We start from the raw sequence: 66,313 nt of genomic DNA, 5'->3' as shown, positions 1-66,313 counted from the left end.
TATCGAATGGGGAAAACATCTCGGTGGCTTCTTATAGGCTCTACACCCACGTATAACTCTGCACCTACAAATCCATATTGGCGGTCTAACATATCGAATATTGCATTGACACCATTATCATCTGCTACCAAAACTTGCTGGTAAGTCACAGGATGTGGATGACATTGAAATGGAAATCTATACCAAATAGTCAATTTTGAATCTTCTCTGTTTATATGAAGCGTGGATGCTACTTTATCACATAAATCTTCAAATGTAACACCCCGGCTTAATGGAAGCATAGAAGGAGGTGGCCCTTCATAATAAACCCCATTTTCTCCATGTTTAATTATTCCACCGGAATGGATGAGAAAAATGAACAACTTTTCTGCCATCTACAGTAAAGCATAATAATAGTATTAATAAATTAACACAACACAACCATTACAATGCAATACAAGAAGGTAATCCATTAAAAATATTCACTGATAATAATAGTATTAAACATACGTGTATATTATAGGCTAACAAACTAAGTATTTCTTTAAGGAAATATACGTCAATTTTGAAATTTAGGCAAGAATTCATGGATAAATAATTTAAAACATATCATACAAATCAGTTCATGTTGCAAAACACATAATACAGAAACAAGATTTGCATGAACAAATAATTTAACAAAAAAAAGATTTTCATGCTTAGCTATGCCCCTAAAACATATCAACATGAATATTATAAAAAGAAAAGTAACTACTTAAGAAATATAACTCACCTTCTAAGAGATAACGAACGGATAGATATTTGCAAGTGTTGTTACTTATAGTTGTTTGTAGAATATATGGCACGCATGATTTGAAAATGGTTGGTAAAATTATGAGGGGAACAAGAGTGGAGAAGAAGGTTGATGGAATTTATAGGGGAAAAAGAGTAGAAAATAAGAACGGTGGAAATTTCAATGACATTAGTACTGTTTAAATAGGATGCAAGTTTCATATCAGTTAAATTCAGTGACATTATAGGGTACTTTTACCATAAAAGAACATGACAAACAAAACTCCTTCGGTCAAAAAAGTACTGAAAGAATCCTTGCAATGCCAAAAATACTGAAAAGAATCTTTGCAATGTCATTGTACTTGAATCTATCCTTATAGGGTACTTTTTTTCATATGCGTACTTTTTTTTTTTTATATCTCTCTCCTCTATTTCGACAATGCCATTGCCACAAACCAGATGAGATAAGGAGTTGAAGTGATTGGTTGATTGACTTTTTGTTTTATTTTTTTTACTTTCTTTGCTTTTTTTGTTCACAGCGTGCACGTAAGAATCTATGTACTTTCTTTACTTTTATTTTTTTTTTTGTTAACAGCGTGCACATCAATCAATTTTTTTCTTCTATATTGTAAAAATCTATGTACTTTGTTTGCTTTTTTGGGTTTACAGTGTACACATCAATCATTTTTTTTTTTTGGTATTGTAAGAATCTATATACTTTATTGTTGTTTACAGTATGCACGTCAATCATTTTTTTATTCTATATTGTAAGAATCTATATACTTTCTTTGCTTTTTTTTTTTTTTGGTTTATAGTGTGCATATCAATCATTTTTTCTTTTCTATTGTAAGAATTTGTATACTTTCTTTTTTTTTTTTTGTTTACAACGTGCACATCAGTCAATTTTTTTCTTCTATAAGAATCTATGTACTTTTTTTTTGTTTTTGTTTACAGCGTGCACTTTAGAATAAGAATCAATGTACGAGAGGCTGTGGAGAATAAGAATCTATGTACTTTTTTTTGTCTTTGACACTTTTACGAGAGTTTGGAAGAGAGGCTGTGGAGAATGAAAATAAAAATGTACACCACAGTAGCCATCATGCAAAGGAAAAAAGATTTACCAAAGGAAAAATGTACACATTTCTTGTTTTCACAAAGGTCTTACGGTTAGTAGTATAATGTGCTATGTATACTATTTAGGCATAATATTTTTTGCTACAATGATGCATAAATAATGATAATACTTATTTTGGATCATTTTTAATAAACAGTCATTTTACATTGACTAGTGATTGCGACGATGAGGTACATTCAATTTTTGTTGCGTTCCACAACATGGAGGATGCCTATTTTCTCGTTGTGGGTACCTTCGTGCTTGCACAGGACTTCTCCCCATGCGCCTCGGCTGTGTTCTAATATCAACCTCCGTTTGATAATTACCATAGTCATCATCTTCATTATCTGAAGACACCTCCATCTCTTGGGTATCTTCTGCATCTTCCCCACTATCCTCATTTGAGGCATCTTCCTCAGAGTCTGTTACAGAGGCCTCTTCTTCGGAGTTTGGAGCACATACCCATGTATTTTGTGGTGTACAAAAATCACCAACATGAGGGGGTGGTTGGGAAGGTTGTGGTGTGCAGAAATCATAGTTGTACTGGCTATCTTGGTCATAATTGTATTGCCCAGCATAAGATGGAGGTGGCGATGGGTGATAGGAGGGAGGTGTTGAATTAGGTTGGGGATAATGGTCATAGCTAAACAAACCCTCAAATCCTTGTCCTATGGAAGTGGATGACCCAATTTGTTGATATAAATTCATGCAATACTCGTTGACATTAATTGGATTATACTCACTGAAGGTGGTTGGCTCATTACCAGCAAATGTTGATGGCTCAACTTGGGTAGAGCTGTACATATTGTGTTGTGCGGAGGTGGATGGTCCGGCATCATCATTTCGACATTGTCCACGTTGTGCAGAGGTAGATGAGTGGGTTTCAGTATAGGTTTGCGGCTGTCTTCCTTGGCGCCTTTGTCGTCGCCCGAAGTTTGTCACCCTTTCAGTAGGGACGGAGGAAATATTTGCTTCCATTGATAACTTCAGTCGAGTAAGGCCCTCTACTATTGGTGGAAGGACTTGCTGTGCTGTGAGATCATTCCTCTGTTGATTTGCAACAGCTAAATTTAACATTTTATTGACCTCAGTTTGCTGCCGCAGAAAAAGAAAAATAACATTTATTAGTGCAGTAATATTGAAAAAGTGAAAATAATAATTTGTTATCAATATTAGTGCAGTATTTGGATGTGTAAATAACTTGTTATCAATATTAGTGCAGTATTATTGAAAAAGCTAAAATAATAACCTGGTATATATGGGCAGCCGCCTCTGGTGTTGTGAATAGGTGACCATTTTGCTGGTACCATGTTGCGTAGTCCACACTTGAATCAAAATGGTCATCTCCAACTAGAAGTTCAGCTCGCATATTCCAACGCTCGTAGTATTGGTCATGCTGCCTTCTCCAATTGACAGTGGACTTTCCTGTCAACTTTACACAATGCACAGATTTATCCAAATTGTCTGTAGGCCACCTTGGACATCTTTGCAACAACCCAAACTGTTGCATGACTCTTTCTGGGTGGTAATACTCTACAATTTGGAAGCACAGCAATGGCGCTGTTGTAGTCCATATATTTCTTTCTGCAAGACACCATGGATGCATATAGTTATTGTATGGTGTCCAAACAACCTGCAATTCCAATTACAATAACTATGTTATAATCAATCAAGACAATAATATAACTAGTAAATTAACCATTGATGCATTGTGATATATTACCTGTTTATTATTATGTGTATCGTGATTAGAACGGTATGAACGCAAAACATGCGTTGGTGTATGAGTGAATGTTCTTTTGGTATCCCACCTATACACAATTAATGATTGTCATACAATATTTAGGGTTTGGACGTATCAAGGATTACAAAATTGTATAGAAATAAAAAGTAAATATTATACCTGCAACCGTATGGGTCGTCGCCATTTAAATTTGTTGGATTTATTGGAATTGGGGTCAGATATGGAAGATGCTCCCACGCCCATAATTGTAATATGAAAACAGGACCTGCAATCTCCGTGCTTTTTTTAATAGCAGCAGTACACAGCTCTTTATAAAGGTAAGCTAGTGTAGCACTACCCCAGCTATATTCCCCAGCTACACCAAAGTCGTCTAACCGCTTGAGAAAGCAGCAATGCAATCTACTTTGGCTCTTATTTCCAAATAGTAAAGCCAAAACCTGAAACATGTATGCCCTAGCATGCTGTTGGGTTGTTATAGCATTGGCACCCTCTGGTAGGTTTGAGAATGTATCCCTTACCCATGTTATTTTAAGGCCACCAAATTTCAATGCTGTTTCAGGTGGTGTCACCCCAAGTAAATTATGACATTCTGTACTCCAAGTCAAATTTATTGGCCCGCACACTGCATTGCCATCAATAGGCAATCCTGTAAGGATTGCTATATCCTGTAGAGTTATAGTCATTTCACAATTAGGTAGGTGAAATGTATGGGTACTACATTGCCATCGCTCTACCAAAGAAGTGATAAGACTCCAATCAATATCTATATGTGGTAGGCGGGTAACACGGTATAATCTACATTGATGCAAATATGGGGCAATACGCTCGCCTAACTGCGGGAGGGGTGCAAACGATTGAGGTCGCACTCGTAAGGTGGAAACCTGAATTTTTATTTAAAAAAAAATATACAATGTTATATTGCTAATGTATAAATTATTTTCATGTAAATTGAATAATTGTATATATTATTAGGACATTAATAAATTTGGATCTTGCAACGTACATTGCCTTCCATTGCATCATTAGAGATGTGGTATTGTTGCTCCATTTCAAATATATCTACAACAAAATTGAAAGAAACTCAAATAAAGGATTTATGAAGCAAAATTTTTAATAATAATAATAATAATAATAATAATATTAATAGTTTTAGCAAAAATAATCATACACACAATAATTAGTATTAACTATAATTGAGATGCTTACCACAATTGTGATGCCAACTAAAAGAGTGAGAATTATAGAGTGATACTTGCAAAAAAAAAAAAACAAACACACAATCAGATAACCATAAAAAATAATTCATTAATCTAAAATTTGAATAACAAGAGCAACAACAACAACAACAACAATTATCATAATCATAGGTATACAAATAATATTAATTACAATTACAACAATACATAATATTTTACAATGTTAATGCTTCTAATATTTACAAAGCACATGTTTATACAATAATAATAAATTTGTTAATTTCTAGAGCTATAAGTTAATAAGCAAAGCAAAAAAACTTACATTAACAAAAAACTTACAATCCTTAGTTGTGGCACACTGAAACAAAGTAAAAGAATAACTTTGCAGCCTGAGGAATTGTGATGAGATGCAATTCTACTTCACACTTATCTTCTCTTTTATTACCAATTGAACAATAAAAAGACAAAAAAGAAAGATTTAGGCGTGGTAAAATTTATTTTCTGCAGAGAATATAAGTCAGATGAGACGAGGAGCAGACAAAAAAGAATGGAGATGAGGTGAGATGAGATGAGGAGTAGACAAAAAAGAATCACGTTAAAGATTTACGTGTGGCAAAATATATTTTCTGCAGAGAATAAAAATCAAATGAGATGAGGAGTTGAGGTGATTGGTTGATTGAATCTTTGTCTTTTTTGGTTTACTTTCTTTACTTTTTTTTGTTTACAACGAAGGAAAGTCCACTGTAAGAATCTATGTACTTTCTTTGTTTTTTTTTTTAAAGCGTGCACATCAATCATTTTTTTTTCCGTAGTGTAAGAATATATGTACTTTCTTTGCTTTTTTGGTTTACTGTGTACACATCAATAATTTTTTTCTTCTATATTGTAAGAATCTAGGTACTTTCTTTACTTTTTTTGGTTTATAGTGTGCACATCAATCATTTTTTCTTTTCTATGGTAAGAATCCGTACTTTCTTTGTTTTTTTTGTTTACAGCGTGCACATCAGTCATTTTTTCGTTCTATAAGAATCTATGTACTTTTTTTTTTTTGTTTTTGTTTACAGCGTGCACTTTAGAAAAAGTGTACTTGAATCTATCCTTATCTATTTCTAAAAGAACGTGACAAACCAAACTGGTTCAGTCAAAAATATATTGAAAGAATAATATGCGTACTTTTTTTATATCTCTCTCCTCTATTTCGGCAATACCATTGCCACAATTCTTTTTTTCTCACATTTTCGGCAATTAGATTGTCACAAAATTTTTTTTCCTATTTCGACAATACCATTGCCACAATTAATTTGTCACAAATTTTTTCCCCCTATTTCGACAATACCATGCAATGGCACTGCCGAAATTGGGAAATTATTTTTTCCCACATTTTCGGCAATCCAATTGCCGTTTTCTCTCCTTTTTATTTTTAATCCTTTTGTACTTTTCTTTTTTTTCTTTTTTCTCATATTTACGGCAACGCTATTGCCGTAATCCTTTTTTCCTTTCTTTCCCACAATTTCAGCAATGGCACTGCCGAAATTGAGGAAAAATTAAATAATTTCCCCCTATTTCGGCAATAGCGTTGCCGTAAATGTAAATAAAAAAAAAAAAAAAAAAATAGCACTGGGATTACCGAAATTGTTTGGGAAAAAATTTTTTTTTTTCCCACATTTTCGGCAATCCCACTGTTCTCTTTTTTATTTATTTATTTATTTATTTACATTTACGGCAACGCTATTGCCGAAATAGGGGAAAATTATTTAATTTTTTCTCAATTTCGGCAATCCCATTGCTGTTTTCTCTTTTTATTTATTTATTTACATTTACGGCAACGCTATTGCCGAAATAGGGGAAATTATTTTTTCAAATTTTTCCCAAATTTCTTTTTATTTATTTATTTACATTTACGGCAACGCTATTGCCGAAATAGATATTTCCTCCTATTACGGCAATGGGATTGCCGTAATCCTTTTCTCTTTTTCTTTTTTTTTTTTAATTTTTTAATTTTTTATTTTTTATTTACATTTACGGAAACAGGGGAAATTTTTTTTTTCCTATTTCGGCAATCCCGTTGCCGTAATCCTTTTCTCCTTTTTTTCCTTTTTTTTTCACATTTTCGGCAATGCTATTGCCGTAATCCAAATAGGGAAAATTTTTTTCCCCAATTCTTTCTTTTTTTTTCCCACATTTTCGTCAATGGCATTACCGAAATTGTGGGGGAAAAAAAAAAATTTCCCCAACAATTTCGGCAATGGCATTACCGAAATTGTGGGGAAAAAAAAAAAAATTTCCCCACAATTTCGGTAATGCCATTGCCGAAATTGTGGGAAAAAAAAAAAAATTTTCCTCCACAATTTCGGCAATGGTTATTCTCTCTCCTCTCTCCTACTTTTTTGTTATTCTCTCTCCTCTCTCCTGCTTCCTGGTTGAATTTCGGTAACATTATTCTCTCTCCTGCTTTTTTGGCTGAATTTCGGCAATGCCATTGCCGAAATTCAGTCTCTCTCCTCACTTTCCCAATTAACTTCGAACAGTAGCTATAATGCAAATTAACTTTAAATTTTGCAATTTTTACCCAAAAGACTCGCTGGTTTAGAGTATTATTAAAAAAAATGACAAAATAATTATGCAAGTTCCCATTTGAAAGTTCTGGATAACTTATAATTATGTTAATCACATGGTTCCTTGAGTTATTTGGATGTGAAAACGTGCATGCTTGGAAGTCACCAACTTCAAAATGTGGCAAATGCCACTTATGCAACACTCTGCCTTCGTAAATCAAGGTTTCTTTGATTATGTTCTCCACCAAAGGAAAGCTTTTTGAGTATTCCATTGATTTCAGGTTTATACTTCCACTACAACTTTTTTTTTTGGGGGGTCATTTTATTACTAGTAATAAGAGTAGTGTGCAATCCCAAGTGTGAGTTTTACAGCTGATTACTTGCTTTGCGTAACGGAAGAAAAACAAAGCCATGAGTGAGAGCGTTGTTCGGTCAAGGGAGGAAGACAAGGAGCTCCAGCGGAGCACCAAAAAAGTCAAAGAAAGTCACCGAAGTGGAGTCGGATGATGAGTTCTTTGACCTCCCATCAGTGGGTGAACACAATCTTAGTGGGCAAATGCGTTGATAGTAAAGGTATTTGGTAAAACGATAGGGTATAACTACCTTCATTCACGTGTTATGGGGTTGTGGAATCCTACGGGGAGGGTGGATTACGTTGGATTAGGACAAGATTTTTTTTTCTTATTAAGTTCTCAATGAAAGAAGATCATACCAAAGTCCTTAGAGAAGGACCTTGGTTTGTTGGAGGACACTATTTGTCTATTAGAAGCTGGGAACTAAATTTCAGGCCTTCATCGGCCAGCCTATCATCAGTAGCAGTATGGATTCGCCTCCCTAAATTACGTATAGAGTATTATGAGCATTCGGTGTTGAGGGAAATAGGAGAGGCCATAGAACCTATTCTGAGGATTGATACACACATGGCGGCAAAATCCAAAGGACGTTTTGCAAGGTTGTGTGTGCAAGTCAACTTGGATAAGCCTTTAGCAAGACTTCTCAAGTTTGGAGGGATAGACTAGCAAATCCAGTATGAGGGGTTCAGCTCCTTGTGTTTTGATTGTGGACAGGTGGGGCATAAGGTTGGGACCTGCCCTTACATGATCAGAACTTCATCGGCGAAAGATAGGAACGGCAAAGAGGGCGAAAGTCATGGCACTGAGGAGTGCACTGTGCAAGACACTGAAGGCTTTGGACCTTGGGTCCTTGTTACACGAAAGAGGCAACAGTTTAAAAAGGTGTTGAAAGACCAAGCCCAACCTTCCCATTTGGGATCCCCAGCCCACAATCCCACAAAGCTGAATGATAATAGCTCTCCCAGCCATTCATTGGGCCTTGACAAAGTAGAGATTGGTAACTGTGAGGGAAAGTGAAAGCCCAATGACCTTTTAGACAATTGTGCCCCCTGTATAGACAACTCGGTGGTGCCCCATCATACTAAAAAGTCCAGTCACGTGAATTCAACACCTAAGGATAAAAAGGCATCCCATGATCAAAATGTGAAAAAGAAAAGCTGAGAATCCTTGAGCTTAGTGGGTGACAGCTCTAAGCCTACACCCACATGGAAAGTGGTAGGTACCAAACCATTCAGCCCTTCCTTTGAGGCCACAGCTAAGCAAAGTTTCCTTAGAACGACAGAAATTTTAGACACAACCTTTAAGGGGTTTAAGGAAGGAGGTTCTTCTTCTTCCATGGGAGATTCTTACAAAGCTATAGTTGTGAAGGGAAATATGGATTTGGACAACGGAGTAAAGGAGCGTGCTCAATCATCCAACCTTGAAGTTATTTTTGCCACCATCTCCAATTACCCTTTGAGGCGAATAGATCCTAAGCTTCGGCCAAGGAAGATGGGGCCGATTGAAGATGATTCAAACTCGGAGTAGATGGGGGGCATGGATGCCTCAATGGAGAGTGATACTCTCAGTCCAGTGGAGCAAATGGGGGGCATGGATGCCTCAATGGAAGTAATACAACTTGATAAAAGAGGTGATATACTTATTTCCTCTTGAGTTGTTAAATTCCTTTTTATTAATTCTATAATGAATATTTTAATTTGGAATTGTCGGGGTGCTCTTAACCCCAATTTTCGTAGTATTGTGAATGGTATGGTCAGCTCTTACTCTCTTGCTATCATGATTATTTTTGAAACAAAAACCAGTGGCGAGAAAGCCAAAGGAATTGCTGACAGATTACCCCATGATGGGATTATTTTTGCCAACACTATTGGTCTGACTGGGGGGTTATGGCTTCTATGGGACTCTACTCAAGTGGATATAGCTGAACTATCCTCAACAAAGTAAGAAATTCATATGGTGTTCACTCCAAGCTATTCCAATAATCCCTGGCTTTTATCTGCCATCTATGCTAGTCCAAGGTATGTTGAAAGATGCCTCTTACGGGAAAATTTCAAAGCTGTTTCAGGTCTCCATTCTCTTCCTTGGGTAATTGCTAGTGACTTTAATGAAGTACTTATAAGAGAAGACAAATTCGGAGGAAGACCGGTTAACATCAATAAAGCCCTTCAGTTTCAAGAGTGCTTGGATGCTTGTAGGATGATTGACATTGGCTATTCTGGACCTCGCTACACGTGATCCAATAACAGGCCGTTGACTGGACTCATTCAGGAGAGAATTGATAGGGTCTTTGTTAATGCTGACTAGAATAGTCGTTACCTTAAAGCTTATGTTAGACACTTGGAAAGGTCTCATTCAGATCATTGCCTTGTGTTTCTAAGTTTGGCTAGGAATCAGGGCACTACTCTTCCTCGTCCCTTTAGATTTCAGCCAATGTGGCTGTCTCACTCATCCTTTCCTGCTGTGGTTAGAGATGCTAGGATGAGCCCTACTGCTCTATCACAGGCAATCTCTAATTTTTAGACTAAAGCGAAAGAGTGGAATAAAAATTTCTTCGGGAATTTATTTTACCAAAAGAAAAGAGTTATTGCTAAACTTAAGGGTGTGCAGCTAGCCCTATCAAGGAATGCAAATGATTTCCTGGTTGGTTTAAAGAAGGACCTGAGAGCGGAACTTAATGAGGTATCTAAACTTGAAGAGGAGTTCTGGGCTATGAAAGCGCGTATTACTTGGCTTGTTGAGGGGGACAGAAACACTAGTTTTTTTCACACTTTAGCCATTGTTCGGAGGAGAAGGAACCACATATCATTTATAAAAGACTAAGCTAGGAACTGGATTCATGGGGAAAGGGATAGAGCCGACTTCTTGAGGCTTGGCTTCGTTGAATTATTTTCATCCAGCCACAACTCCTCCACCCTCTCCCCTTGGGATCCTTCTTTTTGGTAAGCCTGCATAAGGGAGGAAGATGCTGTTAAGATTACTTGTTCTGTTTATGACGAGGAAATTAAGGCAAGTCTTTGGGCCTTAAAAGCTTTCAAAGCTCCGAGACCTGACGGGCTTCATACTGAATTTTTTCAAAGGTTTTGGCTATTGGTTGGAGATTAGGGTAGAGAAAAAATTAAGAAAATATTTTCCTCTACCAAGGTCCCAGAATACCTCAACCAAACCTTGATCACTTTGGTTCCTAAGTGCAAAAACCTAGAATCCTTCAACAATTTTCGTCCTATTAGCCTCTGCAACACTGTGTATAAGATTGTTTCAAAGATCATTGTGGCCGAGATCAAGCCTTTGCTCACTGATTTGGTGTCTCCGCTGCAAGTTGCTTTTGTTCCGGGAAGGAAAGGCACTGATAATGCTATTATTTTCCAAGAGATTATTCATACTATGTCTAGGAAAAAAGGAAGACATGGACTCATGGAAATAAAGATAGACTTTGAAAAAGCTTATGACCGCATCGAATAGAGCTTTATAAGGGACACCTTGAACCTTTTCAAGTTCCCAACCCAGCTGATTTCTCTTATTATGAGCTGTGTGTCTACTTCCTCGATATCCATTCTTTTCAATGGAGGAGCTCTTGATCCTTTTCATCTGTCTAGGAGCATTCGCCAAGGGGACCCTCTCTCTCCCTACCTATTTAGTCTTTGTATGGAAGTGTTGGGGGGCCTTATATCGGAAAAATGCAGTGCTAAATTGTGGAATCTAGTCAAGGCGTCCCAAGGAGGCTTAGCTTTTTCCCATCTCTTTTTTGCAAACGATTTGGTCTTATTTGTGAAAGTAGGCCGCAAGAACTACATGGCTGTTAGGGATGCACTTGACACCTTTTGTAGTCTCTCAGGGCAAAAGGTGAGTCATGAGAAATCTAGAGTATATTTTTCTCCTAATGTGGCTGTGGACAATAGGGCTGATCTGTGTGAGTTATTGCGATTTTGGTCTGCCCCATCTCTTGGTAAATACTTGGGTTTCCCTATCAAACATTCGGGTATAAATCAAGATTTTGGGTACATTATAAAGCAGATGCAAAAATCTCCTTGCTGGATGGAAAGCAAACCTCCTCTCCTTTGAGAGTCGAATGGTCCTTACCTAAGCCGTGACAATTGCCATTCCTAGCTATGCCATGCAATGTGTGGCCCTTCCTTCAAAGATTCTTAGCAACATGGATAGAATCAACCGGAATTTCCTATGAGGATCAACGGAATCCAAGAAAAAGATCCATTTGATTAGTTGGAAAAAGATCACATGGCCGAAGAAGGAAGGTGGCTTAGGAATTCAAGCAACAAAGGAAAAAAATATTGCCTTATTAGCCAAGCTTAACTGGCGTCTGTAATATGAAAACACTTCCATTTGGGCAAGAGTCCTTCAAAAATATTGCTCCCCTAGGAGAGTTCTTAATCTCAACACCAAAAGGAAGCCGTGCTCTTCCACATGGTTAGCAATCCAAAAGGGTGAGAAGGTTTTTAAAGAAGGGATTAAATGGGCTGTCGGAAGGGATAGCAATTTGTAGTTATGGCATGACAAATGGATGGATAAGGGCACTCTTGGAAAATAGATTGTTAGGCCTCTTAATCATGAAGAGGATGGACTTTTATTGAAAGATGTGGTTAATTATTCAGGTTGGAATTTGGCAAAATTTATCCTTCTCCCTCCCTAACTCCCTGATGCGGGAAATTAAAGCTACTCCTATTTCTTTTGCGGCTTCAAGTGCTGATCGCATTATTTGGTGTTCCTCCCTTAGTGGGAATTTTGACCTTAAAGAAGCTTACAAATTGGCTTGCCTGGAAGATGAGGGTTGGTCCTCTGTATCTTTTAATGGTGAATGGATTTGGAAGGTGAGTACCATCCCTAAAATTCAGTGTTTTATATGGCAATGCTTCCTCCAAAGCATAATGGACCATGGAGTGCTCTCTACCAAAGGATTGAGTATACCTGATGTGTCTCGCCTGTGTAATGAAAGTATTGAAACCATTACTCATGCTCTTAGGGATTGTCGAGAAGCCCAGGTTTTTTGGAACTCCCTAGCCCCCCCCCCCCCTTGTCTACTTCTCTCTTCTACGGGTCTAGCCTGAAGGATTGGCTTCAGCTCAACTGTTGTTGCTCTCGGGTATCCTCTTTATCTAATATTAGTTGGGGAACTATTTTTTTCCTTTAGTATTTGGTCCTTGTGGATTTGGCATAACAATTTTATTTTTTGAAATGAGAGGCAACCATGTAATTTAAAAACTGATGCTATTGTGAGAGCCACATAATTTGCTTTCATCGAGTGCAATGGCATAAGCTTAACTCTGATGGCTCTTATCTTGGCAACCCAGGTCTGTTAGGTGGAGGAGGCTTAATTTGGGATGACAAAGGTCTTTGGGTTAAAAGGTATGCAAGGGCTGTTGTCTGCACCACTAGTGTTGCAGCTGAACTATAGGCTTTAAGGGATGGTATCAGGCTTTGTATCTCTCTAAAAGTCCCTGCTGTGATTGTGGAACTTGATGCACAATTGCTTGTGGATCTGTTGAAGAAGGATGATGGTCAGTCCAATAGCTACGGTGCTCTCCTCAATGACTGCAAGGCTGGGCTTCGACAAATTCCCATGGTTCGTGTCCAACATTGCTTCCAAAAAACTAATAAATGCGCGGATGCCCTTGCTAGAAGGGGTGCTCTTCTCCCACAAGATTTTGTAGTGTACTTAGACCACCCTACCAAGGTTTCCTTATTACTCAGTTTAAACAGTGTAGGGGTGGCCTTTGATAAATTTGTATATGTTCCTTAGTTTTTAATGAAAGCATCCTTTTCACAAAAAAAAATAGAGCAGTGTGCATGAAATTGTTGGATTGTGCTATTTAAAGTCTTATATCTCTGTATGTGCTATGTAAAGTCTCATCACTGTGTCACCCACATTTTGTCATCAAACCAAGGTTTTGGTAACCAAACACATTTTGAGAAGGAAACTTTTGAAGTTAGTTTGAGAACCAAAATGGTTTTCTTTGCACATGTTTTAGGCAATAAGGACGGATTGAAATTCAAGGCTATAAGTAAAAAGGTAGAATTTGGTAACAATTTTGCACGAGTGGGGGTGGTATAGGCTTTGTTAGTCTAGGAGGGAAAAAGGTTTTCCAAGGCAGGAATAATATATGGGTCTAGTTAATGTGTGCCCTAACGGCACACATTAACCGTACATACAAGGGAATACTTTATTAGTTTTGTTTTTTTTTTTTCACAAGACAGCAATGACTTTTATGAGAACAAGAGAAAAGCATTTGACAAATTATATTTTTCTAAAAAGTCTGAACTACCCTTCACTCATTTCTCCTCCTCTTCCTCCTCAAAAGTTGAAACACAAGTTACACAGCTGAAACAAGTTAACTGAAAACAACACTCTACCACCAAACAACCTCTTACAAAAATTCTCATTAAAAAAAAATCCTCTTACAAAAATTACACCTCATACAAATTTCAGATGTTATTAGAACAAAACCAGAACATATAATCAATAAAAAAAAATTATGACTTAAATATTTTTTAAAAAGAAATCGATATGGTTTTTAAATTCTTGTGAATCTCGACGCTGGAACTGTTCAAAGCTGAACAACTATTTGTTACCGACGACAAGAGGGGCCTTGAAATGGGTGCGCCAACCAGGCGTGGTTCATGATCGGGTGTTCCTTGAAGCCATCCCCATTTCGTGCTTGAGTTCTCTTTGATTTTAGTGGTCTCTGTTTGTTGAGGGAATGAAAGAAAAAAAGAAAAAATACTGAGAAAGAGATGGGATCTGAGAGAAAATGAAGGAAAGAAAGAAAAAAAAAATGTAGTGAAACTAAAAGAGAAGAAACATTTACCATTGACGACCAAGACTTTCCTCCTTTATAGCGGTGTAGCAATTGAAAGGAGGACAAAATTTCCGAAACAAGTTCTACCTGTTACACAACAATTTCTAAAAAAAATGTTGTCCTCGTGTGGATACGTGGTAAAAAAAGAGCCACACAACAAATTTTTTTTTTTTCCTCGTAAAGGCCTACATAGTACACAGTGAATAACTTTTTGACTCCTTGGCTGCTTGCTACAAACAATTATCTAAGTTTAATGATTAAATAATGCTACCAATGCAACTTTTTATAAGTATTTGTGAAATTATTTAAGTATTTATATCACAATTAATTATTTTAACTATAAGGGGTTCGATTAATGTATGCCCTTAGGGCATATATTAACAAATCCGTTTTTGGAAAAATTTTATTGGAAATTGAAAAAGAACAAATCCATTTTTGGAAAATTTTTATCAGAAATTGAAAAAGTTGTCAAAATTTTTTCAATTCCCGATAAAACTTTTTCCAAAAATGGTATATTATTGTGTACGCTTAGGACACATGTTAGTAAAATCCTAACTATAATGAAATTTATTGTGAAATTTATTATAAGTATCAATTGTGTCTATTATTCACGTTATTTTTAGTCTGTCACGTGACATTATTTTATTGGACAAACTAAACACGTGTAACATTATTTGGTGACACTTAGTGGAAAAGTATAAATGAAGAGGCTACTAATGTAAACAATATACATCTTCAAGAGGTAAAATCAAAATTTTAAAACTCTAGGAAAAATAAAGATCACATCAATAAAATCTTTAAATTTCAAGTTTTTATTGAGTGTGAATTTTGACAAATACACATTCGCACTACATTTTCTTCTTATAACCTCTATACTTGTAACATTTCAAGATGATATGAGGTCAATATGTATCATAACAATAAAATCTTGTTTCTTGCAACAATGACCAATTGGTTTTGAGTCCGCAATTTCTATTTGTATATGTGATGGCACGAACTTGAGTCATTGCATTTTTTTTTCTTGGTCCTGTACCACTAGCCTTATCATAGTAAGTATGTGAGAGGGTGCATAGTAAGTATGTGAGAGGCCCCACCCTTTGTCCACCAACTTTTTGTTGGGACAAACTCGCGTGAATTGGTAGGGTTGTGTTGGTGCCCCGTTACATTTCCCCATAGATTTAGGGTCTTACATGGAGTTGACATCTATTTTATTTAAATAGTAAAAATAATAAAATCCAAAATGAAAGAAATAAAAATATTTTATTGATTAGTAGTGGGTTAGAGGTGTTAGAGATTTAGTGTCCTAAGACAATAAAAATTAAATAGTAATTTTTAAATTTTTTTAAGTTAAAAAATAGTACCTCGCTATTTTGTGTTTCAAATGTCGTAAGAAGACCCGTTTGCTTTGAATTGAAAAAGTGTCATGATACATGATATGATATGGGACATTAGATTTCAATTTTAGTGAAACACTATTATTTCTATGGAAAAATTTTCTATTTTTTCAAGAATGCACGATATTCATTGGCATAATATTGTCAAAATGATAATATAACACCGACAAAAATAAAAAGTTGACAAACATCATATTGGTGATTTTTTAAGCAAAAGACCTAACATTTCAAATAAGATATTGGGTTCAATCCCATATCTATTGACTACGAAGAGTTGCTGGAAACCAACCACTAAATTTAGCAGCAATGTGCCATATACAGAAAGCATGTTTTGTGGATGGCAATTCTTTTGATATTGCCTCTGTAATCCATGGATCTTGGTCTGTTAAAATTGCCTTAGGTGACTTCTTCATTAAATTTGCAAAAGTCTATTAATCAAATACAAAGTTATTAGCACATGAAAAAATATAGTAGGATATATACTATTAAACTACTAATTAACCAAATAAAATCAAAAAATAATTGCACAAGCTTACAAGATAATTAAATAATTTATGTACCCTCATTAACCATTGAAATGCACTAGTTGTTTCATTTCGAAGAAGTGCACAACCAAAGAGAATTGTCTTTCCATGATTATTGATAACAACAAAAATACCAAAAGGCATGTCATATGCATTTAATTTGTAAGTAGTATAAAAAACTATCACATCTCCATATTTTTGGTACCAATCAAAACAAGGAGTAGGCGCCCAAAAAATATGCTCCAACCTACTCTCTTCATCAGTTGTATATGCATATTGAAATTTAGAATTCTTTTCCTTAGCAACTTTGCACAATTGTAAGAGACCCATAGCATCATTCATTGCATGCATCCTTCTCATTTTCACATAAAGATTATGGATATCTCTTTTAAAAAATGGAAGATCTCCATGCTTCACACCTTTCTCAAGCTCCATAACACGTATTATTTGCCTAACCGAAAGTCCACCATTTTTCAACAAAAGAATGCAATCTTTATCTTCTTTAGTGATAGCTCCATTGGCCGGAAGAAATCTTACTTCCGAAGGGGATAACAATTCATGATTGTGATCTATAACAAACTTAGAGACATGCCATTCTCGTGGAAAAATGTCAAATGACTTTCGCAATGTGATTCTTAGATGAGCTTTGCATCCACATCTTGTAGATATCCTATTTCATTGCTCCTTAGATGAATCCATTCTTTTTAATTGTTGTCTACCTTCTTGGTGACAAAAGAAATCACGTCTCACATTTTCTCCATTTTTTGTGACAAAACGACCTTTTCGAATTGAAAAACCATATCGATTTGCATAATTTTTATAGAAAATGAAAGCCTTTTCTTCACTAAGAAAACATTGACCAACAAAAGGTTCAAACTCATTTTCTATTGAATTAATATCTTCATTTTCTTCAATAACTCCTATTTCTTGCATTGGATATTCATTCCAGACCACTAATTCCTCCCCGCAAATGTCATTATTTTCTCCATCATTTGGAAGCTCATTTAAGTCAACACAATTCCTTGAAACACTTTGATAAATCTCACTTGTAATTACAATATCATTCATTTGTTCTATGTTGTAACAAGGATATAAAAAAAAAAAAAAATCAACATCATATTCAATTATAAATGAAATATAAACTATAAATAAAATTAAATAGAATAAAATAGTATACCTTCTTGAGGTAATTCATTTATGTCAAAACAACTCAGAAACTAATTGATGAATCTCACTTGCAACAAAATTCTCATCCATTGATTCTACAATAATTTAACAAAAATGATAAATAAATATTAACATCATATTTCAATATATATGAAAAATAAATTAAGAACAAAAGAAATATATGTACCTTATTTATAATTTCTTGAACACTATATTCTTGTAGACATTCTTTGATCATTCATTGAACTCTTCTCTACAAAATTATCATCCATTGATTCTACAATAATTTAACAAAAATGATAAATAAATATTAACATCATATTTCAATATATTTGAAAAATAAATTAAGAACAAAAGAAATATATGTACCTTATTTATAATTTCTTGAACACTATATTTTTGTAGACATTCTTTGATCATTCATTGAACTCTTTTTTCTTTCTTGTCTTTTTGTTGAGCATTGAACTCTTCTTTTAGTTTTTTCTACGGTATTGGTAAAGTGGAGGAGAAGAAAAAGTAAATATTGGTAAAGTAAATATTGGTGGGAGATGAAATAGAAAATGGAGGGAAATTAAAAAAAGAGCATTTTTGTCTTGTTAAAAAAATTGCAGGACAACATTGGTCATTTTGTTTTGTTAGATCCAGCTTGTTAAAAAAATTTGGCGGACAGATCCGACTTGTTAAAAAAAATTGGAGGCCATATTTGTCATTTTGTTTTGTTAGACCAAAAAAGTACCCTTTGTACAGCTTATTTCAAATTCCTGTATAAAAGGCCACCACTATCATTGGCATAAATGCCATAATATATTCATCACTTTCTTTTCTTTCTTAACCAAAGTTTTCGAATTAAAAAAAAAAAAAAAGAAGTTTCAGAACCTCACGTGGGAAAGCCAGTATACTATTTTGTGCTAGTACAATTTTTGTTTTTCTTCTTTTACCTTTCTTTTTACTGCTCAATAAGTATTGTTTACGGGCCGAGTGAAATGTTTGTTTCTAAAATGAGCCGTTATTTTATAGGAATGACAACGAATCGGATTCAGGTTGAGTTTTTATATACCCAGACCCAACCCAAGTTTAGTCTGTGGTAGAAAATATTGACAGGTTTTGCGTCAATCCACTCGCGGTTGTAGCGCGTGAACATCATGTTCCTTTTTTTAAATAAAAAAAATTCCTTTTATGATTTGAAATTAAGAAAAGTGTTATTGAAGAGATTGATGGGGCTCTTTACATCAGAGAATGTAGAGATAAAACTTGAAGCGCTCTGATGAGGAAGCTGATACTCTGGCCCGTAGCACAAAGAAATTCAAAGACAGCCATCAGGCAACAAATGATATGGAAGATAATTTACACTACAAGGCAGGTAGCTATAGAGATAAGTTGGTGGGATCAATTCCTGGAGCTTTTGAAAAGGCTTTTGGTTGTGCGTGTGACATGCAAGAAGATTTACAGTCCGATGATGAAGAAGAGCAAGTTGAAGAGGGCTGCCTCAGAGTGTGCTTCTCCAGGGATGAAAAATCCATTATGAGAGCACCCTGGCATCAAGCACTTATAATAAAACCTTTTGGACGAAAGGTGGGTTACACTTTCCTTGCTGCCAAGATTCGAAGCATGTGGAATCCAAGAGGAGGAATGGACTGCATTGATTTGGGATTTGATTTTTATCTCATTAAATTTGAGAACAGGGATGATGTGGACAACGTTCGCAAGGGAGGCCCTTGGTTTATAGGGCAACACTGCCTTGCCATTAGACAATGGGAACCTGAATTCCATGCTTCTACAGCTACTCTCTCTTCAGTTGCAGTGTGGATTAGGCTACCGGAACTTCCTATAGAGTTCTATGAGTATAATGCGTTGATGAAGATTGGCAAAGCTATTGGTCCTGTTTTACGAATTGATGCCAACACTGCCAATGGAGTTAGAGGGCGTTTTGCTCGCCTATGTGTCCAGGTCAACCTGGACAAACCCCTGCCTAAGTCCATTTTTTTGGGGCGGCTGAAGCAGAGTATAATGTACGAAGGTATTGGCACCCTCTGCTTTGAGTGTGAACGAATTGGGCATGGAAGGGAAGTGTGTCCATACTTAGTTCGGGGGCAGAGCAGGGGTGTCCAGGAGGAGCATGGCAGTGGAAGTCAGGAGGTTCAGAGTGGCGTAGCTGCAACGCCGGTGGTTGAAGAAGCTGCTGCCAGACAGCAGGATGAGTATGGGGAGTGGATGATCGTTACCAGACGGAAATCTCATAACAAAACTCGAGACAAGCAGAGTGGAGCTAGTGGCAGCCAAACTAATGACAAGACCATGCATAGGGCAGAGGATAATGATAGGGCGGCTGGGAAAAGAAAAGCTCCAGTTTTGCAGGGCGACAGACCGCATAGGGAAGAGTTCACGAGCTCCCCGTCGCATCACAACAAGACGTTTGACAGAAAAAGCTCTGCTAGGAATGGTAGCCGTGTAAGCTCCAAGCAGAAGACCAAAGTGACCGTTGGCTCACAAGCTAGCGAAATGGGCCTGAGTAAGGAAAAGGAGTTGTTTGTATTTGGGGCGAATGCAGACCCATTGAGTGATGATAGACCGGCCCAAAGGCCTTGCAACTCGTCTATTGTAGCTAAGGTGACTAAAAATGGGATAGCGGATAAGGAAAGGGAGTCAATCACCCTGAAAATTAAAAATCATGGAGAGAGCAGAGAGTTGGGCGTTGTTCTACAAGGGAAAAATTATTCCGATCGGAGAAGAGACGATCAGGTGGATAAGGCAGGATCCAACGGAAGTGTGGGGATGGTTCGATTTGGAGCTGATGCTAGCCTGGAAAAACATGTTTCCATTGACGGAGGAGAGCAGATCGTTAGGCTATCTTCCTGCGATGAACAGAGCATGGGAGCTGACACCGAATCCATGGTGGAGGTTTGTCACGGACCAACCAGCATTCCAAACCCCTCCACCAGTGAGCTCAAGCTCGCCAGCAACAGGATCAAGTGTGCAACACTCGGAAAAATCGCTGACAGAGGCGGAGAGCAAATGGATGAGAAATTTGATTGTTGTGAGGAAGAGTCTACAGGACAAACCTGTGGAATGCTTGTTGAAGGGGAGCGTCCACATGATGAAGATGTTTCAGCTGACAGAAGCAAAGAGCTCAGGCACCATCCTCACCAAATCCTTAGTAGGGGAGAGGGGGATACTCCAACATTCGGTCACCTTATTCCGAGATTGGTTGCTGAGCAAGGAGGAGGTGATGGGTGCATGGAGGTTGAGGGACATTAAGGATGCTGCTGCCTTGGTGCCGTGTGACTCCTCTGAAGTGTCTTTGAAGATGATGAACATCTTAATCTGGAATTGTAGGGGTGCTATGAAGCCCCAATTCAAAAAGACAGTGTTGGATTTAGTCGAGTGGCATGCTCCTTTGCTGATGATTATCACAGAGACCAGAATGAGTAGTGCTCGGGCTATAGAGTTGATTGAGTCCCTGCCTTTTGATGGCTCTGTGGTTGCTGATACCATTGGTTTTGCTGGGGGCATTTGGATGCTGTGGAGGACTGACTTGGTGCATGTGGAAGTTCTAGCCTCAACGGAGCAGGAGATACATGCAATTATACGGGTAAGGTCTCAATCCCTTTCCTGGATCATTAGTGCTATCTATGCTAGTCCTAGGTTTGCTGAAAGATGCATGTTATGGGAAAACCTTAAATTAATTGCTACATTGCATGACCTTCCTTGGGCACTTATGGGTGATTTCAATGAGGTTATATCTGAGGAAGAGAAGGCAGGGGGTAATCCTATTTGTCAAAGAAGAGTGAGGGCAATTCTTGATTGTATGAATGAGTGTCAAATGTTGGACTTAGGTTTCTCAGGGCCTAAATTTACCTGGACTAATAAGAGAGAGCTGGGGGGTCTCATCCAATGTAGGCTGGATAGAGTCTGGGCTAATCCTATTTGGAAAGCTTCTTTCCCTGAAGCTAATGTTACTCATCTGGCCAGGGTAAATTCAGATCACTGCCCCTTATTACTTAATCTGTGCCCTAATCTGTCTAATGCTTCCAACCGACCATTTAGGTTCCAACCTATGTGGTTGAGCCATAATGATTTTCCAGCCATTGTTAGGGAATCTTGGAATGGTATGGAATTTAACCTTCCTGGAGCTGTCACTAGGTTCACCCACAAGGTCCAAGTTTGGAACAAAGAAGTCTTTAGAAATATTTTTGTGAGGAAAAGGCAGATCATGTCTAGACTGCTGGGAGCCCAGCGTGCTCTTGCCTTTAACCCTAATAACTTTCTCATTAACCTCCAAGATCAATTATCAGAGGAATATAATGAGATTTTACAACTTGAAGAGGAGCTGTGGGCTATGAAGTCTAGGGTCAATTGGACTATTTTTGGGGAAAGAAATACTGCATACTTCCATTTGACTACCTTGGCTAGAAGAAGTAAGAACAGGATCACTAGCATATTGAATGATGAAGGGGTTTGGGTCCATAATGTGGAGCAAGTTCAAGAAGTTTTTTCCAAAACCTTTATTAAGCTTTACCAAACAGATCAAATTGCTTGTCCTTGGTTTCAAAGATGGGATACAGAGTGGTGCATGAGGCTAGAGGCTGAAGAAGCTACTGCTTTAGGGCTGATGCCTTCTAATAAAGAAATTTGGGATGCTCTTAAGTCCATGAAGCCTTACAAGGCCCCTGGAAATGATGGAATGCATGCTGGTTTTTACCAGAGGTTCTGGCTGGTGGTTGGGGAATATGTGAGGAATGAAGTAAAAAAAATTTTTGCTAACCATAAAGTCCCTGATGATCTTAACCAAACTCTGATAGCTTTGATCCCTAAGCAACTGGGACCTGAAACAGTGAGCCATTTTAGACCTATTAGCCTTTGTAACACTGTGTATAAAATCGTTTCAAAAATTCTCGTTCATAGAATTAAACCCCTTCTGCCTAAGCTTATTTCTCCCATGCAAGCTGCTTTTCTGGAAGGAAGGAGAGGTTCAGACAATGTATCATTGCTCAAGAGCTTATCTATTCTCTTGGAAATAGAAGAGGTAAAGATGGGTATATGGTGGTTAAGATAGACTTGGAGAAGGCTTATGACCGATTAGAATGGAGCTTTATCAGGATGATTCTTATACAATTTGGTTTTCCTGAGAACATTATCAAGCTCATCTTAAGTTGTGTGGCTACGTCATCCACTTCAATTCTTTTCAATGGAAGTAAACTTCCATCTTTCTGCCCTTCAAGAGGAATAAGGCAAGGGGATCCTATTTCTCCCTATCTTTTCCTCTTATGCATGGAGTTTTTTGGAGCTCAAATTACCAAGAAGTGTGAGGAGAAGAAGTGGGATACGGTTAAAGCTTCTAGAAATGGGCCTAGCTTCTCTCATGTCCTTTTCGCTGATGACATTCTGCTCTTTGCCAAGGCTAATACGAAGAATTGTAATGCTATTATGGAAGTTCTTAATAACTTTTGTAACATGGCTGGGCAGAAGGTTAACTTTGGAAAATCTAGAATTTTCTTCTCTTCAAATGTTCCTGCTAGGAGGCGGAGGACTTTATGTAGGAAAATGGGAATCATTGCTACCAATAACCTAGGTAAATATTTGGGCTTCCCCATCATCCACAAAGGCAGAGTTGGCACTGCTTTCAATTTTATTTTGGATAAAATCCAAAGTAAACTAGCTGGTTGGAAAACTAGAGTTCTATCTAAAGCTGGGAGACTTGTGCTTGCAAAGACTGCTGCTGCTCCCATTGCCGAGTACTACATGCAGTGCCATAGCCTTCCAGTCAAAGTGTGTGATGCCATGGACAAAATGATAAGGGATTTCATATGGGGGTCAACAGAGGAAAGGAGGAGGATGCATATGGTGAAGTGGAGCACTGTAACTTTGCCTAAAGATCTGGGAGGGCTGGGGCTTTATTCTATGAAACATAGAAATGAAGCCATTTTAGCCAAGCTTTGTTGGAGGGTTGGTCAAGAGGGGGAGAAACCTTGGGCTAAGATGCTAGCAGCCAAATACCTCTGTCCTAACAGAGTTACTGATGTTGGCAGGCATTTGCCTTGCTCTCGGATTTGGGCTGCTTGTAAGAAGGGAGGGCCTACTTATGTTAAAGGCTTAAGATGGACCATTAGAACAGGGGAGACTGTGAGCATGTGGAGGGATTTCCGGCTACCTTGTGGGAGGCTAAGGGAGCTAATTGAAGGACCACTAACCCGGGAGGAGGAAGTGTTGACTGTGAGGCAATGCTTTGATGATAACCTTGTGTGGAGGCCTTCAAGCATTTCCTTTGAGCTTCCTACAAGTGTGCTAAACACCATTAAGGCTACTCCTTTCTCTTTTGTTAACCAAGAGTGTGATAGTCTCATGTGGGCATACTCTAATAATGGATTATTCTCTATCCAAGCTGCATATCTGCTTGCTAGGGGCTTAAATCCCCTGAACCCGAGTACTTTGTCATTTAAATGGGTCTGGAAATCTGAAACGTTGCCAAAGATTCAATTCCTTATTTGGCAATGTCTTCATGATAGTCTTCCTACAGCACAAGTGTTGGGTTCAAGAGGTTTAAGCCTTGACCCATTGTGTAAAATGTGTTGCAAGCATAATGAATCTATTGAACACTTATTCAGGAGCTGTGAAGTTGCTCATCAGTTCTGGACACAGCTGCAAGTGCCCCATTGCATTATGAATTCTTTCAATTTGCCCTTTAAAACTTGGCTGGAAATCAATTGTAAAGATGGCATGAATGCTGCTGTGAAAGGAATTCCTTGAAGAGTGCTATTTCCTATGGGTTTGTGGCACCTATGGACTCATAGAAATAATTTCATTTTTAGGAATGGTGTGGTGGATTCTCACTTTTGGAGAAAATGTATCCAAGCCGGTACTGAATATTTTGCCATTGGTCTTGCTTCTAAGATCAAGCAACATAAAACTATTGTTCCCGTGGGGTGGGAGAAGCCACCAAGGGGTTGGATGAAACTTAATACAGACGGTTCAGCTATGAGGAGTCCGGATAGAGCTGGTGGAGGGGGTTTAATTAGAGATCATGAGGGGACTTGGCTGAAGGGGTTTGCTAGAGGCCTTGGGTTCACTAATAGTGCCTTGGCTGAGCTTTGGGCACTAAGGGACGGGTTGTTGTTAGCTAAGGAGATGGGCATTCAGCAACTTGTTGTTGAACTTGATGCTTTGAGCATAGTTATTCTAATGAACAATGAAACTGGAAATCTCTTAATGGAGCCTCTCTTATCTGATTGCAGGAGCCTCTTGAAGGATATCCCAAGCAAGCGCGTGATCCATGCCTTCCGGGAAGCAAACCAATGCGCTGATGCTTTGGCTAAATTAGGAGCGCAATTTTTGTCTAGTTTTGTAACTTTTTGTAACCCACCGTCTGTAGTGGAGGATATATTAGCTTTTGATAAGGCTAATTTACGTTGTAATAGACTTGTGAATTCCTAAGTAATGTTAAAGCTTGTTTTACCCAAAAAAAAGAAAAAAAAAAGAAAAAGATTGATGGGCAGTTGGCACTGCAATGGTAGCAGCCAGCACACACATGTCTTTTCAGATAAAAAACCCAACAACGAATTTAAAAATAATAAAAATAAATCAGATTTAAAAAATGATTTTTTAATGCCTTTTTCCTTAATTTTCTGGAATAAAAAAATAGAATCAGTTGCAAGAAATAATTCCTCTTCTTACTAAAAGAACGAACGTCTTTTCCCTTAATTTCCTGGTATTTTTAACGGATATTTAAGATTTATGTCCCGCATCCTCAAAATGTGACCATTATTACTAATTTTAAATAATTAAATATAAATTAACATTATAATGAAAAATTAATAATTTAATTTTTTTAGCATTAATTAGACATTAATCACCTATGATTTAACTTGTTTTAACATTACTTTCCTATAATTTGAAAATGTTACTTTATCTATCTAAAGTTTAGACTGTTATGTAGTCATTACTATCACATCACTTTCACCAGTAAAAACATATGAAAAAAAATGAAAAGTTAAGATAAAAACTGTGTGTTTGTAATTTAGATTGAACAATCCCGACTGAGCAAGAGTTAGTTGAAACTCGGTGGAACATATTCTCCCTCAAGTAAAAGTTGATCAAGAATTAGTCAAGAAATAAAAAACAATCAACGATTGACTCAGGAAATTTTTGATCAATTGAGGTTAGTTGAGGACCAATTAAAAATGCCCAGGCTTGAATGCAGAAAATTGTAGTATTCAATGTAGCTTAACGTGGGACTTATATGCATAATAGTTTTGACATTAAATAAGCAAACTTAATCATAATAGCATGAATATTCAAAATCCAATTCTCTCTAGACTCACATGACCATAATTTCTCAAGATTTTGTGGTTTAAACTCAACAAATCTAAAACACAATATGTAACCATGATTGATCAACTATTCAACATTTGTACAATGTACCATAGTGAATAAAAACACACATGAAGTATGTGAAGCACGTTAATGAGCAAGGTATATAAAAAAAAAAAAAATTATGAGGCGGTTTAGGTAATACACAAAACTAATCACATTACTCACTGTGGGGCCAGAGAATTTGTGGTCCCGGTCCACTTTCCATTAGGACCCAAGACCCGTGCTGAGGAGAGTTGTTGCCGAGAACATGCAGCGAAAGTCCAAATGGCCTAGAGATGCAGTCGAGGATGACCTTGTCCTCGGCATCCCAAGGCCTAGAAGGGAAGAACGACACGTCATCAAAGGCATCCCCCAAAGCGCTCCCAGAAGAAAAGGCGAGTAGAATGAGACTCGTATAGGGGTACAGTGTGGGAAAGGTTCAAGGAAAAGATGTCACATCCGCATTGAATGCGCCAACATACGTCCTAGCCACATTAATGGGAAAAGACCCCTGAACAGTGTGGTTTCGGTTATTGTAACTAACAGAAAGTGGGGGGAGGTGGCTGATGGGACAGATACTTGAGTAGTTACCTGCCTGATCAACAGATGGAAGGTCAGGATCAACTGAGAGGGACTATATAATGTAAGAATTCATGCGCCAAGAAGAGGACTCTGGAACGATTGTAACCAAAAGTGAAAGGAATAATAAGAACATTAAGCTCAATGGACGAGGTCCAAGGACAAACTTAGTTCACCTCTATGCGTCCACCATGAACACCATAACTAACCACTGTCCAGTGACCAAGGCCTGGCCTTTTAGCCCACTCTCTACAAATTTATTGTTTGGACCTTTAACGTTCGAACCCAATAAACCAATTTGGGGTCGTCACAAATCGAGTCCTTGCAATTGGCTCCATCTGTGGGAAAGGCTTGTGTGTTGGCATAGGCGGCGGTTAGTCATGGTAGGATCAAGCTCCTATCAAACAAGGGTCTGCGGAAGCTCCTCCATCATTTCCAGCAGCACGGGGTTGTCGTCCTAACTCAGCTCCTACTCAAGGCTGCACTTCGAAGTGCTAGTGGCGCGGGCAGTTCTAGGAGCTTCCAACATCAAGTTTATGCCCCACACACCTTTGTCAAGGGGCTAATTCTCGCGGGTCCAGTAGCCCGATTCACTGGATTCCTATAAGTTTTGGACAGAACCAAGATCTTGTATGATCCTCGGACTCAAACCTATGGGGAAACCACCAACTACAAGAAAAACTATAAGTTTTGGACAGAACCAAGGTCTTGTATGGTTCTCGGACTCAAACCTATGGGGAAACCAACTACTTAAAGAAAATCCAAGTTTTGGACAAAACCAAGGTCTCGCTGGTCCCCAGACTCAAACCTATGGGGAAACCAACTACTTCAAAAAAATATAAGTTTTGAACAGAACCAAGGTCTTGCATGGTCCTCGAACTCAAACCTATGGGGAAACCAACTACTTAAAGAAAATCTAAGTTTTGGACAAAACCAAGGTCTTGCATGGTCCTCGGACTCAAACCTATGTGGAAACCAACTACTTCAAAAAAATATAAGTTTTGGACAGAACCAAGGTCTTGCATGGTCTTCGGACTCAAACCTATGAGGAAACTAACTACTTCAAAAAAAATATAAGTTTTGGACAGAACCAAGGTCTTGAATGGTCCTCGGACTCAAACCTATGGGGAAACCAACTACTTAAAGAACCACTACAAAAAGAAAGTGCTAGACAGAACCAAGGTCTTGCGTGGTCCTCAGACTCAAACCTATAGGGAAACTAGATACTCCAAGAAAATCTAAGTACCAGACACAGCCCAACAACACACACGGCACCTCGGATGATGCCTTTAGTTCCCCAGAAGTATCTTTTAGATACAAATTCAACACCTCATGGGTGCGGGTAAGTTAGAATTTTGGAATGTGATCCTAACTATATCATATGCACAACCATTCATACATGTTAAGATGATTAGTTCAAAAACCATGAGATTCGCAACAATAGTAAATATCGGCAAGCGCAACAAACATGTAATTTAAAGGAAAAAGGAAGAAAAGAATTTCATACATGTGGTCAAAGAGTTTAATTAGAAGCAAACTCTAAAGTCCTCAAAACAAAAGGGAAACTAATTAACAGTTAAATTAGAAACAAATACAAAAGTTGGTCGAGACTTCTACTTCTTCAATTTCGTTTTGGCCACTTCCTGAGAAGGCTGAGCAGGATTAGCCTCGGGACCTTGAGAGACATCCCTTTCCTAGGAAGGCTGAGCAGGATTAGCCTCGATGCCCTCGGAGACATCAACAAGGGGAATGGACTGAAGGGGCTGAACAAAGAGGGCCGGCTCCTCGGCACCAGATATTTGAGCACTGACTGTAGACTTGGCAACCTCCTAAGGCATCTCAGGATTTAGACCTCCAGGTGCCTTTGTCACCTTATGAGGCTCTCCTCCCTCAGTCGACTCACCAGGAATGACAATGAGTTGAACAGCTTCTGACTGAGCAGCCTCAGCCTCCTGTGGAACGCTCACAGCCTCGAAGTTGGCAGAGGCGGTCTCACGGATGGCTGGAGAATAAAACACGCTCTCCACCTTCCATAAGTCGGACGAAGCCTCCACCCCAGCTTGTTGGAGGGTCTCATTCCAAACCTGGGAGCAGTATAGCCTGCATACACCAGGAATTTGAGCTTTAAGGATGGCCTGGGTTTCAGCCACCCCCGCATCGTAAGCCTCCTCCTCGGCCTTGTCCTTGGTAGTTTCGGCCTCAGTCTTAGCAAACTCAACTTCTGTCTTGGCCCTCACGGCTTCATCCCTGGCCCATTCCGCCACGCCCTTAGCATTGTTTGCCTCGATCAGTTTCTTCTTTAAATCACTGATCTGCTCCTTGGCAATCTCCAATTGCTCCTCAACAGTAAATAGGCGCCTCGTTTGTTCCTCGGCCTGTTTTTAGGCACCAGTCAAACCTGCCTCAGCACTATCCCTGGTTTTGGTTATCTCCTTTAAGTCCTCCCTAGCCTTCGCGAGGTCAGCCTCGGAATTTTTGAGGGTTCACGCAGCCTCTATACGTTTATTGCGCTCAAACTCTGCGGTTTTACTCTGCCCTTTAGCTTCTTCCTCCATCCTATAGATGGCCTGGACAGCCTGCCAATTGAGACAAACACATTATGAATGAGAATCTAGGACCAAGAGTCGACGAAGTCATAGGTTTTAGAGGCCTTATCATACCCAGGTACCTCTTCACGCTGAGGAAAACCTCCTGCATCCTCATATTCTTCAACTCTTCCATATTAGTGGAAAGCAGCAAGGCCCTCTCTAACGCGTCGGCCACATAAGCGCCTTCGCCATCTCCAAAGTTCCTCATGGATGCATCTTCCATCAATGTCTCCCCGTGGAGCATTAGGGCAGGAAGCCAAGCACTCGGCGCAGATTGGGCATCGATCCCTTTCCCCTGGCCTTGATGCCCGATCTTTAACTATTTTTGAGCTCGCGGTGCTTCGTCCTCCTCTGGAGAGGATTGGGATTTCCCCCCATCTATTGGTTCCTTACCCTTGGGACTTCTCTTTCTCTTTGGGCTAGTAGGCTCAGGCCGAGGAGGCAGAGCTGATTGGGGAGGAGCAGGAAGTTTGGGGTGGGGAGATTGTGGCTGCGACCTGGAAGGAGAAAACCTATTCTTGACAGGCTGGGTCTAGGGTAGGGGAGTTGCACACTGAATTGCGACTTTCCCTGTGCATCCTTCCCCGGCTGACCCTCAATGAGGTCGAACAAACTGGTCTGGGGCTTTCTCTTAAGGCCCATCTCCGCCCGAGAGGAGGTTCCCACTGACAACAGTTCTGCTTCGGGCAAGTCAGGGTCACCCAGATGACTAGAAGGATCCTCGGATGGGTTAGTTTGGTCAAATACCCCGAATCCCTCCTCGGACAGACCCAAATTACCTTCGTCCTCTGCTGCTTGGTGAGACGGGGAAGAGCCCGCTAGCAGGATGCCCTCCGGGACAGGAGATCCTTCAGAGATCAAAAACCCGTGCTCGACTACAGTGATTTTCTGAAGCCGAGGATCGTTAGCTCTAATCAAGTGCTTTGGGGCGGCAAATGACTTCTGGATGGGATCGTACCCTAAGATTTTGTGAGCGGTTCTGACTTGACCATCCTCGTTATTTACAAAAACCGCCGCTTGGAGAACAGTCTCCAAATCCACCCGGTTGACCAGATGAAAGTGTCGGTGAAAGGCGTGTGGATCTGCAAAAAAAAGCATGTTCATAGTTAGTAACCGAACCACACAAAATTAAGACGGCGCAAAAGATTGGCCCCCTCCTACTCTCTACACCCCACCTGGTTCTCCCTCCACAATTGGGCAAGGAAGGCCATCGTGCCACTCCCCAGATACAATAAGAAAGTTCTTGTTCAACCCTTTGTTGGACTCGGGGAGGCACTGGATTAGCCGAACCCTATCGTCTCTCGTCTTCATGTAGTAGGATTTGCCCCTCAAATGTTGGAGGTTGTAGCACCAATTTACGTCATGATGGGTTAGTCTTAGCCCCATTTTTTCGTTTAAGGCATCCATACAACCCAAAATCCTAAACACATTAGCAGCGCACTGGGTGGGAGCTAATCAGAAATGCCTAAGGTAACTCCTCATTACCGACCCCATGGGGATTCTCATACCCCCCCTCTATGAAGGCGAGAAGGAGAATTACCACATCGCCCGTCCTTCTCTAAAGATGCCACTCCCCCTCCTTGTAGTACCTCAAATTTACGTTGGGGGGTATCTTATAGTTGGCGATGAACTTTTCCATCGCCTCTTCAGTCTCAACCAACTTTTTCAATTTAACCATCTCAAGGAACTACTAAACAGACTCAGGGGATGACGGGAGAAGGAGAGGAACAAGAGAAAAATAAACCCAGAAGAGAAAAAGCACGAGTTAGTGAAAGCAGAAAACTTACAGAAAAGAGGAAAGGTTCCTCGGACAGGCTTTTTATACTGAAAATAGACTTGAATTTGGATGAAAGTTTGACTGAACCCAGGATATATGCGCTAGAACTCTTAAGTGCGAAAGTAAAGAGACAAATCAGTTCTAAAAATTATTTATACCTCCCATCAAAAGTAACTGCGCGAATTTTCCTGCCCATAAAGGTAAGGAAATCTCCACCGTTCGATTACCATCGCGCCGTTGAACGTGGGAAGTACAGAGCCGCCCGCATTTAATGAAGACACGTTTCACCTACCAAGGCTCCAAGAACGTGTCTCGGGCAGACGAAGAGTCTCTGGAACTGATAGATGACAAGGATTGACAAGCTATGATAGAGGCTTGATGTCATCAAAACCTTCCTCTCCGTCCGAGGATCCGAACAACAGGATTTTGAGGGGCTATTGTGGGGCCAGAGAATTTTCTGGTCCCAGCCCACTTTCCATTAGGGCCCAAGGCTCGTGCCGAGGAGAGTTGTTGCCGAGGACATGCAACGAAAATCCAAATGGCCTAGAGATGCAGCCGAGGATGACCCTGTCCTCGGCATCCCAAGGCCTAGAAAGGAAGAACAACACGTCATCAAAGGTATCCCCCAAAGCACTCCCAGAAGAAAAGGCGAGTAGAATGAGACTCGCATGGGGGTACAGTGTGGGAGTGGTTCAAGGAAAAGACGTCACTTTCGCATTGAATGCGCCAACAAACGACCTAGCCACATTGATGAGAAAAGACCCCTGAACTATGTGGTTTCGGTTATTGCAACTAACAAAAAGTGGAGGAGGGCGGCTGATGGGACAGACACTTAAGTAGTTACCTACCTGATCAACAGATGGAAGGTCAGGATCAACTGAGAGGGGCTATATAATGTAAGAATTCATGCGCCAAGAAGAGGACTCTGGAACGATTGTAACCAAAAGTGAAAGGAATAATAAGAACATTAAGCTCAATGGACGAGGTCCAAGGACAAACTTAGTTCACCTCTGTGCGTCCACCATGAACACCATGACTAACCACTGTCCGATGACCAAGGCTTAGCCTTTTAGCCCACTCTCTACAAATTTATTGTTTGGGCCTTTAACGTTCGAACCTAATAAACCAATTTGGGGTTGTCACAAATCGAGTCCTTACACTCACATACCTCGCACCATCTTAAACACTATCCTCCAAAAGAGACACATAACTTGAGCTCACCCTAACTATTTGTTGTTTGTTAAGTTGCAACATTTTCTATGCTTGATTTTAAGTTAATGCACAATTTAGGCATTTTACCTTTCTTTTTTCATGTAGTGCTCACATTTTCCTAATTTGGGAGCACTGGTTTTTTCTATAAGCATGAGGGTATTTTTAATTACAAACATATAGCCGTAGATGGTCATTTATGCAATTTCTCTTCCACTAGCATCTAGTGTATAATCAAGACTTTCGATATGGACACATAGGTCACATGATTTATTGCATTCCAATCACTCACACAAAGCCACAAAACTTAGTTCAACTAATAATCTAGCGCATAAAATTATATTGCTAAACTACACATGGTACACAAGCACAGTCTTGGTGTTTTATGGCCAACCAAGGGTACACACTACACACACAATTTTTGGATTTTTTTTTGCACTCTTTCATTTCTTTGATGTTTTTCAATTTATAATAAAAGCAAAAACATAATGCTAAAACAATGAAAATAAGCTAAAAAATAATGCATGAATGTATATAATAATATACACTAACTCCTAGGATGAATGATGAACAAGAATGCACATCCTAGGAGAACTAGCAAATCATGGGACAGACATTGATAACCTTCCGAAGGGGGACTCAATGCAAAGGCCATCGAGGGGTTTGTTGAAAAAATCACCATGTGATGTTTTGGGATGAAAGAGACACCATGATTTTCTAAAAGATTTTAATGAAATGATATTGAACATCGATGTGCTTGGTCCAAGAATATTGGACAGGGTTCTTGAAAATGTTAATGGCACTGTTGTCACAATGGATAGTCATAATTGCCTACAACAATGTATTATGCTTCAAGGACAAAGATATGGAATTTTGTTTCTTGCTCGTCCATATGAAAAAAAGACGAAGAAGATAGAAAGATCACAATAGTACTTTGCTAAGAAATAAAGTTATCTTGAAGTTCAAAAGAGCACTCTTGTTCATTCAAAATCAATTCATCTCTTACTCCAAATCAAAATAGGAAATTTCTCGCCAATTTCCATTTGATTTAGTTCCATATTAAATCAAATACTTCAAGCTACACACCCAACCCGGATAGGGATGGCAATTTCTGCCCGACTTGCGGATACCTGGTCCAGCCCGACCCGCGGATACCCGGCCTAACCCGACCTTAATGGGTTGGATTTTACCCGACCCGATAAAGAATAGAGTCGGGTTTGGGTTTTTCAAAAAAAAAAAAACCTGAAGCAGGTCCGGGTTTTGTTAAAAATCCAGCCCGAACCCAAACCCAACCCAACCCGTTTAAACTTTAAGTAAAATGACTAAAATACCTGACTATATATATGCCACTAATATCAAACCCTGCCTATATACACTCCTCTCACTCAACCGCCCCTCTCTCTCTCTCTCTCAAGCTCTCAAATCTCAATTTCAGCAACACATCTCTCTCTTAAGCTCTCATGCACTGCCATCACCCCCCCCCCCTCATGGCCTCGCTCAACCTCACAGCCCCATGGCTTCATTCAACCTCACGGCTTTGTTTGTTCAACCCGTGATTTTTCTTTTTTCTTTTTTGGTTCATTTCGTCTTTCATTTTTTTTTCTTTGTTTGTGTTTGTAATTTTTGTGTTTGTGTTTTTTATTTTGAAAAGGAAAATCATAAATATGAAATTTTTGTGTTTATGATTTCTGTGTTTATGTTTGTGTTTGTGCTAGTGTTAGGGTTTTTGTGTTTGTGTTTGTGATTTTGAAAGGGGAAATATGAAATTTGTGTTTGTGAAATCTGTGTTTGTGTTTATGGTAGGATTTGTGTTTGTAATCGTGATTTTGAAAGGGAAAATCTAAAAATTTTGTGTTTGTGAAATTTGTGTTTATGTTTGTGTTAGAATCTGTATTTGTGTTTGTGATTTAGAAAGGGAAAATCTAAAATTTTTGGGTTTATGAAATCTGTGTTTGTATTTGTGTTAGGATTTGTGTTTGTGTTTGTGATTTTGAAAGGGAAATCCATAAATCTGAAACTTGTGTTTTTGATATCTGCGTTTGTGTTTGTGTTATGATTTGGGGTTGGGCATGACGAACGAGGCCCGTGGAGCCCGCAGGGCAGGTTTGGGGTTGGAAAAAAAACCCGTTTATTAATCGGGGTTGGTTTAGGTAATGGGTTCAGGCCCGCAGGTCGGGTCTGGTCATAAAGAAACCCGGTCCCGAACTCGACCTGTTGCCATTCCTAAACTCGGAGACTTTAATACATAATCCAAGATCAAGCTTCATAGTCCTTTAGATCATCAAGCGTTGCAAAAATTAAATTAGAGAAATTTATAGTATTCTTTTATTGCAGAGAATCATATAGAGAATTATACACGCTTTCATATAAAGTCAATACAAATTGATTATTTGCTGCACTCTTTTCTTACCGTGTGATTTTTAAGCACAAAATTTGTGCGTACGATAACATAGCAAACAAACAAAACATTATTGAAACCATATAAATAATTAAAAGGACAAAATTGGTGCAATTGAAAAATTATAAATCAAAATAAAAACACCTTTTGCGAAGCTAGGATTTGGCTAGGGGGGGGGGATTCTTTTTGAATAAAGAATAAAGTTTATGATTATATGTGTGTGTATGCGTACTCATGCACTTATACACATACATTTTTTAGAAGAATATACACATACATTGATATCATTAACACTTGGTTTTTTCCCTTCATAGAGTAAATTTGTACCAATAATGTTTTCAATCCTTTCTTTTTTCTTCACAACCAAACAAAAGAGTTTTTTATACTTCCATTTTTCCACACCTCAACCAAACACCATGAGGGAATTAAAATTAAAATTAAAATATTTTTTATCCTTTTACTTTTCTATCATCTCCCAATTTTCTATCCTTTCACTTTTCCATCCACCAAACAAAAACAAAAAAAAAAACTAAAAAATATATCACCAATAAGCTGAAGAGCTTGAATGCATGATAAAGAAAAGTCAAGATTCCATCTCCACTACTTTGCTCATGCTTTATACTTATTTTTTTTTCATACCTTTCTTTTAGTCACACATGCAAACACATCCATAATAACACGTGTAAAATGTTTTCAAGGCAATCACCGTCCATGGACTTTTTTATCAAGGGGATTTGTTTTGGATCTAAAAATGTATGGTTATAAATAGCTTTTTAAAGTCGCAAACAACTTTTTTTTAGACTAATTTAGTTATATGGGTAGAAAACATTATGTTTTACTGATTATATGTATAAATTAAAAATAATTAAATAATAAACATATAAAGTAGTAAAAATTTAATTATTTATACATAAACTTTCATGAACAAAAAAAAAAAAAAATTATCATTTTTCAAATTTAAATGGTAACGATCTTTTATTTGGTATCTTTTACTCTTCAAACCTTTAATTCCTTTTTATATATTTTGATTCCAAATTAATTGATTCTTGATATATAGAAAAGATCTTCCTATTTTGTTTGATGATAAATAGAAAAAAAAATATTAATCAATTTATTATCCCATAAAAAATCGTTCAACAATAAACACATATAAGAGATTATAGTTTATATAAACATATATTTTTTCTATTAAAAAGAATCTATTATAATCTTTTGACTAAGATAGGTAGAACTTTATTTACTTTAAAACATTTTTCAATGAAAGTTTTAGAACAATTTCTAATGAAATGTCATTGTTTTTTTGTATTCTCTATTAAGCATTGACTCATTTCTCTACTATATGTTTCCTAATAGTTTGTTTGGATGGAAGTGGAGTAGAGGAAAGTAGAGTAGAGGGAGGAAGAGTAAGTTAAATTACCTTATTTGGATGGTTTTTGAGGGAGGAGGGGAAGGGATTTGGAGGGGTTTGAGGGAGTTCTAACTAATTCTAACCCCTCATTTTTAATTCCCCCCAAATTGGAGAGATTTGGAGGGAGAGTAAAGCATAGAATTGCTTGACCAAATAAATTACCAAATTTACCTTAACCATATTAACAAAATTACAAATTATGAAAATACTAATTATTCCCCTCTCGCTTACTCAATTTTAAAAACATCCAAATAAAGTGGAGGATAATTATTCCCCTCTACTCTCCTCCCCACTACTCTACTTTCTTATACTCTACTCTCCTCTCCCTCCAAACTACCATACATAGTATAATAGTCTCAATTCAGCATGTTGGGAGGACAAAATCAAATTTTAGGAGAGAGTTAGAGTTTTTTTAAGAGGGGCAAGGGGGCAACTGCCCCGTCTTTTTCTCCTTCTTTTTCTAAACTTCGCCATGATCATGAAGGGTCACGGGACCATCGAAGCCGATTGACGAGTACTAGGTAGCATAATAGTTTTTTTTGCTGAATAGGTAGCACAATCGTTTATCAAAAAAAAGTAGCACCATGGTATTCAACTTCAAGAAGCTTTCAATAAATTAATGCTCTTGGGGAAAAATCCTAATCCCCTCAATGTTTATGTGTTAATTAAAATATATAACTACCAAGTAATAGCAATTTTATGGGAAAAAAAAAAAAAAAATTCAGCAAGCACTACATAAACACAACCACACAAGAACACCAAATCTTACGTGGAAAACTCTCCGGTGTAGAGAGAAAAACCACAAGACAGTTCCGAAAAATATCTACTATGAAATAGAGATTATAACTATTAAGTTTATGCTAAACTTGAGTCAACAATAAATTGAATATACAACAAATAAATCTCAAAGAGTAAATACAATCTCACCACAAAGTCAGTAACAAAATCTTCCTCTGAATACTCCAATTCTCTATAATTATAGCACTCAAAAACTCTATGAGAACTCTACTAATTTATCTTCCTTGTGTGTAACTTGAATAAAAAAAATTGTCACTTTTTTCTTTTTCACTCTCTCACTGTGTTTCTCTCTATCTTTTCAGACTGCACTCCTGAAGCTTTCGCTTGTGTTTTTCTCACAATGGCCGAATGGCTCCCTTTTGCTTCAGCTCTTCACCGTGTGTTTCTCTCTGTCCCACACACTGGCCGAATAGCCTTTTTTTTCTTTTTTCTCTTTTGCTTCAGGGTGTACGACACGCTTAAGATCACTTCTCATTAAGAGAAGTCAGACTTCTCACAAGTCTGGGTCATTTCTCAATAAATGAGAAATTCAGAGAAAGCTGAATTTGAAGAGGAGCTCATAAATGAGCTTTGACAAAGTATGGGCTGGACCCACGTGATCCTTTGCACCCAACAAATGCATTGAACAAAACACGTGAGAAAAAGAAACAATTAATAATTCTAACAGATATTTGTTACCCAAAAATCTATTAGATATGTAATAAAGTAGAATTATAGACTAGTGTAGGTGCTTTACAGAACAGGAAAAAAAAAAAAAGCTGCTAAATGCGAAAACGTACTGTCGACAATTAAGCGCAGCCAAACGCGCAGTCTTTCTTTCACACCAAATGAACAAATGTGCCATTTCCCATTATTCATTCGTTTGCTTAATGTTGTTGGAATTTCAGTTTCTTATTACATTCAACTGGGTGTAAAACAATCGGCGCCAACAGTTTTAAGATGGAGGAAAAGAAAAGGCAGGAAAAACGTTAGAACAAAATGAACCTATGACTCATTCTAAGCAATAAATAATGAACCTGATCAAGTTTTTGCATAAGGGTTAGAACTTAGAAGAAAATGAACATGTGACCGATTCTTCATTTTTTTTTTTTAACTAGAATTTTGAAATTTGAACCTATGACTTGATTCCAAATTTCGTCCAAATCGGTAGAGCCACTCTACCTCGTAAGGATTGATAAAACTATTCAAGTATCTTTTTAGTAATTTGGCCTATTTAATTAGTTATGTGACGTATTTAAATGTAAATGATTTTATGAGTTATAACATAATAGGTTGGTGAAGATTCCTTTAAATTAATTTGAAAGAATTTTCTTCAATACGATAGTTTATAAAATCTTGTGCATGTATTAATTTACATGATTTATTATATCATTTAAAGTGTTGTCAAATATGAGATTTAAAATTTAAAACCCACCGAAAATCAATTGATGTTTTAGTATAATAGTAAAGGGTAATAAAACGAACAATATAAGTTAAAATTCTATGACATCTATCAAATAAAAAATATATCATTTAGACACGTCACATAACTATTAAATATGTAATGTGACTATAGTTTTTTTTTTAACTTAATAAGATCCTACTCTAAAAAAAAAAAAAAAAAAACTTTATACATAATAATTATTTTTATTATTTTATTTTAATTACTCTTCTAAATCTACATTGGAACGTGAATCCCTGTCATGTTAATTGAGTGACGAGATCAGCTACTTTGACTTCAATTTCTCTAAGGTTTTTGGATTGAGTGCAGCCAAATTTTGTTAACATAACCTTGCACAGGAGTGAATTTGTTTTGTTTTTTTTTTTTTTTTTTTTTTGGTTGAGCAGGGATGTAGGTAGCTTTGGACTTGGCCCCTAAATTTTTTTTAAAATATTATTATTAATATTATATATATATATATGAGTGTGTACTAATTTTAGCAATTTTATTTTATAAAATTACTTTTTTTTCCCTTAAACAATATCATTGATTTCTTAAAGAGTAATGCTATATTCACATATTTTTTTACAACATTTTTACAAACTATTTTGGTAGCAAATTCGCATTGGTTTGCACATGGACCCTCTACTCACATCATTTTTTTACTTACTAGTAACCACTTATTAAATCAATAATTTATAAAAAAGTTTGTAGCATTAGTATTTTCCTCCTTTTAGTGACTATAAAAAAATTTATAGATCTAAAATCTAAAACAAAATATACAAGCCCCAAAAAAATAGCTTAACAACAAAAAATTACCAATAGTAAAACTTAAAAATAATTAAGCTCAATTAACCAATTTTATTTAAAATAAACAACCTTGTCATTTAAAAAATTCTAAACAAAAATAATTTTGTTCTTACCAACAAAAAAAAAAAAAAAAAATCTCAGTAGCTTAATAGTAACAAAGTCAAAGGTTGAAACCGCTGCACATAGCTAACAATAAAGCCGCCCTCCTTAACTAAAAACTCTGGCTCCGTCCCTGTTGTTGAGAATCTTAAGATAACATAAGCAAAAATTTGTTGTAAGGGTAGTGATTCGTAAGAGGTTTATGTCAATAGATAGAATACACAATATAAAGATTTATGTGATTTTATTTTAAGCCTAACTCCTCAAGTAACATTTAAGAGATGTTTAATTAATAAATATAAAGAGATTAAAAATAGCGTAAAAATCATATATATATAAAAATAATAAAAAATAAAAAATAAAAAAAAAAAAAACCTCTCTCAATACCACAATGTAAGAGAGTTTTAATATAGTTGCAACATTAATTTGGTTTTTTTTTAATAAGTTAGAAAAAATGTGGCGAGTTGAACTCTATGTTGTTCATGTCAATTAAAAAAAAGTCATAGAATGGTGCCTATTTGGGATTGAATTATAAGCCAATTTATTGCTTATGTTTTCAACTATTTGCCAGTCTCAGGTTCACATATTTATTTTATTTAACTTTTGCTTATTTTTCCTATTATTTATGAGTTTCGTATGAGTCACTTATTTACTTCATTTAATTTTGGGCGAAAACCACATTTTCACATGACTCCCACTTTGGTCTCTATCTTTTATTTTCACTACTTTTAGTCCCTATTTAGAAAAATGTCATCCATTTTAGTCTTTTCAGTCAATGCCCTAATGGCAAAGTCTTACGTGGCAGATGGAACTATTGAAATAATAATAAAAAACTTTATTTTGGCATTAAAAAATGTCATATCAGTATCTAAATTAAAAAAAAAAAAAATATTATTAATTTTAACTAAATAAAAAAATTAAAAACAGAAATAAAAACCAAAAATCACATTAATTGAGATTTAAGTGTGTCTTGAACAAGAACACAAACCCAGATTTAAAAACACAAAATTAAAATCTAAAAATCACAAACCCAAAAAATAAGAACAGAAAATTAATGATGGACTCAGAGATCTCACAATAGCTAGGATTACAGCCAGCAACTGTAAACAACAACAACAACAAACTGAGTTGGCGTTTCATTCTCAACAATGCTAGCATTGCTTGCTAGTAGTTCTAAGAAACTCGAAGACCCAACAGAGCCATGAGAAATTAGTGCCGACATAGAAGAAAATAGAGCCTGAAATCACTCATACTGAGCTTCAAAGACTCAGACTTTGAAACGAACAAGCTAACCTAAACGCTTACACAACCCAAGAAATTCCAAAAACAGAAGAAAACAAAGGCAAAAGGCCAACTTTTTCTATAAGGCTAGATTTGTAGCTCCGAAAAACCAATAAATGTTTAAGTGGAAACTACTAGAAACCAGAAAATAAGTAGCATTGGTAAATAAAGAAACCCCAGGACGCAAAGACCAAAAAAACTAACTGAAATGATAGGATTTGCAGAGAAGGTAAAGTGTGGAAAGCAAAAACCTAGAAATTTCTTCAGAAAGTTAAGATTTTTGAGCTTCAGAAACACAAATCAGAGAGCTAAGAAAGAAATAACAAAGAGGTTCTGCGAGGTTTCGATCTAAGAACCCAAAAATGCAGAGCCCGGCGCTCAATGTTTAGTCAGAAAGTCCCAACAAAGTCCCCCTTGGATTTCAACAGTAAAAGAAGAAGCCCCCACTACAAAGCCAGATCTAATTATGTTTAATTTGATGTAGATCTGTAGTTTAATTTTTTGTTCTTATTTTCTAGGTTTATGATTTTTGGATTTTAATTTTGTGTTCTTAGATTCGGATTTGTGTTCATATTGTTCTTGTTTAAGATACACTTAAATCTCAATTAATGTGATTTTTGATTTTTATTTCTGTTTTTAATTTTTTTATTTAGTTAAATTAATAAATTAATTTTTAAATTTAGATGCTAACATAGCATTTTTTAATGCCAAAATAAAATTTTTTATTATTATTTTAATAGTTTCGTCTGCCATGTAGAACTTTGCTATTAGGGTACTGACAGAGAGGAATAAAATGGATGGTGTTTTTCTAAATAGAGACTAAAAGCGATGAAAATAAAAGATAAGGACCAATGTGAAAATCACGTGAAAATGTAATGATGAAAATGTGGTTTGCCTTAATTTTTTTTTTTCTTTTTTCTATGGTACTTTCAACAACAAATTTTTGATAAAAAAAAAAAATTAGATAAATTGTTCCCAAACCTAAAGAAAAAAAAAACGGTTGATTATTCAAAGTTAACCGTTGGCAAAAGAAGTCAAAGCTAAATTCTACAAAGGAGTTACCAAATATAACAAATTTGACTTTAACACGTCTTTTTTTAAAGATATATCAACAACTTTATTTCCCAGAAAAAGAAACTAAGGTTGGAAGGTTCCTTATCCTTCTTAGATGACTCTGCCGCCATATATGATCATTTTCCTCAAGTCTTTAGGCGCTATAAAAAGAGACGGTGTTAGCTCTAGCAGGTTACATTAATCTCCTCAATTACTCCATTTTCTTCACTCCAGCTTGCTGCTGTAGCCCATAACCATTAATTTCCACTCTCTAAAGTTATACTATTGAGGAAATCCCTACCTTTATATCTATATTCACGTTCTCTAGGATGGGTGAGAGAATTGAGAGGCTGAAAGAAGTTGCACAATGTGGTGATGTTGACACACTGTACATGTTGATTCAAGAGGATGCATGTCTTTTGGACCACATTGATCATTTTCCTTTTTTTGATACTCCTTTACACATAGCTGCGTGTAATGGGCACATACCTTTTGTCATGGAAATGATGAGATTAAAACCCTCTTTTGCTAGAAAGCCAAATCTAGAAGGGTTTAGCCCCATTCACCTTGCATTACTATATAAGCATACCGAAATGGTGAGTCGTCTTCTACAAGTCGATGGTGACCTTGTCCGTATAAAAGGAAGAGAGGGTATTACTCCTTTGCATTATGCAGTAGTAGTAGATGATCAACTTGATCTATTGGCTGAATTTCTCTCAGTCTGTCCCGATTCTATTGAAGATGTGACGACTCGAAATGAGACTGTTCTACATATAGCTTTGAAATATAATAAGTTGGAGGCTTTTAAATTCTTGGTGGAATGGATTAGACAAAAAAGGTCTAAGAATTCCATATTTTGGGAGAGGAAAATCTTGAATTGGAAGAACGAGGAAGGCAACATTGTGTTGCACATTGCAATATCCAAGAATCAACCCAAGGTAAGCTCTCTCCATTCCTCAATTATTTACGTACTAAAGAAATATCGTAAAACTTGTGTTTTGACATCAAGGAATATGATCTTTATTTTGCTAGGAATGAAGGGAATTCATTTCATGATTATAATTTTATTTTTTATATCAAACAATGTATAGACTACTACGTAAATTAAAATTTCAAATGACGTGATAGTTTGTACACATTTAAATTAGCAAAATTTAATTTGAATCAAGAAATATTAGAAAAAATCCTACCGCCCAACTGCATGCATGATCATATAGTTAAAAACTCCAAAACATGCCCAAAAACCACAATCCTTTTATGATTCACTGGCATTGCGAATTGTTAGTAATTGAAACATCATGATCTTTTTTTTTTTTCCTTCTTTAATCATAATTTTAATTTTTTATTTAAAAAAAGAAGCCTACGCACATTTGGTTTATCATAAGGGTTCAAGGCTTGACTAATTTACATTGATCAAATTATGCAGGCTGTGAGGTTGTTATTAAAATCTGGTGTTGATATAAACGCAAAGAATTTAAAGGGTTATACAGCAGGGGACATCTTGGTAGAACAAACACAAGCAGAAAACAACAACGAGATCAGGGTTATTCTACAGCGTGCTGGAGCTTTGTTAGCTAATTCATCTCCTCCTGATTATAATTATTCACGTTACCTACGTTCCATAGTCTCATCTCTTGAGGAATCACTAATACGCCGCTGTCGTAAATGGAGGATTTTATCAGAGGACAAGCGCAATGCACTTTTGGTGGTTACTACACTGCTTATAACAGTGACCTATGAAGAAGTACTCAACCCTCCTGGGGGAATTTGGCAAGAAGACTTCAGTATAAATGGAACCCATTGGTCCAATGTCATGAAACCCAACCTAAGTTTCAACAAAAATGCTACTCTTTCCGGAAAGATTGCAGGGACTCTCATTGGCCTTAGACTTCTTCCTTTTTGGTTGTTCTTAGCTTCAAATTCTGTGACATTTATGTTCTCATACGTAACAATTCTTCTTCTCATTCCATTTGAGTATGATATACTCCGCATAGCCTTTTTCTCCCTCTCTTTTTGCTATTTTGCTTCATTGACGGTCATAGTCCCAAATCCTATTTGGTTTTGTTTTCCTTTTATTTATGTTAGCCTGCTTCTCATTTTCTTATTAACTACAATATGGTTGATTAAGTCCAGACTCTTAAAACGCTACATGATTTAATGATGATTCATTCATGGAAGAAGAATTGATGGAAAAATAAGCCAAGCTTGGAGGCTTGGAGCTGTATCCTGTATGCATCTGAAACGTGTGTGTTAATTTTTGGTGCTTTTAATTTCTAGCTGCACGATTCAATGCTGATTCATTCATGGAAGAAGAATTGATGGAAAAATAAATACCAAACATCAAATTTAGTTGGATTCCTAGAGAAGCTAATGTTGCGGCCCATACCTTAGCATCTTGGTCACTATGTAACAGACTAGCTAACTCCTTTGGTTTAGGTTCTGCTTCTCAATCCTTTTGTAATGTCACATTGTTGGAGCAAGCCAATATTTTGTAATTGATCCGTTTCCTTCTCAATAAAATTCCTTTGCAGTTAATCAAAAAAAAAAAAAAAAAAGCCAAGCTTGTAGACTTGGAGCTGTATGCATTTGAAACGTGTATGTTGATTTCTGGCGCTTCGAATGGTTTTAGGGTAGTCCTCCTCCAAGTTCTAAGTTGTTCTATGTATATGTAATGTGCTTTTAGTTGTACAGATGTCTTGTATACTTTTTTTTTTAATAGGATTTTTAGTTTGTATACCTGATTCTTAAGTAGAAATTTTTGTTCGGGATCACATTATTTAATTTTTGAATTTTTTAATCCAAATGAGCATATTTGCTAACTTGTGTCGTTAAGAGTGGTTGACATTTTCTGCTTTGTAAGACCCACCATTTTACAATGTTTACATTGTTCATTCACAATTGCATAAATAAAAAAGGGTATGTTTGATAAACTGTAATAGACATTATAATATAATAGTTATTCCTATGGTTTAACTATTCAGTAGTTTGATTATGTTTTTATTACAGGAAATAGTCATTCCTTATGAATAACTATTCTTTAAAATGAAGAATAACTATTCATCTCTAAAAGGGATGTAATAGCTATCCTTAGTAGGTATATTAATTTCTACAATTAATATATTTCTAAATAAACAAACTTTTTATATGCACATAACAATTATGAAAATAAAAAATCATAAAAAATAACTAATCTCTCTTTCAAATTTAAAAAATACTATTTTTTAGGAGTAAGATATTTCCTAAAATATATCTTAAGTTTGATTTAAAATGCTTTCATTTCATTTTTTTAAGAGGATAAGTTACGTCCGGAGTTGGCGTAAAAGACACTTTTTACGCCCGCCAATCCTAGAGCGACACATCAACAAAAACATTTAGACTCAATATACTTTATTACACGCAATTATAACCCAATTAAAACCCCAAATATTCCTCAAACACGTTCAAAGCTTCTTCTCCGAATGGAAAACCAAAGGCAGACTCTCCTCCTCGTCCTCACACCGAAGCTCCATTCCGCCATAGTCATCACCGGAGTTGTTTTTAGAGCCTGAAAAAGATGTCGAATCCGCCGTTAGTCTAGTGTCACAATCTCAAGGTTTGTTTTCTCATGATTTGGTGGTTCTCCCCTATTTTCAATTTCGAAATATCAATGGGTTTGGGTTTTTTGGGACGTCAATCACTTGATTTTGTATGGGTTTTGTTGATTTGGTATGGGTTTTGCTGTTTTTCTTTTTGGATTCTGAAATCTTAAGTGGTAGGTTCAATGGGAGGGAGGATAATTGAATATGAACGAGGTCAAATTTTTCTTCCTTTTTTCAGAAAAATTGCAAATCTTAAATGGGTTTTGATTGGATTCTTAAATCTTAAGTGGTAGGTTCAAACCAATCTGATTGTGATTCTTCAGTTTTTTTTCCAAGCTAGTCTGGGTTCTTATGAATTGTGTTTCGGTTCCAAATCATGATTTTTGTGGGCTTCCTTTTTAAGTTATGAAACTTTTTTTTTTGAGGTTTCCTATGTATTTGGATCCCCAGTATTGCTCTGCCGTTGCTCTTTTGAAATGATTCATTTAATTAGTTGAATTGTTCTTTATGTTAATATTTACATACATACCATTCATTTTCCTATAATATGTAACATGGGAAATGGGATTTTTTTATTCTCTTTTATGTCTTAAAAATGTGAGATGAGATTTACTTAAACCAGATTATGCCTTTGTATGGAAACCAAGAACAACAAGATTCAGTTATATCTTCTTTTGTGTGGCTAAGCTTTTTCTAATCGGCTTTCTATATTAGCTATGATTGAGCTACCCTGTTCTCTCCCTAATGAAGCTTTTGTTTTAATTTCAATTGGCAATGTGGAGTCAGTGTCATAGGTCCCAAATTGTTTTGATCAAGATATGGCCAATCCAATAATTTGGCAAGTTTGTTCTTTTGTTCTTCCCTAATAGGCTTTTTATTCATGACAAAATGAAAAACTGATTTGAAATGGCCAAGTTGTGAATTTCTGAGGTCCATTAGTTAGCCATATAGGTTGATTAAGTGTATTAAGTACTGTATGAATTCTTATCATGCATCCAAATGGGAAGTTTTAGTTTTGAAGGTACTTATAAACAAAAAAGTTTTAGTTTTGAAGGCAGGTGACCTACCCTGCAGTTGTCATCCTGGATAATAAATAATTATGTTATCTCATGTTCATACTAATAATATCTTTATGTGTCATAATGTTTTTAGCTCTAAACTCTATTTTTTTGGGTGAACTGTTTAGTCATAAACCTGCATTCGTTATACTAAGTAGCATTGAAATTTACATGAGAATGAATGACTAAAAGGAAGCACAAATTAAAACAGAGTTTCTAATGCTCTTTTTTGGGTTTTTTTTTTTTTGGGAGGGGGGGGGGGGGGTGGGGAAGGGTGGGAAGTTTGGTAGTTGTGCCCTTTGCATTACATAGCCAACAGAGTTTTTGTTAATGGTTAGAACGAGTGTTCTCAAGATGTATATGACTTTTCATTCTTCTTTTTATTTTTTTATTTTTAATTTTTAAATGACTTCTCAAGATTCAAGTGGGTTTATAAGTGTTTTTATTGTCTGAATTTTTTTTGCTAATGTTACTACAACTTATTCTGTTTTTCTTTTTTTCCCAGCTATGATACAGACAGATGGTTTTGAATATTTAAAGGAAAACTGCCCTACTATCTTGATTGAAATCTTGGAGTATGTGGCTAGAGTTAGTGAACACTTTGTCATCCAACACCAGCATGGAAATGAAGCCTAAAAATCCTGTATTTTGGAGAACTGAATCAGCAAAAGTCACTTCCTAGATTTGGTTTTCTATTTATATAGATATGGAGGGGATAAAACCCTCAAATGAGGAAATTATATACTTTTAACTTTCTGTAGTTCTTGCTCTTTTCACAGCAAGACCTTGTATTTTGGAGAACAACTGAATTTATAAATCATGCAAATGGTATGTTGCAAGTGGCAATTGGCTTATTACAGAAGTTGTGTAAATAATACCTATACCTTTGGCATCACAATCTAATCTTCTAGAGATCTTTCTAGTGGCAATTATTTCTCTATTGAATCTTATTGAATCTTAAGATGTCACTAAGATAGACTTCCACTAATTAGAATGTTAATTTGTTGAAGGAATCACCTAGTTTACAAGAAGGTGAATAAAACTTGAAAATTTTATCAACACATCTCAAAATTTTTTTAATAATTTCTTCCATTTTATATAAAACCTGACACAATTCAATATTTAAAGGAACTTGAGATTGTTAAATACTTAACACAACAATTGAAAGTTTTTAATTCCATTATTTAATCTGAAATAAAACCTATCACACAGGTTTGGAAACATATTAGAAAAAAAAAAGTCACAATTCTATTTAAAAGTCACAATTCTATTTAAAGGTCTCTAATTCAAAATACATTCATTTGAAATAAAACCTGTCATTATATATTGTTCAAAAAGAGGATCATAGGATTGGAAATACATTTAAAATAAAGCCTGTCATGGTTCGGTATACAAAAAGATGATCATAGGATTGGAAATACATTTAAGTAAAACCTATCACAATTCTTTCTAAAAGTTACTAATTAACAATACATTCATATCAAAGTTTCTGGAAGTTCTTGTTCCTTCAAAATACAGGATGTTTAGGCTTCATATCCACATCGGCATAGGATGACAGATTGTTCACCAACTCTAGCCATATACTCCAAGAATTCAGTCAAGCCAGTAGGGAAGTTTTCTTTTAAGTATTCAAAACCATCTATCTGCAATTCTGCATCACAGCTGGGAAAAAAGGAAAATAATCTGGGAAAAAAATTGAGAATAAGCTACAGCCAACATTAGCTGAAAAATACAGACAATAAAAACACCGAGTCTTGAGAAGTCAATACAAAACGAAGGGTACAACTACACAACAAAGCAATAGAAATATCAAACCTCATGGTGAACATTAAGTCATAATGCTTGCTGTCATCTATCTAGTCTATTTTTTTTTTTTTTTTTCATCAATCCTAGTTTGAAATTCTCACCAATAGATCTGGAACATCTATAAAGATTACCATTTTTTTTTTAAAGTAAACTTTGTCCAAGTGGTATCAAGTATGTCATTAGCATCTGCCAATGTACTTCAAATTCTGTTATGACTTCAGCTTGTAAAAATCGTAATTTTTTTATTAGCATATCTTTTGACTGAACTGAAATTTGAGCACAATGGGATTGACCATAAGTTTATTGCTTTGAAATTAAACAAGAATCAGCAATCGGTTAATTTCTTTAATTTTTTTCCACCTCATAGGGAAAATTAGTAACATCATTTTAATCCTTATGCACTTCTATTATATACAACCCTCACTCTAATTGCTTCTTAAAAATACTACTCCAAACAAAAGTCTATAAGTTCTCTTTGAATTTTCTAAATTAGTAGTATAAATACGGACGTAATTATTTAATTTTTTTATAAAAAATAGAGAGAAGTCCTGAATCTTATTCTTATCATTCTAGTTCTTGTTCTTTTACTGTGAAAAATCCCATTCTCCTTCATATCACTAAAGAACCACAATCAGATGGGTTTGAACCTACCACTTAAGATTTATTATTTTTTCTGAAAACATGAAGAAAAATTGACCACATTCATATTCAATCCATCTCCCTCCCATTGAACCTACCACTTAAGATTTAAGAATCTAATAAGAAAAACAGAAAAACCCATACAAAATCAAGTGATTGACGTCCAAAAAAAAACCAATCCCATTGATATTTCGAAATTAAAAATAGGGGAAAACCACCAAATCATGAGAAAACAAACCTTGAGATTGTGACACTAGACTAACGGCGGATTCGGCATCTTTTTCAGGCTCTAAAAATAACTCCGGTGATCACTGTGGCGGAATGAAGCTCCGTTGTGGGGAGGAGGAGGAGAGTCTGCCCTTGGTTTGCCGTTTGAAGAAGAAGCTTTGAACGTGTTTGAGGAACATTTGGGGTTTTAATTGAGTTATTTGGGGTTTTAATTGAGTTATAATGGCATGTAATAAGGTGTATTAAGTTTAAATATTTTGACTAACGTGTCGCTCCAGGATTGGCTAATTGGTTGGCGTAAAAGGTGTCTTTTACGCCAGCTCCGGACCAAACTTATCCTCTTTTTTTAAGGATTCTATTATTATATTGTCACAAAACAAATGAATAGCAAGAAGGATTAAATTACATTATTTTGTATTTCTTGTAATATCTATTCCTATTCATATGTAATTACTGTTACAGTCTACCAAACATGCTCTAAGTTGCCCACTACTTTACATTATCCACTCACAATTGCATAAATTAATAAGTTAGTTGTATTCGTAACTGGATTGTGTTTTTATTGTTCAATGCCATCCAAACCAAACAATCCTCGACGCTCTCTCTCAATTTTTACCCATGTTTAATTATTTATTAAGTAATCAGGACTCAAAACTTACTTTGGCTCTAATCTCTCCCATTTGTGTATGTTTCTTTTATAATTAAAAAAAAAAAAAAATTACTCTCTCCCCTCCTTCATCCAATATTGACCTAGCTCATTGAAAATATTTCTAATTCTTCTAATGTGATCAAGAAATAAATAAATAAATCTTCTACAGAGTTAATTAATTTGATATATTATCACAATACCCTTTAACAAATGTGCCAAACTTTGTTTGTCTTAAAAAAAATCTACAATTTTATAACATCCTTTTTAGGGCTTTATGAAAATAAAAGCAAAAGCAAAAGCAAAAAGGAAGAGATAGGTATAGAACAAGAATTCTTTCCTTGGGGCCGACCTCTAAGACCAAAATGAAGTTTTGTAAAACTGAAATCACACACACACATATCTATATATACACACGTTCATACAGAATGTGCGTAAATTTTTCATATTTTGTAAAAGATAACTAAACTAAAATTTATGAGAAATTCCTAAATCTAATTTCTTCTTTTTAATTTTTTTAATATTATAATTTTTGTTTAGATACTATCTATCATATTAAATTGAATTTGTTTTAATAATAAAAAAACTATAAAATTAAATAAGTCATATATTATTCAATAATTGAAATATCTATAAATTTTATATTAAAAAATTCAATTTAAATAAAGTGTTTATATGTTATCTTTAATATATTTTTAACTTATTATGAGATAATCTTTTCTTTGTTTAAACTTTTGAAGTTTTATTTCAAAAAGATAAATTTATTTACCACCCGCAATTCTACTGTAGAATATACTTTAATAATATAAATAAATAAATAAATTTTATATAAATATATATATATATATATTATTTAACCCATAAGTAATAAAGCAATACATTAATAAAGAAAGAAAGAAAAAATATCATTCTAATCAATCTCTAAATTAAAAGAAAAAAAAATTGATTTTCTTTTCAACTGATATCTTATGTGACTTTGCACTCTTTCCTACACCAAAAATCAACAATAAACTATAAATATAAGAAAAACAAGAAGAAATTGAAGAAAACAATATTTGGCTACTCAAGAAAACTATAAAAACTGAAAATATTAAACATATATTTCATAGTGACAAAACATAGAATTCCTGAGACGATATTTATTAAGCATACCAAATAAATATTTTATTTTGGATTTAACAATAAATTTTCTTTACCCACGTGCCTTAAATAAAATTATATTAGAATCAGTTAAGAATTTTCATGTATTATTTTCACAAAATATGGTTTTTGAGTGGGAGCTTTTATAAAATTTGTACAATCTATTTGTAATCTTGTTATTTTTTAATGGTATTAAAAACACTTAAGAACTTTTATGTATTTTTTTTTCCCAAAAAACCAATGAATTTGAATAGAGCTTTTATACAAAATTTATATTATATTTTTCTCTTGTTGTTTTATTTAAGGGGGCCAATTTGTATTTTTAGGGAAGTTAACTTCTTAAAATTTTTAATTATGCAACATAAAAATATAAATTAATAAAATTTTGTGGGCCTGGGCTGGGGTCCATGGTTGGGCAAAAAAGTAATTTAAGTTATGGATTTAAATTAGAACCAATAATAATTTATCATCTATGATTTATTGTGAAAATATTATAGATGCATGTAGCACATCTCTTGTGTTTGTATTTTAACACTATTTGCAAAATTTGTTGCATATAATAATGTCTCACTATGGTATAGTTTTTCAAATGAATACTTATTTCTCCATGTTATGCTTCACTCAACTAGATTGGACCTTTTTTTGTTTGTTTGTTATGTAACGAATTCAAATGAAATTTGACCATCAATCTGAGAATTATTCATGGACAAAGAAGAGAAAAAGGTTTTCAGTATTTAGCAAGATTTTAAAATTTTCCTTTGTAAGTGGTGCCTTATCCTTATCCTTATCCTTTGATGCATGTGGATAGTTTTTTAAGTTGACAGTTTTGTTTTTATAAATCTACATCGAAACTTAAATCCTCATCATGGAAATCAATGATCAATGTGACGAGCTCGTGCTCAATGACCTTTTCTTCAATTTCTCTAAGGCTTTAGGATTGAGTGCAACCAAATTTTGATGAGATAGGCGTGCACAAGTGTGAATTTGTTTTGTATTTTTTTTTTATAGGATTGTTTTGTTTAGTTGAGATAACATAAGTGTCAATTTATAGTGAGGGTACTGAATTAACTGAGGTTTATGCAAATAGATAAGTCTTTTGGCTGAATATTGCTAAATTCGGAGTTTATTTGCATTATAGGCACTGTTCCAAGTTATTTAGGAAATTGAGGAAGGAGAGTGAATTTCGGCAACGGTGTTGCCGAAATTCAACAAAAGTATGAGAGAGAAAGAGAAAAAGTGAGAGAGAGAAAATTTTGAATTTCGGTAATCACATTATCGAAATTCCTACTGCCCAAACCTGCTGACCGAAAACCAATTGTGGCAATGCCATTGCCGAAATAGGGAAGAAAAAAAAATTGGCGTAAATGCACTTTTAATCCCTACATTTTGATGTTTTTCCATTTTAGTCCCTACATTTTATTTTTTCCACTTTTAGTCCCTAAAACCAATTTACGCTTTCCGTTTTAGTCCTTGAAACACTGTTCTGTCACCAAATTAACGGAAAGACTGACGGATTAATAAAATATTATTAAAAAAATTATTTAACATTTTTTATATGCCAAAATTAAAAAAAAAATTAATTACTCAATTTTAATTTAGAACAAAAAACAAAAAAAAATTATTTTCTTTCAAACAAAAATTTTACTTTCTTTTAATTAAAATGAATTTTTTTAATTCCAATCTTCTTTTTTTTTTTTTCCAGAAGATCACCACCGAATCAAACCCAAGCAAAAGAGTAACAACCTAGCAAAGCAAAAGAATAGCAACCCAGCAAAAGAACATTATTACTTAAACCCAGATTAAACCCAGCAACCAAGAACACAAATCTAGCAACCAAAAACTCAAACCTAGATCACAACAACACAAACGAAAAAAAAGAAAAGAAACAGAGACCAAACACAAACACAGACCCAAAGTTCTTCGTGTTCTTCCCAGATCAAACCCAGCAACCGAGAACACAAATCCAAGTTCTTCGTGTTCTTCCCAGATCAAACCCAGCAACCGAGAACACAAATCCAGCAACCAAAAACTCAAACCTAGATCACAACAACACAAACAAAAAAAAGAAAAGAAACAGAGACCAAACACAAACACAGACCCAGATCACAAATAGAGATTAAACACAAACGAAACCCAAATCACAACCCAAGCCAAAATCATCAGCAGACCCAACCACCAATCCATGTTCACAACACCCACATGCAAGCCTCCAAATTTTTCCCATTGTTTTCACGCCATCAAGACCCCACGGCCTCCATGAACAAAACCTCGAAGATCAGCCTCTTGATCTGCTCGCCGCTGGTCAATATCGGGCTCCAATACCGAATCGGTGATTGGGTTTTGTACAACGGAGCCATAATTACACAAAAATAAACTATGGGTTTTCTTTCTAGGGTTTCATACACCTAATCAACGGACCTTCTTGATGGGTTCGATGGGTCGATGGCAATGGAAACGACGACGGCAACACAGACCTTCTGGGGTTTCTTTCTTCTATGGCAATGGTGACCTCATCATTGAGTCTTGAACGAGTTCGACGGCGGCGACCTCATCACTGAGTCTTGAAAGAGATCAGAGAGAGTTTGAGTCAGTCAGAGTTTGAATCAGATCAGGGTGAGGAGAAAGAGAGTTTGAGAATAGAGAGAGAAAAGGGTTTAAAAGTTGAATGTTCTTCTGAACAAAAAAAAAAGAAGAAGATTGGAATAAAAAAAATTCATTTTAATTAAAAAAAAGTAAAATTTTTGTTTGAAAGAAAATAATTTTTTTTTGTTTTTTGTTCTAAATTAAAATTGAGTAATTAATTATTTTTTTAATTTTGGCATATAAAAAAGTTAAATAATTTTTTTAATAATATTTTATTAATCCATCAGTCTTTCCGTTAATTTGGTGACAGAACAGTGTTTCAAGGACTAAAACGGAAAGCGTAAATTGGTTTTAGGGACTAAAAGTGGAAAAAATAAAATGTAGGGACTAAAATGGAAAAACGTAAAAATGTAGGGACTAAAAGTGCATTTACGCCTTTGTGGCAATTGTGGCAATGCCATTGCCAAAAATGGGAGGGAAAAAAAAATAATAATGGTTGTCGAAATCTGGGGAGGAATTAAAAAAAAAAATGTTATGTCCATAATATTTTTACAACATTTTCACAACAACTCATAGGTGATTAGTTATTATTAGTTCGAATTTGAATTTAACACTGAAATTACTTTTTTAATCCAACAATAACAATCTGCCACTTAAAATTTGTTGTAAAAATATTGTAAAAATTGTGTGCACATATCATTTATTCTGGAAGGTATATATTGATGGTGCAGCAAGTCAAAGGGGCTCCGAACTGGGGCTAATTCTGGTTTCCCCTGAACAAATCACTATTGAAAAGTCACTAAGACTAGGCTTTTCGGCTACAAATAATGAGGCTGAATATGAAATTTTGTTAAAAGGAATGTCCATGGTTCAAAAAATGGGAGGAAAGGCAGTAAAGATGTTCTCGAACTCAAGACTAGTCGTCGGCCAGGTGAAGAGTGAATTAGAAGTAAGAGATGAGAGAATGTAAGGGTACTTAAGTCAAGTTAAGCATTTGCAATCAAGATTTGAATCATTCAGCCTATTGTATGTCCTTAGAAGTGGAAACACACATGCTGATTCCCTAGCCATGCTTGCAACCTCCTCGATGCAGAGCTTACCTCGGGTGATCCTTATAGAAGACTTGTACAAACCCACAGAAATTACGGGAAAGGTGGTCAATGTTCACCAAGTTAGAGTAGGGCTTAGCTGGATGGATCTCATAGTACTATTCCTGAGAGAAGACATCTTGTCGGAGGATAAATCAGAGGTGGACAAAGTACGGAGAAAGGCGCCCTGTTTCTGGCTATTCGAGGACCAAAAACTATACAAGCACTCTCTTTTTGGGCCATACCTACTCTGCATTCACCCTAAAGCGTCTGAGCTACTCCTTGAGAAGTTACATGAAGGGATTTATAGAAGCCACACAGGAGGAAGAAAAGATCTCACAAAGCCATCACTCAGGGCTATTGGTGGCCAAATATGCAGAAAGAAGCGCAAAAATATGCGAAAAAGTGTGATCAATGCCAAAGATTTGCACCAAATATACATCAACCAAGAGGAGTCCTTAACCCTCTATCCAGCCCTTGGCCATTTGCTTAATGGGGCTTAGATATCGTTGGCCATTCCTCAAGGCCGCAGGGAACAAGAGATATTTGCTAGTCAAGACGGACTACTTTACTAAATGGGTTGAAGCTGAACCCTTGGCAAATATTAGAGACGTGGACGCCAAGAAATTTGTCTGGAAAAACATTGTTACTCGGTTGAGGGTCCCTCACACCCTCATCTCGAACAACAGCCTTCAATTTGATAGCAAATCTTTCAGAAGATATTGATGTGATTTGGGAATTACGAATAGATATTCTACACCAGCTTATCTCCAAGGGAACGGACAAGCCAAGGCTGTTAACAAGGTCATAGTGAATGGACTAAAAAAGGGATTGGATGATGCGAAGGGAATGTGGGTGGAAAAACTACCACATGTCCTGTAGACGTATCGAACCACACCTCGCAAATCAACGGGGGAGACTCCCTTTTCAATGAGTTATGAAGTCGAGGTTGTTATTCCTTTAGAAACAGGCTTCCCAACGCTAAAGACCAGCTCATTCAGTCTGAGCAATAACAATGAGTTATTAGAAAAGATCTTAGACTTTATTGAAGAAAGAAGCGAAAGTGCAATGGTCCAATTGGCATATTACCAACACAAACTCAAGCAGGGTTATGATGCCAATGTAAAGTTGAGGCCATTAGTGCCCGGTGACATGGTATTGAGAAATGTTCTGGGTACTGTGAAGAACCCAGTGTTGGGAAAGCTAGGGCCCAATTGGGAAGGACTATATCGCATCACCTCGGTGGCTGGTATAGGAGCATATTTTCTAGAAGACTTCGATGAGTATGTAATACCACGCCCTTGGAATGTATACAACCTGAAAAGGTATTATTATTATTAATGAAAGTTTCTTTTGTCGATACGTTCATTTATTGTACAAAGGCATTATACTCCCAATTGTTCAATCTTTTACAAGTGTTTAAACAGAACCTTAGTCATGCCTGAGTCCTCGGACCAGATGCTTTGGGGAAATTAACACTCAATGACATCTATACAAGTAAACAGAACCTTAGTCATGCCTGAGTTCTCGGACCAGATGCTTTGAGGAAATTAACACTCAATGACATCTATACAAGTGTTTAAACAGAACCTTAGTCATGCTTGAGTCATCGGACCAGATGTTTTTAACACTCAATGACATCTATACAAGTGTTTAAACAGAACCTAAGTTATGTCAAGTCTCTCGAACCACATACTTGGGTAAAATTAACATTCAATGGCATTTTTATAAGTGTTAAACAGATCCTAAGCTATGTTAGGTCTCTCAGACCACATATTTGGGTAAAATTAACACTCAATGACATTTATTCATTCTTTTATAAGTGTTAAACAGATCCTAAGTTATGTTTGGTCTCTCGAACCATATACATGGGTGAAATTAACACATTATGATATCATTTTTTTTTTCCTCACTAACTGTCAAGACGAACCCAGTATTATAGCCAACTCCTCAAGTTGTTAACGGTGTATCATCATCAGTTTTTACTAAAGGTAAAATAACAAAAGTTCAATGCTATTTATAATAGCGGTACTCAGAGCACATAGAACAAAAATGCAAAAGACGAAGAGAAAAACGTTCTCATTAAGTGAAAGAGAAAGTACATTATACACATTGACCTAATGTCATTTAAAAAAAAAAAAAAAACCCCTACTACAAAAGAAATTACAAAGAGAATCCTAAGTGCTAGACTTCGGTATCAGGAGCAGGAGGATCTTCTTTCTGGCTCTGCTGGGTAGTAGGAGCGTCATTGGGCTTAAGATCAGCTTCTTGGGTCTTGGCCTCTACTTCCTTCGCCTTGGCTGCAGCTTCCTTCTCTTTGGCAGTATCCTTGGCTTTTGTGGAAGGCTTTTTCCCCTTGCCCTTACCCTTACCCTTGTCTTTATCCCCTTTAGCCCTCTGGCCTTGATCACCAGCTTGGCTAGGTCCCTTCGAAGCCTCAAGGAGAGGGAGAGTATCTTGGATAGCCGGGGGCTGCTCGGAAGTCTCTAGAGTAAGGGCAGGGGGAGAAGAGATAGCACTATAAAAATGTGCTCCCCCCTAGATTGAGGGTTTTACATGGAGTCTCCACTTATTTAATTTAAAAAGGAAAAACAAGAAAACCTTTAATGAAAAATACTTCTGTTGTATTAATGTATATGACAATTTACATCGAATTTTGTAACAAAAATTTACAATGCTTTTTGTCCTAGGTACAATCTAAGAAAAGTAAATTACATTGCTTTATTTCCTAGTTACATTCTAAAAAAGGTAAAATTGTATATACAAAAACATTGTCTAGAACACTTAATCTTGGTTCGGAGGCTAATTTACGAGATGGGAAGGGATTAAGCACCCATCTCACTCGGTAAAACCGGTCTCCTAGGTTAAGGTGGCCAATGTCATGTCATGTCAAACAAATACAAAGAATATGTCATATAAACATGTGATTTGCAAGAAGTGTAAATAAATATATGTTAGAGGAATTTGACATAAAGAGAAAAAAAAAAATAAAACTTGTTAGATAACAAAAAAAAAATGAAGGTAATGGCATGTTCGTCCAAGTGATCAATATAAATAAAGAATTCCTAGCCTAGACATGTTCATCTAAGCATGTGAGGGAAAAAAAATTGTCATGTTATTTGTCATCAACATAATTGCAAAGAAAAGCAAATAAAAATAAAACCTTTAAGCATATTTGATCATCCAAGCAATTATGAAGAGAAGTAAAAGAAAAACCCTAGACATTTTTATCTAGACAAAATCAAAAATACTTTGACATGTTTGTTCAAGCATTTAAAAATGTAAAACAACTACCTAGACATGTTCATCTAAGTATTAAAGAGAAAGTTGTGTTTTAGCCTAGAAGTGCTCATCTAAGCATTCAAAAGAAAATTGTGTATTGGCCTAGAAATGTTCATCTAAGCATGTAAGAGAAAACCAATAAGACATAGGCATGTTCATCCAAGCATAGCATAAAAGAAGTGAATAATGATTCGTAAGCATTTATTCTAGCATGTATAAAGAATTAAAAAAAAAAAAAAAAGTTAACTACTTACCAGCATAAATTAAAAGGGGAAATGATCACCTAAAGGGCTAGGAAGAAAGCAAGGAAGTACTCAACTACAACCAAAGTAAGAACAATGGTTGCTCAATAGCTTTTTTTCTGCTTTCTCACTAGCTCTCTAGAGGGAATTCGGGGTCCAGAAAATGGAAGAGGTCTTCTCTATTTATAGGGGAAGGGATGGCTTAGTTTTAAAGCTAAGTTATTAGCTTTCTTCTGAAGATAAGGGAGGAGATAACCTGTTTAAATGAGCTGGGGACGGATTTGGTGTTGATCCCCATTCAAATTTTGAAATGATGCTGCACCTGCTTCGTATTTTGACTCTAATTTTCCGCTCAAAATTCCAATTGATTCAAGATGGGTTTTTTTTGAAATAAAATTCAATTATCTACAACTTTTTCAGAAATAGAGAAAGCCAAATTTCAACGTTATCCATGCCAAAAATGTGTTTCAAATTGCTGCTGAAAATAGTAACGTCTTTTGAGCATTTTTGAATTTTTTCATAGGATGTATCTGTTTCTTTACCCAATTTATTTTTCAAAAATATTTCTTCTGAAGCAAAGGGAAAGGATAAGTCTATTAGATAGGCTTGAACAGATTTGACGTTGAACCCATTTGAAATTTTGAGAGAAAATTGAAGATAATGCTGAATTTGTGTTATCTTCTGCACCTGTTTCGTTTTTTGGCCATAACTTGCTGCTCAAAATTCCAATTGATTTGGGATTGATGTTTTTTTGAAAGGAAATTTAATTCTATACAACTTTTATAGAAATAGAGAAATCCAAATTTCAACGTTTTTTTGACCAAAAATGCGATTCAAGTAGCTGCAGAAGATAATGACGTTTTTTTTTTTTTTTTTTGAGGAACAGATAATGACGTTTTTTGAGCATTTTTTTTTTTTTTTTTTTTTTTTTTTTTTTTGAATTTTTCAAGGATCATATCTCCAAATTTTTTTTTTTTTAAATAGCAGATAAGATGCCATAAAGAAAAACATTTTTTATTATTTCTTCAAAAAAAAATGAAATAAAATGAAATCCAATCAAAAATCACACTTGATTAACTTTAAATTAATTCTTGTGAGAACCAATCAAAATTAAGTGTTTAGAATAGGATGTGATCAAGCCCATCGTATAGGTGAGCCATGATCATTGAAAATTGTTTGTATGATAACTTTTGATCAGGTGGTCCGATCAAAACCCATGACATACCATTATGATCGTTAGAACATCAAGATTTGTTTTGTATCACAAATCTGAAGATCTACCGGTTGGTTAAATGCAAGTTGTAAAATGGGGTGTCTACAAGCACCGGGGATTTCATGAATATCCAAATGGTAGTATACACTTCCAAGTTGCCTCCAAACAGAGTCTGCAAAGACTCCTGCAACACTAAGGGCCCTATCCCATGTCACGTTACAGTAATCCCTGCATACCTGTGATAGCTCCTCAGTAAGCCTTATCTGCGTCTCCTCCACACCAAGTAGATATGAAGCCTGCTTCTCAGCCTCGGCTGCTTCCTTGACTAGTTGAGCTACCTCTTTGGCCTTCTACAACTCAACTTTAAGATTAAGGACTAACTGCCTTTGAGTGGCCAGATCTATCTCGATCAAGTGCAGCTTTTGGCATTGATCCTCAGCCTGCCTTTCTACGGTTTTCAGACCGACCTCAGCACTCAGGCGAGCCTAGTCCGCCGCTTTAAGCTTCTCGGAAATCTCAGCCTTCTCCTGTTTAAGGGCCCCTAATGATTTCTCAACATCAGTACGAGAGAGTGCCTCAGCCTCGGCCTTTTTCCGAGCATCATGAACCCACTCCTCAGCCACGAAAACTTGTTGAGAAATCTGCCCAAAGGCAACAGAAAAATATAAGTTAAAAAGTAAAGAAAGAACGAAAGTACAATTTGGCATCTAAATTCATGAGTATGTAGATTGCTTACCATAGCAAGGTCCCTCTTCAGGGACAGGAAGAGGTCGTTATGCTTAAAGCACCTGTAAGCTTCCATATCCAGGGCTTCAGCAATATATCCCGCTCAACCCCTTTGGAATTCTCGGACTGTGGCGTTCCAAGGGATGGGAGTCCCATCCACCTCCAACCGAGGAAACCATGTGCGTTGTGTCATGCACACATTAGCCCTATTTTGTTCTTCTCGGCTGTCCACGGATTAGGACCTTTTATCCCGAGCATCTTTAGCCATTTTCTATTGTTTTATCCCCTTCTGAGGACCCACCTCGCCTTCCTTAAGTACCTCGATTGGCCTTTTCTTCTTCAAGTCAAGAATTGGCTTCAGTCCGAGGTCGGTGGGGATCTGAGGAGGAGAAGGGGGAAGATTAGTGGGAGCTTGGGACTTGGTGGCTTCTTTCGAAGTTGGCGCCTTGCCCCAAGAAGCCATGAGCTCTCTTAAACTCTTATTGCCCTTGTTCAATGCCATACTGTCTTCCTCTTCTTCAGAGGAGCTGTCTAGGAGGGCAATCACCAAAATAGGGGTTTGAACACCAGAATGCCCGTTTGCTTCTCCCCTCGGCGTCCAAGATGGTGACTAAAGGAACCCCTGGATTCTCTTCTTCTTCGAAGTGGAATTTGTCTATCTCCTCCTCTAGTGATAGACATGATGAGGCAATCTCCTCCTCGGGTACTACTGCTACTTCAGGTAGAATTTGTGGAAGTGGCAGTGCAACTGGTGGAAGATCATCTCGGGCTAAGAAATTTGGCCTCAAAACGTCAATCCTAGCCAACCTTAGGTCACCCGCTCTTATAGTGTTGCCGACGTCTTGATATATCTCCGAGATTGGCTGGAAGTCCAAAATTTAATGGACCACTCGTAGCTGCCTGTCTTCACTTACAAAAATCTTAGATCTCAGCAAGTAATTGAGAGCGGCAACGTTGGTAAAGCTAAACCTAGGCGCCACGTGCCTCCTATCTGCAAAAGTAGCCGAAAAACAAAATATAGTTAGAAAGCTAAAATTCATCATCAAAAGAAAGCAGGATGAAAGAGAAATAATGACATGGTTGGGGTCAAAGAATCTAGATATCTTGCTATAGAACCTAACTCTAAGGTATCCCACCTGGCTCTCCCTCTCGTACGAGGCAGGGAAGGCCATCATGCCACGCTCCTGAAACTATCAAATAGTCATCTTTCATACCCTTGTTAGATTTAGGTAGACATGATACTAATCTGACAATGTCCGATCGGGACTTAAGATAATATCCCTCGTTTTTTAGGGAGTGACACTCGTACATATAAACCACATCATGCCAAGTAAGCCCCAAGCGTAGATGCTCATTGAGAGCATCAACACTACCTAGGACCCTAAAAAGGTTGGGCGCACATTGGTAGGGGCATATCCTATGGCTGAAGAGGTAATCTTATGTTATCCTACCCATAGGGAGAGTCATCCCCCATTCTATGAAAGCTATCATAGGGATGATTACTTCCCCCCTTTCTCTGTGTGTCACTATTTGTTCTGGGGAACAATATCGCAAAATGACTTCCTGGGGTATGTGATATTTATTCTTAAAGGCCTCTATTTTGGCAGGGGAATTTATTAAATGCTTGAACCTACTCATCTGGACAAGTTAAAGGGCAAACTAAGAACTGGAAGGCCAAGAAGACAGGTCGAGGAGAGAAAGAAAAATTCAAAGAAATAGAAACTTACAAGAACTAAGATGTGCTTAAATCTCTAAAACTTTTAGAAAATTTTCAAGGATTTCTCGGAGAAAAGGTATGGGAAGTCTAGTAACTTAGAGAGCTCTGTGAGTTTGAGTGCTTGGAATCTCTAGAGAGTTTGAAGACTTGTGAAACAAGGAGAAAGTGATTTCCCTCGATACTTTATATAGAGGGAGAAAATGAGTGAGAGTACTCCCGCTCAAAATTCTAGGAAAAATATTAGCCATTGGATTAGCACCTCACCGTTGAATGCGGGGAACATAACGCCGCCTAGAGCAATTATTGACGCTTCGTGGGCTATGAAGCGTCAGTAGTAATTATGAGGCGCATAAAACCACACTTCAACACGTGTGAATCAAGAAATCAGTTGATCTTATCTCTTAAAAATCAAAACCCCACTTTTCCTCCTCAGATGAGAGGGAAAAACCAGAGTTTTGAGGGGCTATTGTAGGGATAAGGGCCTAAAATCATATATTGGGCCTTGGGTTTTGTCTGAGAACATTGAATGGTCCGAGGAGGAAAAAATAGTTATTAGGAGTTTTAATTTAAAGTCTCATGAGTAAGGAACGAATGAAAGGCTGTCCAAGGAGGAACTCCTTCTCGGATATGATAAAGGCAACTCAAGTATGTACTCCAGTAGTTAGAGTGACCCTCCAAAAAGCTCCAATGATAGGGACGTACCTCACAAACATACAAGAAGGAAGGAAACCCAAAAATATCTAAGGGAAAACTGCTATCGCCACATTAAATGCACTACAGCTACTTTTCTAGCCGTATTTATGTGGAGAAGACCTCTGAGCAGTGCTGCCTTGGCTACTGCAACTCACAGAAAGCTAAAGAGGGTGTCTGATGGGATAGGTACTCAAGTAAGGGTTCAGATGATCAACAAGTATAGCATCAAGATGGTTCAAAGGGAGCTATATAATGTGAAAGACCCTCCATGAGAAAATAAGGGAACAAATAGAAAGAGAACACTATAGCAATCTAAATTATTCTTGTACCCAATTGTGATCAATTTATATAAATGTGACCTCCTCGAACAGTGAAGTCATTTAGCTTTATTTTCTTTGTTCTTGCTTGATCACGTTCCAAATCCATACTAGCCGTTGTCAAATTCATTAGGGCCTAGTTTTTCGACCCACTCTTTACAAATTTATTGTGCTAGGCTCATTGGGCCAAGATCCCATACATCTTAGGCTTAGGCTGCCAATCGTGTCCCTATAGTTTATGTAGACATATATTTTTTCTATTAAAAAAATCTATTATAATCTTTTGACTAAGATAGGTAGAATTTTATTTACTTTAAAACATTTTTTAATGAAAATTTTAGAACAATTACAAATGAAGTGTCATTGTTTTTTTGTATTCTCTATTAAGCATTGACTAATTTCTCTACTCTATGTTTCCTAATAGTTTGTTTGGATGGAAGGAGAGTAAAGGAAAGTAGAGTAGAGGGAGAGAGAGTAAGTTAAATAACCTTAATTGGATGTTTTTTAAGGGAGGAGGGGAAGGGATTTGGAGGGGTTTGAGGGGGTTCTAACTACTCCTAACCCCTCATTTTTTATTCCCCCTAAATTGGAGAGATTTGGAGGGAGAGTAAAGCATAGAATTGTTTGACCAAATAAATTATCAAATTTACCTTAACTATATTAACAAAATTACAAATTATGAAAAGACTAATTATTCCCCTCTTGCTTACTCAATTTTAAAAACAACCAAACAAGTTGGAGGATAACTATTCCCCTCTATTCTTCTCCCTACTACTTTACTCTTCTTTCCACTTTACTCTTCTTTCCCTCCAAACTACCATACATTGTATAATAGTCTCAATTCAGCATGTTGGGAGGACAAAATCAAATTTTAGGAGAGAGTTAGAGGTTTTTTAAGAGGGGCAAGGGGGCAACTGCCCCGTCTTTTTCTCTCTCTTTTTCTAAACTTCGCCATGATCATGAAGGGTCACGGGACCATCGAAGCCGATTGACAAGTACTAGGTAGCACAATAGTATTTTTTGCTGAGTAGGTAGCACAATAGTTTATCAAAAAAAAAGTAGCACTATAGTATTCAACTTCAAGAAGCTTTCAATAAATTAATGCATTGAACAAAACACGTGAGAAAAAGAAATCATTAATAATTCTAACAGATATTTGTTACCCAAAAATCTATTAGGTATGTAATAAAGAAGAATTATAGACTAGTGTTGGTGCTTTACAGAACAGGAAAAAAAAAAAAAAAAGCTGCTAAACGCGAAAACGTACTGTCGACAATTCAGCGCAGCCAAACGCGCAGTCTTTCTTTCACACCAAATGAACAAATGTGCCATTTCCCATTATTCATTCGTTTGCCTAATGTTGGTGGAATTTCAGATTCTTATTACATTCAACTGGGTGTAAAACAGTTTCTACCTAAACAACTGGGTGTAAAACAGTTTCTACCTCTTTCAGTCAAAAAAAAAAAACAACTGGGTGTAAAACAGTCGGGGCCAACAGTTTTAAGATGGAGGAAAAGAAAAGGCAGGAATAACGTTAGAACAAAATGAACCTATGACTCATTCTAAGCAATAAATAATGAACCTGATAAAGTTTTTGCATAAAGGTTAGAACTTAGAAGAAAATGAACATGTGACCGATTCTTCAATTTTTTTTTTTTTTTTTAAAGTAGAATTTTGAAATTTGAACCTATGACTTTTTTTTTTTTTTTTTTTTGAGAAACAAACACACACACAAGGAAGAGGGGAAGATGTTCTAACACAAAGGCACACCACAACTCCACTCAAAAGCCATGGTTTGAACCTATGACTTGATTCCAAATTTCATCCAAATCAGTAGAGCCAATCGTAAGGATTGATAAAACTATTCAAGTATATTTTTAGCAATTTGGCCTATTTAATTAGTTATGTGACGTATTTAAATGTAAATGATTTTATGAGTTATAACATAATAGATTGGAGGAGATTCCTCCAAACTAATTTGAAAGAATTTTCTTCAATCCATTACATGATAGTTTATAAGATCTTGTGCATGTATTAATTTACATGATTTATTATATCATTTAAAGTATTGTCGAATATGAGATTTAAATTTTAAAGCCTATTACACCGAAAATCAATAGGTGTTTTAGCATAATAGTAAAGAGTAATGGAACGAATGACATAAGTTAAAATTCTATGGCATCTATCAAATAAAAAATATATCATTTAGACACGTCACATAACTATTAAATATGTCAGGTGACTAAAAAATATGTGTTGATAGTTTTTTTTAACTTAATAAGATCCTTCTCTAAAAAAAACTTTATACATAATAATTATTTTTATTATTTTATTTTAATTACTCTTCTAAATCTACATTGAAACGTGAATCCCTGTCGTGTTAATTGAGTGACGAGATCAACTACTTTGACTTCAATTTCTCTAAGGTTTTTGGATTGAGTGCAGCCAAATTTTGTTAAGATTACCTTGCACAAAAGTGAATTTTGTTTTGTTTTGTTTTTATTTTATTTTATTTGTTGAGCTGCGACGTAGGTAGCTTTTGACTTGCCCCTTAAATTTTTTTAAAAAAAATATTATTATTTAATATTATATATATATATATATATATATGAGTGTGTACTAATTTTAGCAATTTTGTTTTATAAAATTACTTTTTTTTTTCCCTTAAACAGTATCATTGATTTTTTTAAGAGTAATGTTATACTCACATAATTTTTTACAACATTTTTACAAACTGTTTTGGTAGTAAATTCATATTGGTTCGCACATGGACCCACTACTCATATCATTTTTTTACTTAATAGTAACCACTTATTACATCAATAATTTATAAAAAAAAGTTTGTAGCACTAATATTTTCCTCGTTTTAGTGACTATAAAAAAATTTATAGATCTAAAATCTAAAACAAAATATATAGGCCCCAAAAAAATAGCTCAACAACAAAAATTACCAATAGTAAAACTTAAAAATAATTAAGCTCAATTAACCAATTTATTTAAAATAAACAACCCTGTCATTTAAAAAATTCTAAACAAAAATAATTTTGTTCTTACCAACAAAAAAAAAAAAAAAAAATCTCAGTAGCTTAATAGTAACAAAGTCAAAGGTTGAAACCGCTGCACATAGCTAACAATAAAGCCGCCCTCCTTAACTAAAAACTCTGGCTCCGTCCCTGTTGTTGAGAATCTTAAGATAACATAAGCAAAAATTTGTTGTAAGGGTAGTGATTCGTAAGAGGTTTATGTCAATAGATAGAATACACAATATAAAGATTTATGTGATTTTATTTTAAGCCTAACTCCTCAAGTAACATTTAAGAGATGTTTAATTAATAAATATAAAGAGATTAAAAATAGCGTAAAAATCATATATATATAAAAATAATAAAAAATAAAAAAAAACCTCTCTCAATACCACAATGTAAGAGAGTTTTAATATAGTTGCAACATTAATTTGGTTTTTTTTTAATAAGTTAGAAAAAATGTGGCGAGTTGAACTCTATGTTGTTCATGTCAATTAAAAAAAAGTCATAGAATGGTGCCTATTTGGGATTGAATTATAAGCCAATTTATTGCTTATGTTTTCAACTATTTGCCAGTCTCAGGTTCACATATTTATTTTATTTAACTTTTGCTTATTTTTCCTATTATTTATGAGTTTCGTATGAGTCACTTATTTACTTCATTTAATTTTGGGCGAAAACCACATTTTCACATGACTCCCACTTTGGTCTCTATCTTTTATTTTCACTACTTTTAGTCCCTATTTAGAAAAATGTCATCCATTTTAGTCTTTTCAGTCAATGCCCTAATGGCAAAGTCTTACGTGGCAGACGGAACTATTGAAATAATAATAAAAAACTTTATTTTGGCATTAAAAAATGTCATATCAGTATCTAAATTAAAAAAAAAAAAAAAATTATTAATTTTAACTAAATAAAAAAATTAAAAACAGAAATAAAAACCAAAAATCACATTAATTGAG

The 66,313-nt window shown here is 36.0% G+C and overlaps 1 protein-coding gene and 2 long non-coding RNA genes across 3 annotated transcripts; 2 read left to right on the top strand and 1 right to left on the bottom strand.

Annotated features, from left to right (window-relative positions):
• Nucleotides 1-41,965: 41,965 nt before the first annotated feature.
• LOC115956919 (ankyrin repeat-containing protein BDA1-like) lies at nucleotides 41,966-43,530 on the top strand. The gene is made up of 2 exons (XM_031075179.1): nucleotides 41,966-42,310; nucleotides 42,799-43,530. The coding sequence occupies exons 1-2, from the start codon at nucleotides 41,966-41,968 to the stop codon at nucleotides 43,528-43,530; spliced, it is 1,077 nt and encodes a 358-aa protein (XP_030931039.1).
• A 1,263-nt stretch (nucleotides 43,531-44,793) lies between these two features.
• Nucleotides 44,794-46,903, top strand: LOC115957653. The gene is made up of 2 exons (XR_004084388.1): nucleotides 44,794-44,964; nucleotides 46,514-46,903. It is a non-coding gene; the product is annotated as an uncharacterized LOC115957653 (long non-coding RNA).
• A 669-nt stretch (nucleotides 46,904-47,572) lies between these two features.
• Nucleotides 47,573-48,865, bottom strand: LOC115957822. The gene is made up of 2 exons (XR_004084403.1): nucleotides 48,692-48,865; nucleotides 47,573-47,670 (listed from the first exon to the last, which is right to left on the bottom strand). It is a non-coding gene; the product is annotated as an uncharacterized LOC115957822 (long non-coding RNA).
• Between the last annotated feature and the right edge of the window lie 17,448 nt (nucleotides 48,866-66,313).

Source organism: Quercus lobata, chromosome 8 (genome assembly GCF_001633185.2).
Source record: "Quercus lobata isolate SW786 chromosome 8, ValleyOak3.0 Primary Assembly, whole genome shotgun sequence".
Lineage (NCBI taxonomy): Eukaryota > Viridiplantae > Streptophyta > Magnoliopsida > Fagales > Fagaceae > Quercus > Quercus lobata.
This window is presented reverse-complemented; position numbering and strand designations above follow the sequence as displayed.

What these genes read in the sequence shown, in the direction of transcription:
- LOC115956919 (XM_031075179.1), top strand. Translation starts at nt 41,966, where the DNA reads ATGGTGAGTCGTCTTCTACAAGTCGATGGTGACCTTGTCCGTATAAAA. An exon ending in TATCCAAGAATCAACCCAAG is followed by an intron (nt 42,311 to 42,798) that starts GTAAGCTCTCTC and finishes CAAATTATGCAG; the next exon opens with GCTGTGAGGTTGTTATTAAA.